This window comes from Castanea sativa, chromosome 4 (genome assembly GCF_040712315.1).
Source record: "Castanea sativa cultivar Marrone di Chiusa Pesio chromosome 4, ASM4071231v1".
Lineage (NCBI taxonomy): Eukaryota > Viridiplantae > Streptophyta > Magnoliopsida > Fagales > Fagaceae > Castanea > Castanea sativa.
In genome coordinates this window covers 9,693,879-9,754,826 of record NC_134016.1, presented here as the reverse complement: position 1 = coordinate 9,754,826, position 60,948 = coordinate 9,693,879, and the positions used below count along the sequence as shown (strand labels likewise).

Genomic DNA, 60,948 nt, shown 5'->3' with positions numbered 1-60,948 from the left:
ATGGGACACATTTTTTGCTTGTACACTTAGCCATAAGAGTACAGGCTGGACACTTAGGGCTTGTTTGGTAGGCTAACTTAAACTCATATTTTCATCTTTTAAATAACATTACACATTTTTTTACACATTTTTTCACCCACACGTATTTCAAAAAATTACAAAAATACCATCTCAAACTACTCTATCAAACACCCCTTTATTTTTTTTTAAATTAAAATTAATACAATCTTATTTAAGGTCTACTATGTTACAAGAAAGATTAAGTGAATTAGCTATATTATCAATTAAAAAATAGATGTTAGAGGAACTTAAATACAAAAACTTAATTCGTAATTTTGCATCTCAAAAAGCAAGAAAAATAAATTTTAAATAAAAAATTCAATATATATTATTTGATTAATATTTAAATATAAAAAGACCCTACTTAAATTTTTTGCCTAAGGCCCCCAAAGTTGTTGAGCTAACCCTGGTTGTATCAGTGTTGTATCCATTAATGTCAAACAAATTTTGAGAGAAAAGTATGTGATTATAAAAACTACACAACTCCTCGCCAAGAGCGATTGATATTGCTTGCAATTAAATATTGTTGTATCAGTGCTGTATCCCTCAATGTCAAACAAATTTTGAGAGAAAAGTATGTGATTATAAAAACTACACAACTCCTCGCCAAGGGCGGTTGATATTGCTTGCAAATGTTGCATCACTACTGTGTCCATCAATGTCAAACTACTTCCAACAATATAATTAAGTTTAGGACATTAAATTTTTAACAATAATTGAATTAAAGGGCACATCTACCAAACTGTAACAGTAATTACATAGAAATATGAATAGGTATTACAAGGAATACAAGATGTTGTAATATAATACTTATTACTATTCATTTGTTTGATGACAACACAATAATAGAACCTTAAAGACATTAAAGGAATGAAAACATTTTAAATCAAATTTAAAATATATTTTAGAAAATATCTTACTCATATAATTATATATCTTAAAAAATAATTGAAAGTTCACTTGGTATGTAAAATACTAGTGAATGTTTAGACCCCCAATTTCAAATTACCAACACAAGCTTATATTCAAACAATGTATGTGCGGAATAATAAATATTAGCTATACCCAAACAAGTAAACTACTCTAAGCCATAATTAAAACACAACACATCAGTAATTAAAGGCAAAGAGTAACGGTTAGAGAGATGCAACCACAAAATAATACCGACATGTGTTATCGAAGAGGAAATTGAAATGCTCGACAAAAAACCTCTGCACTGCCCTCCAAGCGATAAAATGATCTACTAGAAAATCAGTTGGAATACATGAATAGTGAAAGTTCAAATAGTGTGTAAAACACCTATGAACGTTTAGACCCTCAATTACAAAAATATCAACACAAGCTTATAATCAAATAATATATGTGCTGAATATGAAATATAAGCTATATCCAAATTGTCAACACACTCTAAACCATAATTAAATACAATCACAGTAGTAATTAAAAGATAAAGAGTAAAAGAAGAGAGATGCAAATACAAAGATAACACGACGATGTGCTATCGAAAAGGAAACCTAAGTATTTGGCGAAAAATCTCTTCGCCGCCCTCCAAACGGTCAATAATCCATTAGAGAATAAAGTTAGGATACATGAATGGCAGAAGACCTTCCAAGCCTAATCTACCCAGTGCACCTAAGCCCTCCAAGCTTCTTGCTCCAACAGGGTTACGCCAAACCTTGTCTTCTATAGCTTACCGGATCCCGTAATCGCCCATTACATCAACCAAATGAATTGGTGCCTTTTGAGCTGCTACCCAAGCACCAAAATACCTCCTAATTGATATGGGTATGGTGAGATAGGATTTGGCTAAATGTAGGTCAAGGATATGACAATAAAGAGGGTGAGAGTAGAGGAATTTGGAGAATCAAAGGATGAAGATTGTGGATGAGTCAATCTTGTTTTTCTCTAGGGTTTCTCTCTCAAAATTCTCTTTGGAAGCTCTCTACATTTCGTGGGTGCAAGGTTATTTATAGTAGTGTGTATAAGGAATGCGAAAAGTCAGTTTCAACCGAACAGGGCATTCTGGCGTCTTAACCTCACGACTGGAACGAGTCGTGAGTTTGAGTCGCGAGCTAACTGCCTGGCTAGACTGGAAGTTTTGTCTTGTACTACACTAGCTGTCGTGACCCTTTAACTCCCCTGCATGCTTCACATGTGTGCCATTCTGTCAACTTGCCAATCGCAAGATCTAGTAGTGAGGCTCCTTTGAATTGCACACATCTTGAGTTTTCTTTACACTCTCTCACACACTACCCTTACATAATTCCCATTTAAATACAGGGTATCTAATTGCTAAATTACAAGCAAATTTGACATGGAATAAAACCAACACATGATTGAATAAATTCAACCTTACAAATAGCAATAGACCCTCTAAGCCTAATCTACCCGATGCACCTAAGCCCTCCAAGCTTTTTTCTCCAACAGAGTTAAGTTTAACCTTATCTTCTTTAGCTTACCGGATCCCGCAATAAGCCCATTGCATTAACCAAATGAATTGGTCCTCTCTAAACTGCTTCCCAAGTACCAAATAACCTTGTCACTAATATGGGTGTGGTGAGATAAGGATTTGGCTAAAGGTCCTTTCAAAGGTATATCAATGGAGAGGGTGAGAGTAGAGAAATTTGAGAATCAAAGGTACAAGATTGCGGATGAGTCAATCTTGTTTTTCTCTAGGGTTTTTCTTTCAAAATTCTCTCTAGAAGCTCTCTACATTTCGTGGGTATAAAGGTATTTATAGTAGGGTATGAGAAGGAATGTGAAAAGTCATTTTTTTACATGATAGCGACTTGACTTGCGACTGGGACTAGTCGTGAGTTTCAGTCGCGAAATAACTAACTGGTCAGATTGTACTTTTTATCTTGTAGTGCTTCAGCTATCATGACTCTTCAGCTTCCTGCATGCTTCACACGTGTCGCACTTCTAGCGAGTCACCACTCGTAAGATCCAATTGCGAGAATCCTCTTGATTGCACACACACTTTAATTCTTCACACTCTCTTACATACAACCAATACATGATTCCCACCTAAATACAGGGAATCATAAGTAAATTTGTCACGTAATAAAGTCAACAAATGGTTGAATAAATTCAGTCTTACAAAATATTTTTGAAATTTGAAAGAGAGATTAGTTTTTTTTTTTATGATTTTTTATTTTCATAATTGTTATGTGCATATGGAATGGAAATATATTAATTTTAGAAATTAATACACCTACTAATATCTATTACAACCCTTTTAGAGATGAAAAACTATTCCTCATTTTAAAGAATTGCTATTCGTAAGAAATGATTTTTGTAAAGTTGTGATTTCCGACTAACCTTTTGTTGGCTTTAATTCCGTGCCAAATTTGGTTGTAATTCAGTCAATCATTTTCCAGCATTTTTGTGGGTTTAATTGTAAGGGATAAGTGTGAGAGATTGGTGAAGAATCAAGCGTGCAATGAAGATCAGTGCAGTTTCGCGACTAACTCACAAGAAGCTCATGAGTAAAGGAATTTGCGAAAAGGCCACGTGTGAAGTACATGACTAGAAGTTGAAGAGTCATGCCACTCTGTCATTTCGCGAGTACTTCGCGAGAAAGGCTATCTCGCGAGGTATTCGTGAAACTCTTTGTTTGACAAAAATGAAAAGTGCTTTTCTAAATTCTTTACACACACTATATATACCCTCTTTACCCATGAAATTAAAGAGTCCTTTTTAGATAGAAAACCCTAACAAAATACTCTAGAGTTAGAGATTGTCATACCCATAATCATCTATACAAATTCTCTTGGTTTTCCTCTACTTCTACCTCTCCATCTATATATCATTGAGAGGTTCTTAGCCCAAACACTTACCTCACCCATTCTGAGTGTTGAGAGAAGTTTTGGTGCCTTTGGGAAGCATTAGAAGAAGCCATTGAGTGGCGGATGCAATTTGTTTTTTGTTTTAAATGTGCTAGATTATCAATAAATTATTAATTTCTCCTAAAAGTTTGAGATTTCAATTTTGTAAACTAAATAGTAGATTGTCAACATTTGCCATCTATCACCCACATAATCACACTCCAAAAAATCGCTATCTTTCTCTTAACATGAAAACATAAAATTGAAAATTATATTACAACTTTACTAACCATGCACTATTGCCTTATATTCTAGATATAAAGCAAACCTCATTTTCAACAAAATAGTAATTTTTTTTTGTGGTAAATTATGCTTGAACTATTACATTTGATTCTCTATTTGAAAATAAATTTTGTTAAAATTATTAGTAATTCATCAAATTAACCTTGCCATGGTAAGTATTAAATAAATTTATTTAACTAATATTTAAGTATACAAGGACTCACTTAAATTATCACCATAGGTCTCAAACAATATGGACTTAGTATTCCTCATAAAGCCTCATAAAGATCTTTATGAGGCTTCAAACTTAGTATATAACCAACATTAGAGAATTAAACTATTTCATAAATTAAAATATCATTACTTTAGGATGAGCTTATTATTGATAGAATTTTTATTAACACCCGTCATAACATTTTCGTTCAACTGTTGTTAAAAATTTAACGTCCTAAACTTTTTTATTTAGTTGGAAGTTGTTTGACATTGTGGGACACAGGATTGATACAACATTTGCAATCAATATCAACCGCTCTTGGCGAGGAGTTGTGTAGTTTTTATAATCACATACTTTTCTCTCAAAATTTGTTAGCGATATCTTTAGCGTTCACATTAAATTAAGCCAACCACCCAACTTTAATGAGTAGAAAATGTTGTTAACGTGTAAGAACAAATTTGAACTAAAAATGTTTATCCGCAATGAACAAAAATGCTCTTTTTAGCATGTTCATCTATCTTACTTTCCATCTCTCGGTGGTGTTATTTTATGGATTATGCATTTAGAAAAATGTTAACAAAACCGATTAGTGGAACTATGGTGAACCAATTATGTTTAATATAATATTTATTAGCTTGTAAAAAATAATCATAATTCAATATAGTTATGTACAGATTAGCAGGTGGCTGAATAAATAATTTGTAAAGTTATGATTTTTACATAACATTTAAAATGGTTGTAATTTCATTTATTAATTTCTTTGTATTTTGTAGGATTTAATTGTGTTAAAATCTATTACAAGTACCGAGCTAGTTGTGAGCCAAGTAGCGATATCAACTTTTTTAGCAATCTTCACCAACTTAATACTAAATATATTACAATTAAATCCCACAAAATATAAAGAAATAAATTAATGAAATTACAACACTTTTTGTCATGGAATACAACCATTTTAAATGTTGCATAAAAATCATAACTTTAGAAATTATGTATTCAGCCACTTGCTAATCTGTAAATAACTATATTGAATTATGATTATTTTTTACAAGCTAATAAATATTATATTAAACATAATTGGTTCACTATAGTTCCACTAATCGGTTATATTAACATTTTTCTAAATGCATAATCCATAAAATAACACCATCGAGAGATGGAAAGTAAGATAGATAAAAATGCTAAAAAGAGCATTTTTGTTCATTACGGATAAACATTTATAGTTCAAATTTGTTCTTACACCATAACAACATTTTCTACTCAGAGTTGGGTGGTTCGCTTTAATTTAATGTGAACTCTAAAAATTTCGCCAACAGATTTTGAGAGAAAAGTACGTGATTATAAAAACTACACATCTCCTCGCCAAGAGCGGTTGATATTGCTCGCAAATGTTGTATCAGTCCTGTATCCCTCAATGTCAAACAACTTCCAACAATATATTTAAGATTAGGACGTTAAATTTTTCACAACAGTTCAACTAAAATGTTATGACTAATGTTAATAAAAATTGTGTCAATAATAAGCCCATCTCAAAGTAATGTTATTTTAATTTATAAAATAGTTTGACTCTCTAATGTTGGTTATATACTAAGCTTGAAGCCTCATAAAGAGCAATACTAACTCGATACTGTTTGAGACCTACGGTGATAATTTAAGTGAGACCTTGTATATTTAAATATTAGTTAAATAAATTTATTTAATATTTTTAAATAAAGAATGAAATATCATAGTTCAAGCATAATTTAACCCAAAAAAAAAAAACGAAAAAAAGAAGAAAATTACTATTTTGTTAAAAATGAGGGTTTCTTTATATCTTGAATATAAGACAATAGTGCATGGCTAGTAAATTTGTAATATAATTTTCTTTTTCATGTTAAGAGAAAGACAAATATTTTTTGGGGTGTCATTATGTGGAAGATAAATGGCTAATGTTGACAATCCACTATTTAGGAGTTTACAAAATTAAAATCTCAAACTATTAGGAGAAATTAATAATTTATGATTTCTATTGTTCTAATGTTTTGGGGGCCTTGTTAGGAATTACGTATATAATGCACAACCATTTTAAAAACAATTTCAATTATTATCATAATATTTTGTATCTTTTTATATTGAAGTTGTGGCCTTTTTATGAAGGGGTAAGACATGTAGTTCATGCTGTAGGCCTAGGCCTTGGGCCAACCTGCATGAAGCTATGAATATGAAAGTGTCGGATTCAATAATTATGGACCTTGATGTATTTATCTCTCGGGCGCTGACGTCTATCCAATAGTGCTGTCTTTACCAAGAAGAAGAATAATCGGATTCAACAATTATGGACCTTGATGAATATGGGGTGCATGTTTCGTAGGTTAGTTTTATCACATTTTTTTTTTTTTTTTTTAAATAATATTACATACTTTTTTTATACACTTTTTTATCAACATATATATCAAAAACACCCAAACAACATAATTCAATCTCCTCTTCCAAACACCCCTATATCTCTCAAACTCTCACATCTGCCTAATTGTGCAGTTGTTACCAAAAAGAAGAATAAAAGGGCATTGTGGTTACAAATTTACGCGCCATCGATTATAAAAAGTAAATGACATATTTATTATATGATTGAATTCATGATGTACAATTAATCATATTTATTGTCATGTCAGTTTATAAACATTTTTGTAATAAACATTTTTGTAAATTTAGCAATTTCATTTTTTAAGAAAAAATTGATAATATTTTAGTTTGTTGGTTTTATATAGTAAACTTTGTAATATTCTCATCAACACTAGTAATTTAATTAAAAGCACATATTTTAAGCAACACAATATCATTCTGTATTATGATAAGGATATATCACCAACCACTTTCTGTTTAGTTATTTATTTATGTGACTAACCACTTTTATTTGATTATATATAGCTTCAATCATCTGCAAAGAGTTCATTCAAGCCAACCTGGAGCAAATTAAGCAGGAGAGGTCCCAAATTTGAGTTGAGGATGAAGGTTCAAATTCTGTCCAGAAAGTTTGTAAAACCAGCAACTCCAACTCCTCCTCACCTAAGAAGTTTGAAAGTATCATCAATAGATCAACTTCAGCCTCCAATACATGCGGCCTTTATTCTATACTACCTTGCCAATGGGGATGAAAATGGTGATCACAGGAGCAAGCGTTTGGAGAAATCACTTTCAGAAATCCTAACCCTGTATTACCCAGTAGCTGGGAGATACATCAAAGACAAGCAAATGATTGATTGTAATGATGAAGGGGTGGAATTCTTGGAAGCCCAAGTAAGCGGTCAACTTGCTCAACTTATCCAAGGAGAAAAACTCGAGGAGTTGAATCATCTTCTTCCCCGTCCAATTCAATCAACATCTACTCCTGTGGCACTTGTTCAAGTTAACATGTTTGAGTGTGGTGGGCTAGCCATGGTACTTCTCATTTCGCATAATGTAGCTGATGGAATTGCAGCAACTTCGTTCCTTAATGCATGGGCTAAAGCATGCCGAGCAGAAGGGATTAATGGAGTTGTTCATCCAAGATTTGACTTGGCTTCTTATTTCCCACCAAGAGAGAATGTACCTGCAATGCAACCTATGAAATTTGGAGTTCCAATCATCACAAGAAGGTTTGTGTTCAATGTGGCAGCAATATCAAGCCTAAAAGAAATTGCCAAAGGTGGTGATAGTGATTCTGAATCATCAACAAAACACCAACCTTCACGAGTTGTGGTGGTGACAGCTTTTTTATGGAAGGTTCTCATTGCTGTGTCTAAAGCTAGATGTGGGAACTTAAGGCCCTCTATTTTGTTTCATTCATTGAACCTACGTGGAAGGACAGCTCTGCCAATATCGGATAACTCATTCGGGAACCAATACATGGTGGCCAATGCTCGATTTGGTGGAGACAGTGATAGCAAGGTGGAGTTGCATGAATTGGTGGGTTCGCTACAGAGCTCAATAAGGGATGCGCTGGATGATTGTATGAAACCACAAAATGGGGATGATTTGGTTTCTATGGTGAATAACTCCATGAGAAATCTCCAAGAAGAACTTCAGAGTGGTGAGATAGATATCTATAAATTCACTAGCTGGTGCAGGTTTCCTCTTTTTGAAGTAGATTTTGGTTGGGGAAAGCCTATTTGGGTGAGCAATCAACCGAAAGTCGTTGAAATGGTTAGTCTAACTGACACCAAAGATGGTGATGGAATTGAGGCATGGGTGGGCTTGGATGAAAAAAACATGTCTCTGTTTCAGAATCATCCAGAGGTTAAAGCCTTCACCTCCCAATTCTAGCTACATTGCTCAATTTCTTGCTTCATTTTAATATGTTGGGTTCAAGAATAAATTTGAGATTATGTATGAATTTAAATTCTCATGGTCCAAGCGTGTGTGTTTGGTGAGAGAATGAAATAAGTATTTGAATATTTTGGGTCCTTAAACTTTGCCAATTTTACGAGAAAATAATATATTGTTGGTTCTTGAAATTTACGATTTGAGTAATTTTAATCCCTAATGTTTAATAATTGGTTTTAGTTAATAAAGTCTCAAAAACGAGTTTTTTTGCGCTCATTTCCTCACATTCCTTTAATTTACTTCCTTTAAATCTCTAGGGCAGTGTGATGATGCTTTGAAATGAGGCTTTTGTCTTGTAGACACCCCATTTTATTCCTACCTAAATCCAAGCCTCTCAGTCTCAATGATGAGAAATCAAATCGCTACCAAAATGATCAGTATCGTGTGTGGAACTCAACAAGGACGACAAGTTTAAACATGGCCCAACACAGTCCAAGCCCAAGCCTAACCATGAAAATAGGTAGGAAGCCAAAGTCCAAACCCCAAAATACAATTTTGACCTAATTTGGCCTAGGCATACAAGAATTTGGCTTATCTCTAGCACTTTTTTAACTGGAATCTCCTTTTCTTTTAATGAAAAATTGTCACATCATCCACTAACTAAATAAAAGGTAGAGATTAAAATCAACTATCACTTGTCATTGTATATTTAAAACAAAAAGACATGTCTAATTAAAAAAGTACTAGAAGTAAGCCAAACCCGGTATACAAAGAGTGTGTATGCCGGGTATATGACGCGTAATCACTCAATCTATGGCGTACGCACTCTTTGACATATAATAAATAAATAAAGCCTTATCGCATGTGCGGAGCACATGTGATAAGGCTAGTTATATATTAAGAGGATTACTAATTTAATTTGATAATTCTTATTTAAAAAAATAAAAATAGGGTTAAAATTGTAATTCAACAAAATTAAAAAAAAAAAAAAACTATTAGATAAACTTTTTTCCTAAAATTTTGCACCCCTCTATTTAAATAAATCTCACGCACATTTGATACATTTTTTCCTAGAAAGTATCAAACACTAAACTAGCAATTGAGTTTACTCCATTTCAAATCCGAAATTTTAGTTTCTTAAAATTCATTCATGTATAACCTCACTAACAATAGATAAATTCGAATTGAAAAATTACATTAAACTCAAAATAAAAAAAGAGTCTCACCGCATGTGGGTAGCGCGTGTGATGAGGCTACACACACACACACACACAAAAATTACTTTTTAAGGGACTTCCTCTGTTTGAAATCCTCATTTTTTTTGTTCAAAAATACCCGTATACTCCTATGTTTAAGTAGAAACAAAACTAAATGACAATCTGGTAAAAATACAGCTCTAACTCCCACTAAAACATTACTTACAAATTATGATCACTTTCTTGTACAACACAAAAACTCTTACCTTCCACTCCAATCCTAAAAATTTTTCAAAATCCATAGTAAGATTAAATAAAGATATAGAAATTAGGGCTTGCCCATATTTGGTAAAGGTTTAATGTAAGTGACTTGAACCAACAAAATGGTATTGGTTGGTCATGGTTCTTTTTCTCATACAAGCACGTTTTCTTATCCACAAAGAAAGGCATACACACGTGTTAGGAGTTGTGCTCTAATTTAATTTATATGACATAACATGATTAATTAAAATGTTTAGTTATATGAGATTGTATGTACATGAACTAATCGGATATTATATTATACTCTATTAGGTGCAATGTTTGTCATTTATGTAATTTAGTTACGGAAGGTATAAATCACGAGTTTTTTATAAACTCAAAACCCTAATTTGTAGTCAGTGATGAACTCAACTAAGATATTTAGTACTACAATGAGACATTAACTAAGATAATTTGTCTTTCATCATAAAAGTGGAGACTTCTAGTTAATGTGTTGGTGTATCATAAGTATGTAAGACAAATGGAAATGGGCCACTGTGTACTGTCACCTAAATAATAAATTTTACTACTTCTATCATGAATTGTTTACTACTTTGATATATAATAAATGAGATCTTAATCTAACGGTCAAAACCTTAATATATATGTTGGGCAATTGCATGTTGGGAAAAACCTTGATACTATTGAGGGAACACTTATTCTCAAGTCAAAATCTATAATCTCTTTCTAAAAACATGAAACACATATCTCATTGAGATATTAATGAGAATTTAGTTATTCAAAGTATTGGGCTCAACCACTTTAATAAATAGTTACTAAACTAAATTTATATTTAATGAAATTATATTTCATAAAACATAAGAATAATTAAAATATTAAGCCGCGGACTTAAGGAATAAAATAGTGATGAAGTGATAGCCATTTTATGAATTTATTTTACTATGGATGATTTCATGGAGGGATCAAGTGATATATAATAGAGGCTTGGGACTAAAGCTTAGACTATAATTATATTTCCGTAGTAGTGTTAATATAATTAATGGTAATTTTGAGAATATTAAGAGTTAACAAGAGGCTCAAAGCACATTGGGGGTTAGAGCTTTAGTACATCCTTTGACCCTATCTGAAGGCACAAACTAAAAGTCTAGAAGACTAATTAATTTATTAATTAGTTAATTTTGCCAGAAAAAGGAAAGGCAAATAATTATTTATTTTAAATAGAAAAAACTGCCAATCTTTTTCTTATTTATTTATATATACGAACTTTCGTTTTCAGAAAAGTGGAGTTATTCTCTTGAAAAACTTATCGAAAATAAAAAATAAAAAATAAATTTTTTAGTGCCCACTCTCTAAGGCTACTGTGGAATTGAGATAAAAATTTGAAGGTTTTCTCCAAAACAACAATGTTTTTCAAACTCAAAGTACATATATTATCTTGTTTTGTAGACGTAAATCCTTTTAGCCTTCCACAATTTTGGTTTTGTATGTGATGCAAACCAGATGTTATTCCAAAAACACACACAGCGAGAGAGAGAGAGAGAGAGAGAGTATTTACCCATCTTTTATTTTGTGTATAATAATGTCTCAATAGTCAATACTTTCAAAATTTTTCTTTGATATGGTTGTAGTACCAATCTTGTATACAAGCTTCGCGTACAAGGTGATTCTCATGCTTGTCGCATACTTCGAAGCCTTCATAAGCCTTCTTATGCACTTGGCCTTTAGCTTCCTGAATTTATGAAGGCAGATTAGAAAAAACCTGGCAATACACATTTCATCTCGGACTTAATAGGGTTTTTGTCTACGCTTCATACACAATTCAATGCCTTTTTCAAGGCAAGCGTAAACTGGTCCTTGATTACTATCAAGTTCAGAAGGAAGATGAGACAAGATTGGATGTGGAGAGAAATGGAAAGAGGTAGGAGTAAGGTCATTAGATCCCACGTCTCATAGAATATCCATCATCACCACCATAAGTTTTCATAGAAACTTCTTAGCCATCAATTATTATACACTATAGAAATTATCTTATTTTGAAGGTGAATTTAGAACAAGTTAGAATTTGTATCCTTATGGCCAATATAAAATTTGTGGGGACACTTTTTAGCTTCTATCCAAGCAAGTGTTGCACTTGTACTTGGTTTTGGCTTTTTTTCATGAATCCCTCATCGAAGAAATACTTCCCCACTTTCTGCTTTATAGCGTGAATTGAAGGAAGTAGTGTACCATCAGTTATTAATAAACCAAGTACAAGTGCAACACTTGCTTGGACAGAAGCTAAAAAGTGTCCCCACAAAATTGAATGATAAGATGTGTTTAAGAATAAAATTTATTTAATCTATAAATTGATTTCAAAATAATTGTAATATTTTGAAGTTTGATTATTTTTTTGGTTAAGTTTCATTCGGTTTAAGTAATGTCTTCTTGTTACGGTCACAAGGTTTCCTGATAGTTTTTATGTTAGCATTTTTCATTTCATAAAAGTCAAGTATACTCTAAACAATGCAATATGTTCTAAAAGAATACAGGATAAAAAATTATCCAAAAGTCACAATATACTAGATATAAAAACCTATTTTAAAGGTTTTCAAAGAAACTACTGGATAAAAATTGTGATGAACAAGTATAATAAAAGTATTTATCACCCTACTATTAATTAATGATAAGAGAACATATATTGTTAGAGTTATATATGGATTTTTGCAACTTCTTAAGGGATAATTTGTAGTCTAAATGAACTTTTTTTTTTTGACACAAGATAGAATTTCTACTTTAGCATAATCTAAGTGTATATGTGTGTGAAACTCTCTCCTGGAGACTTGAACCCCAACCCTTGCCCCTCACATCCCACAAGCATTTATATTTATAAAGTAACCACTACACCAAGGGTGCGCGATGGTCTAATAATTAAAAATGTGTAACTTTTATTGGAAGTAAATTTATGAATTCAATGTTCAAGTAATGCAAAAGGCTATCTAATATAATATTTTCCTACATAATTTAATCAAATAAATAGCTATTTAGAAAAATTTTGACCTTTGATTGAGATTGATTAATTGACTTATTTTCTTTAGAGTAATGACCATTGGTTATTTATGAGCTTTGAAGTGAATCTTGCTATCATGTTTGGAGATATCAAGTAATTTTTAGGTACGCTTGGAGTATAGAGAATTGTGCTCCCTCTTTTCACAATCATGGTTAGGAATGGCAACAAGTCAGATTCGGAGTATATTTTTTATGTCTAAACCCGACCAGCTGGCCCTTTCCCATTACCCGAACTTGTCCACTTTAATAAACCGGGAGGGGGGGGGGGGGAAGGTTTAAACCTCAAACCCACCCTATCAGGCCCATGCGGGCCCCATCCAACCACTTTTGGGTCTAATCTAAAGCCCGTACCCACTTTGGGTTTTATTTTAAAAACTCAGACATGACCCTACTATTTTTCGGGTCGAGTAAAACCCGACCTATTAAGGTCAGGCTGGGCTAGTACCTAGGGGTCGAGTAACAATTTCCATCCCTATTTATGGTGGGATCCACTCATTAAATTTATGATGGGTTCACTATAAATGTGAGAGAAGCGATGACCATTTCTTTATACTTTGAGAGTACCTAAGAACTTTCCAGAGATATCATACTGGATTAGCACTGGGAGAATCCTTTCCTAAACTGGAATGGGATTGGAACAAAATTTATAATGATTGCTCTTCATGGTCATGTAAAGATATCAATTATTATTATAAAAAAAAAATTAGTACAAGTGGTGTTCAAACCAAAATTCTTTTTCAATGATAATTTTTCTTTTAACGAATAAGCCTCGGTTATAACTCTACGAAGATGCATGTCATTTTTTTTTTTTTTGGGTGATAATTTGATAGTTTGGGTTGGGAAATTTAAATAACAAATGTTAAAGACTTCAAAAGGTGTCAACCAATTGAGCAACATGCTCTTGCCATAGTTTTCAATACCAAGTGGCCTTTTGGTTTTTGATAATTCTGTAAACATTTAAAAAAAAAAAAATTAAGAACATACCCAGATATCTAGTTTTTAATAGTAAATAAATAATAATAATGTTAATGATAGGTCCAAATAAAAACTGCTAAAAACTTAATGAGTCATTGTTGTTAAAAAGATATATCCTTTTTTTAGAGATAATTACAACATATTAGTAACCTTGTAGCTCAAACATTTTCTCTTTAGACTCTAAGCACTTTGCACATAAGAATATGTCAATTTAGTTACAAAGCCTTTGGCTACTTCTTGATTAATTTGATGCAAGAATACATTTAAAATATGTTGCATTATGAAATATTTTTGGCCAATATATGACTACTTTAGTTCACCCCTTTAATTGGGTTTCAAATGAAATTAAGTTGAGTATTTCAAGCATCCCAAGACAACAATTAAGGATCTTCAAATTATTGAATTCTCATAGAATTTTCAGAACATAAAATAAGGTGGATTCAAATGATGCTAAAAAAAACATGGTTTCTAGATAAAAGATTGCTTCAATCTAAAGATAACTTTGACAAGAAAATGGTAACATAAAAGACTAGCAAACGATTTCAGAAATGCCTTGAGACATTCATCACATATAGCCTAGTAAAACCATAGACGAACATGGACCACGCCAAGATTAGAAAATGCCATTCAACAAATGAACTAGCACAACATAGACAAAGTGGGCTGCCTTCTTTCCGCCTTCTCTCAAATTCTTAAGCCAGCCCCAATATTACGAGCAGTTCAAAGAAACCAATTAGAAGTTCACAAATTTTAAGAACCGTATTGCCATCGTCATTAATCTCTTTGCACCGCTATAAAGTGACCTTTGCAACTTCTTTCATTATGTAAAAGAAGTTCTTCAAAGAAATTTCAACCAGTTTAAGCATGCATTTGACTATTGAACCCACCAAATGTTTCAATTGAATGAGTTTGCCGAAGAGCACAAGGCCCTCCTCACTGAGATAATTTTTTTCTGAAACCTTCCTGATTTCCATATCAAATGCTAACTTTGCTTTAATAATTATTTATTTCCTTCAAATTTTCAGCGATGTTGTCCCAAAAGCGTCTTGCTCTAGCAAGCCAATCATTGATCTTGTCAGACAATTTCTTCAAACCTGTTTCTATCATGTATTTCAGGCAATCATAGAGTTTACCATCTGCAACTATGTCCCATAATGAGGAGTGAGGACAGCATGTTTTCCATGGAGAATTGTGTGCTAAAGTACTTTTAATTCTGAGGTTATCTGCCTAAAAATTTGGACAATGAACGTACAGACTGTGTTAGCCCCATTATATAAGGCTATAGTTATTAAGATTCGCTGAATTGTGAAAAAGCTGATAAATAAAAGGAAATGCTACCGGATGATCACTACGTTAAATTCTAGGTGATTAGGGTTGCTCAAAATTTTAATTAGTCTTGAGAAACTAAAAGCCACTATAGTTATGCAGATTCGTTGAATTGTGAAAAAGGTGATAAATAAAACTAATTGCATCATCACTATGTTGAATTCTATAATACTACAATATAAACCCATTATATACTATATAATTCATGGACTTTTGACCATTTGTCTTGAGGACTATAATGAGGGAAAACTCTTGATAGTGACAATGGTTTTTTTTAGATAGTTAACAATATATAATTGAAATTTGAATGTCTCCATTTGAAACACTCGGACATGCTAGTTAAGCGAAAAAGCTTTTGACTAGTGACAACGGTTGTTTATTAGTCCTTTTAAAATTCAACTCTATAGATTGACTAAAAATTTCAGGTGTTAAATGCTTTGCAATTAGAAGTACCTACATGTCACCTCCATTCCTACCCTTCGCCTCCATCGAACATGACAAGTAATCAAATTAATATAATGCAGAAACATTGAACAATTCTCAACAGGTATTTCGCGAGGAAATGAGAGTAAATTACTAAATAGGGGATGGTTTGAGATTAGGTGCAATTGCTAAATGCAATTGCACCATGCAATTACCTCATTTCTTTCACAAATTTTTTTACATTTTTAACTTTAAATTTTTACTTCTTTTTAATATTTTTCTATTTAATAGGTGAAATTGAAAATTGCTTTTTCTAACTTTCAATCTCAAGGATTCATTGTTATTGCATCAGAGACACCAGATTTCAATCCGGGGGCATCTGAATTATCCAGGGTATCTAAATTAATCGTTGGCTATAATTGTGACATGACATGAGTTTGACATTTTATAGTGGCAGTGGTCTAGTTATCAAATGTTACAATAACGACATTTTATAGTGGTATAAACTAAGGTAAAATTCTATTGCACACGTGCAACAAAATATATCTGAAAACGTTAGTGTGTGCAACAAACATTACACACTAACTTAAACCAAATCTTAATCTTAATCACTGGGCTTCTCTTTGCTCCAGTCACAGGGCACTTTGGTTTTCATGCCATGTGGAAGTTAAAAATAAATAAATAAATAAATAACCATCAAATCTCCATGGCAGAGTAGTTCATTTTGACTAAATTTTGCTGACTCTTCTTGTTATACCTTCAGAGTGACGTTTCACTCCATAACCTACCGGTTTCAATATCTCCAGACATTATAACAAAAAAAAAAAGTTTTGATGAAGATGTGTAGATACTAAGAACAGTCAAGTCAATGCAAAAATTCAGGATTCCGGAGAATCCGGAATGAAAGAGCTTTGAAAGCTTGTTAATACCAAACCCAAAACCCAGTCATGTGAAACCAAAGCCTGATTCAGCAGTTAGATTGTTTTTTGTTTATGGTTAATCAAGCTGATAAAAAATACAATACAGAGCAAGCTGATAATCAGCAGACACAATACACCACAAACTCCTCACCTAAACAGAATGGCTAACAGGAGGCATACCTAAAAGTAAACTTACAGTGAAACCCCACCTACAGCATATCTCTCTGATCTGATCTGTAGAATGAAATAAATTTTTAAACTCAATTCTAGCTTTTACTAGCTTCCAAATGGCAGAAATTACCTGTTCCTCATAATTAATGCAGCCCTTATGCAGAACAGCATTTCTCAGCTTCCAAATATGGTAAGCAGTAGCACCAAGTCCAAGCTTAAAAGTCAGAACTTTTTTTAATTCTTCCTCTTCCAATTGTCTCCAGCCCACCCAACTATCTTTTGCCAATTTATCTCTGGGTTATCTTGTAAACTGAAACCCATGATCATTCTCCGAATTCTTTTTGAAGCAGGGCACTCAAAGAATCATCTGAAAGCATGTCCTTCATTGCAAGCCAACAGATGAAAGCATGCATAGTAATTAATTGGGGAAACCAAATCAATTTCTACCAGGGATAAAATTTAGCTACAAAATTAATTATAGCCTCAAACTACAAATTTACTTAATATCTTTTTATTAGAGGTGAATTTTGACAAATTCACCATTAGATTACATCTTTTTTTTTTTTTTATCCTTTATGTTTACAAAATTTCAATAAAATTAAAAATCAATAGTTATGTCATCAATAATTTTTTTAAATCGCAAGTTTCTGTAATTTAAAATTATGCAAAAAATATATATTTATAGATCATATAGTAAATAATATCTAATTAGCACAAAATTTAACATGTGTATTAAGAGCGTAAAGAATATGCAATATAATGGTTGGATTTTCAAAATATGTTTTAATATTTATTTTATTGGGTTAGTTTGTAGCCTTAAGCTACAACCAATTTTGTAGTTAAACTCTGTCTTTCCCAATTCACCACAGAGAAGAGGAGACCTACAACTGAAGTGTTCCCAAGCTGAAGCACATGTAAAACAACCTGATTTTGTATGAACCTGTCACCAATCCAATTCACCAATAACAACCTTTGGCAGCATGATCTGCGTATTTAAAAGATCTTCAGATCTAGCAGGCAACCATGACCATGTTTGATAACTAATAATAGCCGACAGTTTGGCAGTAGCAGAACTAGCAGCATCGTACACTGCTCCATGTCCATACTTGGAGTACAAATGGTCATCCAGATGCCAGTTGTCATACCATGAAAAGATAATAGAACCATCACCAACCTGGAGTTTGATAATTAATCTCACTATCTATCTAATTTTTAGGATTTTTCTCCAAACCCAAGAGCATTGTTGAGGAACCTTTACTTTCTATCAGACAGAATACACTTTGGAAATCCATCACCTTTGGTTTACAAATTCTCTTGCACTCGTGAAGTTCGTTTCTGCATGACTAATGATAGAATTGCAGCTGCTTAGAGTTTGTGAAACGCTCACTTCAAATTAGGGAAGGAAAGAATGTTCTCAAAAAGTCTCAATAGTCATTAATGGTTATTCCAAAGACATCCAGATTATATTTTTGGGAAAAAAGATATCTAGATTTTCTAAAAAGGTTTGAAAAACATATGCAAATAGAGGAGTGATACAGACTACTCTTCAAACCTCAAACCAGAATCCCTAAAAATTATGCTAACAATGTTACAAGAAAAAATCATGTACCAACAAGTTCAACAAATAACTTCTTACAATCTTTCCATTTCAGAAGGAAAAAGTATTGATAACGGAGATTTTTTTTTTTTTTTGGGGGTGGGGGGGTTGTGGTAGGACACACAGAGAGGGAGATTGTGTTTTAGAAATCTTTTGTACCATAAATAAGTTTCATAGTTGAAATAAAAAGAAGTTTTTGACAAAATAAATTTTCATTTAACTGATGAACCTGATGGTACAATATACTATGCCATCTGAGGTCCTTCAAGTCTGGCACACAATGAGATTTGTTCTCCCAAGCCATCTTAAATAGTCAAAACCTGTAAATACAAGATCCATTAGTTACCATGGGAATATTGAAATAGAAATGAAAACCTCACATAACCTTATGCCAATTCATTTCAAGGCCTAACGAAAAGAAAAATTATAGCAAAACATTTAAAAAGTCTTATGGTGGTTCATGTTACAGCTTAACAGATGATGCTGGTGGTTGATGGAGTCAACACAAATGCAGTAGTTGCTGTTGAAGGTGGAAGCTTAAAGTATACAAATACACAAACATTTGTGTCTCTTTGGATCAATTCAATCTGAGCCAGATCATTTTTGGGTAAGTAATCTGAGCGAAATCTTACTTAAATAAGGAGATAGAAAAATGTTTTCTCCCACTTGGAAAATGAATTTGTCTATGACATAACCTGTCTGACTCACAGTAAATAAAATAACTGTTGGTGTATGGTATGTTAGATATATGTCATTGGTCCATGTTCTAAAAGTGGGGAAAATTACATCATACCACCCTAAACTATGCCTTAGATTACACTTTGCACTCTAAACTATTTGAATGCACAGTTTACACCCTAAACTATGACCCTTGTTACATCCCTAGAGTTAGTTTTACTGTTAAGTTGGACTGAAATATGAAGCACATGACTTGCATATTTATATTGCTTAAGTGTCACAAAATTAAAAGACCAAAAACCCACTCTTCCCAATCAATTAAAAAAAAATTAAAAAACACTGTTCTTTCCTCCATTCAGCCCCCCTCCCCAAATCAAAATCCCTGCAACCCTAAAATCCCAAATCAAAATAATCTATAGCACCACCACTGCTCTACCACCACAGCACTACTGCTCCACCACCTAGATTTTTTTTTCTATTCATATTTTTATAATTGGTAACATGGTCTCTTTGGTGTGCTTCAAGGATGGGAGGCGTGCAGATATGGATGACAATTGACATCCTTCCTGATACCTAGGGAAGGACTTTGCTTAGCTGTACATGAAAATAGTTTCAATTGCTCTACTCCGCTTCTTCCAATTTAAACCATCTGATGATACAATATAGGACAATGTTCACTCTTCAGATTGATGGAGGCCTCCATGTTTGTGCAATTTCTAGGACAAAGTCATAAACTCCGATCTGTGAAGTAAAATAAGTAAATAACGTTCACTTTCATGAACACAATTTGCAATTGGTGCTCTTGTAGTGTGTAACAAGGGCACTTGAATTCAATTTTTAGGGTATTAATAAATGGATTACGTACAATGCTTTTCAACTGAATTTCTCTATCATCATTTGATGTGATACCAGGAATTACAGTGGTGGTGCCAAAGATGATTTTCATTTGGGAACTTTAGGATTGCAAGGATTATGATTTGTGGGAATAGGCTGATACGCATGTGAGAGAGATCTGGAAAAAAAAAAAAGTTTTTAAATGATTGGGAAGAGGGGGGGTTTTGGACTTCTAAGTTTGTGTCACTTAAGCAATACACGTGCAAGTCACATGCTTCATATTTCCATCCAACTTAACCGTGAAACTAATGTCGGGGTGCAAAGTGTAACAAGGATCATAGTTTAGGGTACAAATTGTGCATTCGAATAGTTTAGGGCGGTAAAGTGTAATTTAACCTCTAAAAGTGTAAAACCCTCTAGGAGTTATGGTTCTCATACATTGTATTAGGTACTTGATTCTATTCTTGCAGACCCCAAGTTCTAATAGAAGAAAGCCAACAATAAATATCAAGTATGACACGCTAATACCTACCCCCACCTGCAAACCTGACCAACTAGCTTGAATGGAATGCATACTAGCCATGGAGAACAGAAGAGTTAACTGAAACAGGGAAGTCTCAAAGACTTGAAAGTTAAAACAGAGACATTAAAAAAAACAGGCTCTTGTTTCAGTTCCTTTAATTTGAGTAGGTCATTTTCTGTGTCAATAAAACAAAAGAACAAGTAGGTAGTTGGCCAGGATTTTCATAATTTGCAAAATCCATTAACTATCAGAATTTGGAGAATGATATACTCTGTTTCCACAAAACTCAAGCTGGTTGGCAAGTTCTACTATGTTCTCACATAGTAACTACCATGGTAGAATCTATCAGCATAATACTTGATTCCACAATATCATTAGCCCTATCCTGAAAGGTTAGGATAGTTAAGCCTATGTATCTTTCCAAGCCCTTAAATCACTGGGTAAAATCTATCCAATCAAGATTTGTCTACCAGTACACAACAAAATTTCCTTAGGATAACTCATACAATCACTGTAAACTAACATATAGCCACACAATAAGTAATACATAGTACTTTTTACAAGTACAATTCCAGAATGTATGTTTCTTGTTTAGCATCAAATACTATTTGAAATTCCAAGGCAGCATAGCTAAGTCATTTTTTTACTTCATATATTATAATATTTTCATACTAATATGCAAATAAAGAAATAAATAATTATTGATCTTAATTCTTCTGGCAGCATTAGAAAGACAAAGACCATACCTTGAAATCTTCTAGATTTAGCTGCTTTCCTGAATGAGACCAATCATGTTAGAAGGCTCCTTTTTCTCTCTCCAGGTTGCATGTACTTCATCAGTCCGGAACCGCTGGGTGAAGGTTGATTCCTCCATTGGAGTTACCGTACCATGAGCATAAGCAAGAAGACCAGTATATGCAATCATTGCTCCATTATCAACGCAATACCTGTCATCAGTAGCAAACAACCTTCCACCACGCTCTGAGCACATTGTTCTCATCATCTCCTGCAAGCGCTCATTGCAACCAACACCACCAACAATAAGAACATCTTTCGTGTCACAGTGTGCCATTGCCCGTTCTGTAATCTCCACAAGCATTGCAAATACAGTTTCCTGCAACATATTAATATATTATATGTTATATCAGCATTAATATACCTTTTTTTTTGGGAATGTATAAGTAAAATACAAGAGAGAAGTACATGGGAATTTTTAGAAAAGTCCCTACCACAGAGGGTGAGTTAGCTCTTGAGAGGAAGAGAATGAAGACAGAATTGACATACATGATGATACAACACCTAACAATTGGTATATGAAGAATGGTAAAGTTCAAATACAAATAATTTACCATGACAGTTTACCTGCAAGGAGTAACACAAGTCTGCAGGGGTGCACTCATTATTTTTTAGCTTCTCCACAGCAGTGGCTTCAATATAGCTCAATATTCCACTGAAAGATACATCCATCCCTTTGACAACATAGGGAAGGTCAATGAACTGTTCCCCTTTCTTTGCAAGCTGGTAAAGAAAAAAATAATAATTTCAGGCATTTCAAGAAAGAAGTATCTCCATGACACTATTCAAGCATTTCGAATGAATCAGAAACCAAAGCCAAAGCCAAAGCCCAGCTGCAATATAACCTTTTGTAAACTTTAAACCTAAGCCAAAGCCACCCCAAGCTATAAAGAACCCACTGTCAAGAGTTTCCTGCAACTTGCTTTCAAAAAGAAACCCACTTTCCTGTAAGTTTTAAACCATCAGGGATCATTATTTTCTAGCCTGATTTCAAACACAAATCCACTTCTTTTCCTACACTATCTTTTAGAACTTTAAAACTTTGTTTTCCAATTTTTTCCCCAATTTCTAGGAAAGTTCAATTTTGCTGCTACCTTACGTCCATTTAGCTGCATATCTGAGAAGCAATTATTTACACTGTATCACTTGATCACCTAAACCACCAAACTTTGCCCCAATGAAAGATCAAAGAACATCACCGCCAAGTAAAATTCCTCTCCTCAATGCCTCCATATACTTGGGGGCACCAGTTGATAACCCAGACAAACAAAACCAAAATAACCCACAAAATTAACAGCTCCTATCCAAATAGAATCAGAAAAAGAAAATCCCAAGTGCATTTTCAAAAAACAAATTGTAACTGCCAGACAAAAACTTACCTCGTAACCCAATATAAATGAATAAGGCCCAAGCATAACCATCCACCACTATCCAACAAACTCTTCCTGCACTAACCCAATACCTATTCAGACTAACAACCACTTCTATACACTAACCAACCTACGGAAAATCATACTTCACTCCCACATCATCTTCAAATTCAAAAGATATCACTCTCATTGGGTCTTGCTTGCATACACATCGGGAAGCTGTTAGCAATGAAGTATCATTGCATTGAGTAAAAGAGATCAGAATTTTATCGCAAGAGTCTCCTAATGATTCCATGGAAGTCAAATGCAAGCTAGGCGTTTTCCTAGGCGCCCGGGTGAGTGCCTCAAAGGCTCTAAGGCGAGGTGCCATTACTGAGGCACTCGCCTTTATAGCCTAGGCAAGAAAGGCAAGCGCATTAAATCATGAAAAGGGCACTAAGGCTAGAGCCACAGCTTTTATTTATATAATTTAATTTAACTTTTCTTTTTACTTAAGAAGCTTGATGTAAATCCTTTTGTTAAATTATTAATTTACAGAAGCTTGTGCCTCTTTTGGGATGTGAGATTCTTTAGGGGTGTGCATGCTCGGGAACTAGAGGCTATATTAGACTTCATGGAAACCATATATGGTTCTCCTATAAGGGGGCTTGGTGAGGATAAAATGTGTTGGATACCTAGCAAAGATAAGGGATTCATGGTTAGTGATTATTATAGAATTCTAGTTGGCAACACTATCTATGGTTTTCCTTGGAAAAGTATTTGGAAGCAGAAGATTCCCTCTAGAGTAGCTTTCTTTGTTTGGACTGTTGCCTTAGGAAAATGCTTGACAATTGATAATTTACGAAAAAGGAAGGTGTGAATTTTGGATTGGTGCTACATGTGCAAAGGAAATGGTGAATCGGTTGACCATCTATTCCTTCATTGTCCTATTGCTATGGATCTTTGGTCTATGGTTTTGGGTCTATTTGGAGTGACTTGGGTTATGCCGCACACTATTTTGGGGCTATTACGGTATTGGCAAGGCAGTTTTGGTCGTCATCGAAATAGTTATATTTGGTCCATCATTCCACATTGCTTAATGTGGTGTCTTTGGAGGGAGAGAAATAGTAGATGTTTTGAAGATATTGAGAGATCTATTCCGGACCTCAAGCTATTCTTTTTTAGAACTTTGCAGGATTTGTTGTTTGCTTTGCAAAAACAATCATTCCCTTCTTTTATTGATTTCCTAGACTCTTGCAATTTTTGTATTTGATTTCTTGACCCCTTGTACACTCCTTGTGTACTAGGGTGTTCCTTTTTTTATATCAATAAAGCTTATTACTTATCAAAAAAAAAAATTTAAAGAAGCTTGTTGTAAAAACTTTTTGTTAGACTAACTAATTTATAAAAAACTTGTTGTATAACTTATTTATAGAATAATTAATAGAGCATAAACTGAGGTAAGGCTATTTTGAAATCAATTAATAGACTTAATTTCTTCATGTAACGCATTTCAAAAACAGTTGATCATAATAATTTAATACATTAGACACACATGATTTAAGTTCTATATGTATAATAACTATATTTAGAATTTGCCGCCCCACTCTAATTGGGTTAGCTCCTTTTTTTCGCCTCACGCCTCGGATCATACAAGTCCTTGGCGTCTTAAGGTCGCCTTTAGCCTTTGACTACCTTGAATGATTCACAAGTAAACTTCTCAATACAGAGCAAAACACAGGACAAATTCTCATAAGTGCAATGCAGATATAGCTACACCAATTGGTTAAAACAGAAGTAATTTAACCAGTTCGATAATGCATAACTACACAGTGTGCTGGTAATCAATTGGAAACCCCAGAGAGCAAATATGTAATGGCTATTATGGAATGAAGGAACTAATAGTAGATCTTCAAAGAAAAAAGAAAAGAACCCCAATAGATTGTCAATAGAAATACAGGATATCATGAATCATCATAGTTTTCACTCCTCTCCTTTGAAAATAATTTGCACAAAGTCTGAGGGCTTTCTAAAGCAAATAAAGATATAAATACATGTCTACACACATTTTCTTTTTTTTATTAGTAAGTTACATATGCACCGTGGGTCTTGAATTCATGACCTCACCCTCCACCTTACTCTTACAAGGGAAGGAGGTGTCATTTGAACCATGGCTCATTGACCACATTCAACAAACATGCATGTATTAACATTACTAGTTCTCATGGAGAAAAGGATTTTTTTTTTCCTTAGTAATATTCAACAAATAAAGCACTTATCAAAATATTCAATATATAAACCAACAGAAGCAACTATCAGAAAAACAAAAGCAACACAAAAAAGCCCCGGATGCTGAAGCATTGAAAATATACTTATGCATAATGTCTGCTATATAAAGTATAAAAAATAAAAATAAAAAAATCCACCCATGTTCACATACATACCTGCTCAATGTTATATCCAGGGCTTGGATCATTGGAGAGTGTTAACACCCTAGCAAATCGATCCAAGCAATTTCCTACAGCTATATCAATGGTTTCCCCAAAGATCCTGTAACGCCCTTCACTATATGCTATTACCTGTGTATTCCCACCACTAACATACAATACAACAGGATCATCTGCCCCAGTCACAATCCTCCCCATCTCAATATGTGCCACACAGTGATTAACTGCAACAATGGGCTTCTTCCACAGCTGTGAGAGAATCCGTACAACAATAGCAGAAACTTGTAGCGGTGCTCCCATGCCAGGACCCTTGGTGTAACAGAGGCAATCTATTTCATCTGGGGTTATTTGGGCAGTCTTTAAAGCAGATTTGATTAATGGAAGAATGTGTTGGAGATGGTGCTGAGCAGTTTCCCGGGGAAGGAATCCTTGACCGGGAGGGGTAATGTAGGTGTGTCGTGGGTTTGATAGAATGGTGCCATCTAAAGTTACAACCCCAACACCAATTTTGTTGGCTGAACCCTCAAAGCCTAGTGCTATCATCTTCTTCATCTTTAAAATAATACCAAGAAGACCCTGTAATTCAGGTTCATAACAAAAATTTAAATATCTTCCACTAACAAAAGTCTGTCAGAAAAAAAACGGATAAAATTACACATGGACAAGGAATGATGATAAAAACAAAGAACTCTCATAAACAATAACACTGAATAAAACTATACACAAATCTTTGAAACATTATACATAGCAAGTCTAGCTACAATTCAATTTTAAAAACTGTTTTGAGTTTGGGGAAATCAATAGACAAGACGGAGCCTAACAAATCCAAAATAATATTATAATCATATTAAGTTAGAAGATTAAGCTCACATTTACATCTAGTACTTTTCCATCAACAGTCTAACCATTAACCGCACTACACCCAAAAAATGACTCTGATTGGCTTCAATTATTTCAATGTAAAACGTAACACATTTCCTGTTTCAGTTTCTCAACCTGTGATTCAGACACATTGCTAAAAAACTGTGTAACCATCCTTGGAGAAATCTTTGCCATGAGAAATTGAGCCAAGCCATGCATTTCTTGAGCCCAACATCTAGCAACTAACAAACCTATTCAGATGCTACAGACCTAAGACTAATCATAAAAGCTCCTTTCATATCTGAAAATGTCTCCTGCCCATATTACAATCCACGATTTTTATTTTTGGGTTCAAAAGAATTTAATGAGGAACTAGTTTCTTTCACTGGCACTTTTCAAGAAATAGATATCAATGTTCCAAAAAAAAAAACTCACCCAACATCAAATGAAATTCTTTTTTTTTCCCCTTTAATATGTAACATCAAATCAAAATTCATATCGCTAAATCACAGTTTATCATTAAAGCCCTGAACCTATATCGATACATCTAATTATTGAGTTATCTAAAATAATTGCAGCTGGGTTTGGTATCATTTAAAAAGATATTTTTACTTTAGTTTTTTGAAAATAGTTTGAACCCACATAAACAAAAGTGTTTTTAGAAACTACAAGGCCACAACTGCTAGTTTTAACCAATTCCAATTACAAAAAACAGTACTTGAGAGACACAAAGCACACAAACGTGGATGATTATCTTGTGAATTAAACAAAGTATACCTGCTCAAACAAAATAAAATAACGAGTACCACCCAAAATAGAAAACGCACAAAGTTAGAGATTTGAACCGGCAAGGAACAACATAATTGAAAACTAGAACATGGGTTTTCTTTCTTGCTCCTAAAAAATCTCAACAATCATGCACATACTACAATAGCTTCTGTAACAGATTTTATCCTCAAGTATCGAATCATTACATACATACATACATATATATATATATAGAGAGAGAGAGAGAGAGAGAGAGAGAGAGAGACCTGAGGCGACTGTGAGGAGCAGAAATCAGAAGCAGAGAGAGAGAGAGAGAGAGAGAGAGAGACCTGAGGCGACTGTGAGGAGCAGAAATCAGAAGCAGAGGTTTAGGGGTTTTGTTTTTGAGACTTGTGGTTACAGTTGAGGGCACAACTTAGGTACAGTAACTCTATCGTTAAAAGCCACAAACGGCTTAAACATTATCGTTAACTCTATTTGTGTGTAAAAAAAAAAAAAAAAAAAAAAACCCAGCCACCAGAACTCCTGTGCAGCATCTCCAACAACAACCCACTCCTCCTCGTCACTCACAATCTGCTCTGCCACATCGCCGATGACTACTCCCTCTCACCCAAAATGTCTACTTTTGGTCTTAGATTGTAGGCAAAACCCAAAAACATATCATCCCTTAGAACCAAAATTTCCAAACACAAGACCAAAACCCCAATAAAATTCAATTCATAAAAGGTAAAACCTTAAAAAAAAAAAAAAAAAAGATCCACCCAAGAAAACCAAAATTTTACTGAGAAAATCTCTTTGATCTTGCCAGAAAAGTTTCCAATCATTCATTGGTCAACAAAAGAAAAAGACAAGATTCGCCGCTGGATTCATCGGCTTCGTCACCGAACTCCGCCGTGTGTCTTCTTTGCCGCCGCAAACTTCTTCAAATCTGGGAGTATTTAATGTGTAGGGAAGGACACATGAAGAGATTGCATGTGTTTGGACAGTGACAGAGGCGGTGGAGGCAGTGGGCCTGTGACAGAGAGTACTGGAGTGGTTAGGCTTTTGACGCCGTTAGTGATTTTTTTTTTTTTTTATTTAACAGATGACTGAAATTTAAATGGGAAATTGAGGAACTGTACCTACAATACTTAAGTTTTGCCCAATTTTAAATTGCATCTTATTAAACTTTAACATTCATGTTTTTTTTCTGCTAATTACACTTCCTTCCCTTAATATTTAGAGAAATGATATTCTATCCCAAATTTAAAAAGAAAAAACACTCTTCTTATTTGAATTTTGAAGAAATTAACACTCATCCACTTTTGTTTATATTAAAAAATATTCTAAATTTTTATAAGACTTTCTTTACAAAAGTTTAAGCATGGTTAGTAAAAAAATAACTAATAAATTTAGAATAAAAATATAAATTTATCAAACACCAAAACACTTGCAATGACAAATCTTTCCATAACCCATTGAAAAAATAAACAAAATTTATACTTAATATTTTAAAATACACTTTAATTAAAATTTATAAATATGAATTTTAATTATGAAATAAGAAAATTTTGGAAACCTACGTACCCTTAAGCTTGGCATGTTACTACACAAAATTTTTAATATTAATTTAACAAAGTTTGGTCAATCGAATATTAAGTAAAGGAAAGTTTTTTCAACTTCGAGTTTAGAGTGTAATATCATTTCCTCAAATCTCAAAGGAGTAGAGTATAATTACCCATTTTTCTATTGGAATTTAACATCCGTGTTAAGTTGCCCTTTTTTCTATTTGCCAATGGCCTTAGAAGGGAAAGGGTTGAGTATACAGTAACTATCTCAAAAAAAAAAGAAAAAAATATGTTAAGTTGCCCCTTTCATGTATTTTTGTCAATGAAATTACCATTGTACACATTTTACTATACTGAATTAAAATCAAGTGGGTATTGTAGTTTATGCAATAGCTCTCAATAGTTGAGATTGAGAGTTGAAAAAAATAATTTTCTATCTTAACCATTAAATAAATAAAGTGAGTAAAAGTTAAAAAGCAAAAATAGTAAAAAGAAATTTGTTAGTGGGGAGGGGATAATTGCACCCGATCCTAATCTAAGGTGATTTTATATATAGAAATGTTTAAGTTAAAAAACTCAAATGACTAAGAATAAACTTTGGGGATGAAAAGGAACAGTGCCTTGTTGTTTGTCCCTTAAAAACTTTACTGTTTGAGCACATCAAATCAACCTCTTTCCTTTACGTACTCCAGTTTCTTTCCTTGAACTTTAAGAATAATTGTGATTTGTTGCATGTTTTTTTTTATCGGATTAAGGTTTGAGTGTCAGTCTAGAAATCCTATGAATTAATAGAGTTTTGTGTTTGTAATATGGAGCGTGCTGGGTATAACTTGGAGTGAGTATGGAACATAAAATAAATTGTGGATTAGGTCGAGAGTGGTGTTGCTTACTTAAGGGTTCATTTGGTTGGGAGGATGGAAAAAGTAAGAGAATAGAAAAGTGGGACGATGGAAAAGTTTTTAGTTTTCCTCATTTGTGTTTGGTTGAGAGATGGAAAACTTTTTGGTTTGGTTGAAAATAAAGTTTGTATAAATTTACCATCATGTCCCTCTTAAATAAAACAAAAAGTAATACATTATACTTTTTTTTTAAATTGTATATAGACGAAAGTGGACATTTCAAAAACTAGCATAAGAAATCATCTAAAAGTGTTTTCTTAAAAAAATAATAAAAATAGAAATTAAGAAAAAAAAAGGAAGGAAAATCAGAAAAACCCACCACCTGACAAAACCAAAGAAAAAAAATCCCATAAAAAAAAAAACAAAGAAAAAAAAAAACAACAAAAACAAAAACAAAAATAAAAAAAAGCTAGTGTTACAAAGGAAAAGTAAAAAAAAAAAAAAAAATTAAAGGAGGTGGGGGCAGTTTTGTCTAAATATTTTTTTCATTTTTCACTACAATTTGTAAATATTGTATTTTGAAAGGGGAGGAGAGAAAACTTATGGGCCCCACCACTTTTCTCTCCCCCTCCTCCTCTCAACCAAACACCCTTCCTACTCATTTTCTCTCCTATTTTTCACTCTTTTTTTCCATCCTTCCTAAAATCCACCCAACCAAACATACTCTAAATGTTATGCGGACAACCAAATATCTCTCTTCAAAAAGAATGCAAGTTAATTAACGCCTCTCTTTATGTTGTATACCATGGTCAAAGTATTAGAGTTCAAACTTAAAATTTTCCAAAGAGCTTATATCCATAAAATATATATATATATATATATTATTAAAAAAAAATTCAATATTTTCCTTTTCAGTGCTATCTTGACTAATTAAGCCCAAAAGTATAGAATATTGATGAATAATAGAAATACTGAAGCAGGAACAGAAAATTCGAATAAAAAACACAAAGGGGCAACCAGCTAACATTGAGTGATGAATGGCACTCATACGTGATTTTTAGTCATGGGTCCGTTTAGATACCGCTTATTGCTGAAAACTGAGAACACTGTAACAAAATAATTTTTAAATGTGTGAATAGTGCCGTGAGACTCGGTTTTAATAGAAATTTTGCTGAAAAAAAATGTTTGTGGGTCCCATAAACAGTGCACGGGACCCACACAAAAAAACGTGTGAGCTGGGAAACACGCAAAACGCATTTCCCAAACTCACACATAGTGTGGATTGGCAATTTCCGCCACTTTGACTTAAGAGTCTATTTGGCATCAATTTTAGTTTTTAGCTTTTATATATAGCTTTCTAAAATTTTACTTCTTTCTACATTTTCTTACATTTTCAAATTTTTTTAAGGGATAAGTATATTTTAGCACACTTTTAGCAAAAAAAATTCAATAAAAAGCTAGATAAGTTGTTCTCAAAAGGACACTTTAGTGCTTTCAATTTTCAGCTTTTCACGATTTTTAAAATTTGTTTTTGATAAGTGTTGTGATAATTACGAGTTTTAAACTTGTTTTCAACCACATTAAGATCAAATTATGCTAAGGGATAATTAGGAATTTTAATTTTTAATTGATTAAATTATTTCCTAAGATAATTAATTAATTATCTAAAAAACTAATCATCTATTATAGTTATCCAGTGCATGTAATGTCCATTTCTTGTCTCAAGATCAAACTAATAGAATTATGGCACATGATTAACTATAATTAATTCTTTAAGAACCAATCATAATTAATCACACATGGCTATCCTGAATTTCAAAAACGCATATTATAGATTGAAACTTAGTATGCATTTGGATTGGAGTTTTTTAGCAAATCCGTGCGTCTACGTTTTTTGTTTTTTTAGTCCATGGGTATTGTTCACGGACTCACAAAAGTTAGCAAAACATAGTTTTCCCTCTCTCATTGGATCACACAACACTATTTACACATTTAAAAATTATTTTGCTACAGCGTTTTCAACAATAAGTTTTCAGTTTTCAGCAAATAAGCGGTTTCCAAACACACCCTTAATATTTCTTGATCTTGCAATTTGGGGGTCCAATTTGTTCAGTCAAGGTGTAAAATATCATTTGAGACTTGTGGTTTTTTTTTTTAAAGCAATTTTTTATCCAATAGTCAAAATGACAATTTTGCTCTAATGTTATAAAATTATATTTTTGCCCTTAATGTAAGGTTAAATGGCAATTACAAAATAAAATGTCTATAACTTGCACTAGTTGTTCTTACAAGGCTATGACTATGTGTGGGGAGTGTGTAAATTGTATGGAGTAACCACCAATCATTAAGAATTCATAGGATATTGGTTACCTAAATTCCATTGGTTTTACCTAAAGTTAAGTTATAACTTCTAAGGATCCTAGAGTCCTCTAACCAAAACTAGATTCACGCTATATCTCAAACCAAAAACGTAGATTTATTAGTTCGATTACATGTGAGGAAGATGTTAGACACTTCCAGTGCTGGTTCTATATGTGAAGCAACTGATGTGGCCGCCTAAAGCCCTAAGTAGAAAAAAGACCCCCAAATTTTAACCAATATGGTTTTTTTTAATATTATAATGTATTAATTAAGTCCAAATATTAGCTAATAAATAAAATAATATTTTTTATATGTAAAGTTGTAATTTACAACTATTTTATATTGGCTTTAATTCTGTGCCAAATTTGATTGTAATTATGTTCAATTTTATGTACCTTGTATTTTATGTGAGATTTCTTTGTAAGGGTTGTGTGTGAGAAAGAGTGTGAAGACTCAAGGCAAATTGAAGACCAAAGAAGTTTTCGCGAGTAGCTCGTGAGAAGCCTTCTCGTGAAGTGAAGCCATGTGCTCAGCACATGACTGGAATGCGAAGAGTCATGACAGATGGTGACAGCTGATTTTCACAAGTGTCTCGTGGGTAAGACCTTCCCATGAGATACCCGTGAAACATTCTGTTTTGCTATTTTGTCATATCTGCTCCACTACATCCTCATACACACTATATATACCCACATTACCCACATATTAAAAGGAGTGTTTTTCAGAGAGAAAACCCTTGCCACAAACTCTTAAGAGTTAGAGATTGTCATACCCACAATCATCTACACAATTCATTGTGGTTTTCCTCAACTCCTACCTCTTCATATCCATATCTTTGAGAGATTGATAGCCCAAACACTTACCACACCCATTCTGAGTGTCAAGTGAGGTTTTGGTGCTACTGGGAAGTATTGGAAGAAGCCAAGCTTTGGCGGATGCAATCGGGCGCATTGCAGGATCCAGAAAGCTAGACAAGACACTGTTTTGAGAAGCCTTGTTGGAGTAGGAGCTTGGAGGGCTTAGGTGCACTGGGTAGATTAGGCTTGGAGGGTCTCTTGCTATTCGTGTATCCCAACTTATTGTCTAGTGGATCGATTTATCGCTTGGAGGGCGGTGGAGAGGTTTTTCGCCGAGTTCTTCGGTTTCCTCTTCGATAACACATTAGCGTGTTATCTTGTGTTTGCATTTCTTCCCTACTCTTTTAACTTTCATTTTATTGCTGCGTTATGATGAATATGGCTTAGAATAGCTTTATTGCTTGTTCGCTTGCATTTACTCTATTTCACACTTAGTCCAAGTTAGAGTAAAATCAATAGAGCCGTTATTTATTAATTTGGGGTCTAAACAACTCTTGTGTTTTTTACACAAATTCGAGCTTTCATTATCAAACGAAAAACAAGAAAAAAAAATGTTACGGCCACAACACTTTTAGAATAAATTTTAAATGATAGGTTGTTATAGGGTATTATTAATGACAAAAAATTAATTTCAGTGATAAGTTCAAATTAGAACCAGTAACAAATTAACACCTATGATTTATTGTGAAAATATTATGAATGCAGCACTTCTAAAAAAAAAAGAGCAATACAAAAAAAATTCACAACATTTTTCACAAGTTGAGTTGACAAACTTTTACTAGTTTTTATCTAAGTCCACCACTAACATCAATTTTTTACTTACCACTATCAATCTACCACATTAACAGGTGTGAAAAGTTTTGTCGAATTTTTTGTTTATAGACTATCAAAAAAAATTTTATGTGGTTCATGTTAATTAGTAGTAATTTTGTATGATAATAGAATTTAAGTAATATTACATTTTTTAAAATCATATTTAAATATATAAAATGTCTCAAATTCAATTTTTTTTCTTAGGCCCCCAAATACATTGGACACCCCATAATGCTGGACAAAAAGTTCGACATCGTTTTGGTTATCCATTCCTAGAGTTAAGTAATACAATGTAATAAAATACTCAACTTGATTCTAGAATGATATCAACGGTTTTGGTTTCAAAGAAAACAAAACAACTGTGGGTTATGGAACATTTTGAAAATATGTGAGTAGAAAAAGAGCTAATAACAAGGTGCACTCGAAATATTGGTTTTGACTTTTGACATAGCCATCGTTTGGATCCCGTCATTTAGTTGTGAATGATGTAGTCCATCGGTTGATTCACAGATAGGGGCACATTAATTATGCTCACATTCGCCAACATGATTGTACTTTGTTTGTGAAAAAAGTTTAGAAACTTTTGTGATGAAAAGTAGAAAATCAAAAAAGTTTTGTGTGGGTTTAGGCAAGGGCATGAAGGATGCGCATGCACGGCATGTGCATCATTTTAGCAAGAATGTTTGGTTTGCGAATTCGTTCTAGGTGGTCTTTAGACTTCAGGCACGTTATCATTTTTATGTTGGCCTTACACTAGAGGGCTCATCCATAGGCAATCTTCTCGCGCTTTATGAGTGAACCTCTAAGCTACCCAAAATCATACAAGGAGAAAGGGAGATGTGAATTGGTATTGATGCACACTACTATGGGGAAAGGACCTTACCTTCATGAAACCCTCCATAAATGGTCTTCATGCATACCATGGAGAAAAGACACTTGTCTTGATCATACCAACATATAAATGATATGTTATTTTAGACACTTCGTTTTGCAACCTTCGTTTAACCATGCTTTAAAAGTAAAAAAATCATTTTAATATGTAAGGCAAAAATTACAATTTTGCTTGTTGGGTTTCAAATACTTGATTGAAAACATATTTTAAAGTCCTAAATGATAAAAAATGACATCTCATGTGCATAAATCCAATGATCGGATTGCAAGATCAAGTCACATCAAGCTTTTAAGGGTTAATACGCATTCTTGTGATTATGATGAGTCCATAACTATTATTTAATAAAATTATAATAATAAATAATAGTTTTGAATAGTTAATGCTAATAATAATAATAATAAAAATAATTGTGGGGTACATCAATTTAATAAGATAGCACTGCCACGTGTCATGTCCACGGCCGAGGAGTCCAGTATAGTTCCGAGGAGACCATCCCCTCGAACAGTGAGGGTAGGGTGGCGAGCTTTGGCCACATCAATGGCACATAATCATAGAAGGCCACACTGTAAGGGAAGAACTCTAGGGAGGAGGGGCCAAGCTTGTCTTGTCTACAGGGATGGAAGCTACCACCATATTAATTGCATTCCACCAAACCCTCCGGCTGCATTTATGTAGAGAAGACCCCTGAACAGTACTATCTTGGTCGCCGCAACTCATTGAAGACTTGGGAAGGTATTTGATGGGACAAGCACTCAAGTAGTGGCCTGCATGATCAACAAATGGAGGGCCAAGATTAATGGAGAGGCTATATAATGTAAGGGATCCTCTAGGGAAGGGGGATCTGGAAAATTGTGGAAGAAGACACTATAGCAACCTAGAACAGAAATTATAACCAAGTCGGAAGAAATATATTCAAGAACTACTCTCCTCTGACTTTGCCGAGGAGTAATTTTTTTTTGCATACAGCTTAATTTTCTTTACTTTCCTACCATCCTAAATCCACTGTGCGCGTTGGTCCTTCTATTGAAGGTCCAAAAGTTGACAGATATAACTGCTGCTCTAAACTGATTCATCTCTTGGTTGGCAGACAGGTGTAGGCCTTTCTTCTAGTTGTTGCACAAGTGGAAGGGATTTGAATGAACCGAGGAGTGTGCCCAAACCTTCTAGCGGCTGAAGGAATACCTTTCTCAATTGCCTATTATGTCCAGGCCCGAGGAAGAGGAGGTCCTATTTGCTTACATTGCAGTAGCCTTCCATGCGGTGAGCTTAGTACTGATACAAGTTGACAATGAAGTGCAAAGACCAGTCTATTCCGCCAGCAAGTCATTGCACGAAGCAGAGATTCGTTACCTACCTTTGGAGAAGGCCATTTTGGCAGTGGTGCACGCAATGCGCAAGCTCCCTCATTACTTCCAAGCCCACACGGTTGTAATTCTAACCCAACTTCCTCTTCAATCCTTACTTTGGAGAGCTGATTACACGGGAAGGGTCACCAAATGGGGGACAATCCTAAGGGCTTTTGATATCAAGTATATGCCTTGTACCTTTATTAAAGGATAGGTCCTCGCGGACTTGGTGGCTGAGTTTACTGAATCCCCACTAGAAAGGGAAGGAGAAGAGCAGAACATGGATGGAAAATCAGTCGGGGTGGTGTCCTCGCAAGAACCTCTAACTTGGAGGGTATATTTTGATGACACAGCCAACCAAAGGGGATCTGAGGTGGGGCTAGTTGTGATATCTCCCGAGAAGATCATTTTTGAGAAATCCTTGAAATTGGGCTTCTCGGCCACAAATAATGGAGCCGAGTTTAAGGCCTTGCTAGTGGGAATGGATATGGTTCAGAAAATGGGAGGAACAACGGTGGAGGTGTTCTCAGATTTAAGGCTGGTTGTTGGTCAAGTAAACGGAGAGTTGGAAGCTAGGGATTCGAGAATGCAAGGATATTTGGGCTAAGCTAGGCACCTACAATTAGAGTTCAGATCTTTCACCTTACAACAAATCCTTAGAAGCAGAAACACACATGCAGACTCTTTTGCCATGCTCGCAACCTCCTCGGCACAGAGCTTACCTCGGATTACCCTAGTTGGGATTTGTGTAAACCCACTGATTCGAAGAGGGAGAAGGCTCAGATTTATCAAGTCAGGGCAAGGCCTAGTTGGATGGATCCTATTGTGCTATTCCTTTAGGATGACGTCTTGCCCGAGGGGAAGGTGGAGGCCGATAAGGTGCAAAGGAAAACTTCTCATTTTTGGTTGTCCGAGGATCAGAAGTTGTACAAGCGCTCTTTCTTTGGACCATACTTGCTATGCATCCACCTTGAAGCGGTAGAGCCACTCTTGGAGGAGCTACATGAGGAGATTTATGGGAGCCATATAGGGGGCAGGTCCTTGTCTCACAAGGCTCTCACTCAAGGATATTGGTAGCCAGATATGCAAAGGGGGCACAAGAATACGTGAAGAACTGTGACAAATGCCAGATATTTGCTCCGAACATCCAACAACCAAAGGTTGTGCTTAACCCTCTATCTAGTCCCTAGCCTTTTGCTCAATGGGGCTAGGACATTGTAGTGCCCTTCCCTAAAGCAGCAAGAAATAGAAGATGGCTTCTAGTTAGCACTGACTACTTCACCAAGTGGGTTGAAGTGGAGCCATTGGCAAACATCAGAAATGTGGATGCTAAGAGGTTTGTGTGAAAGAATATTGTCACTCGATTCGGGATTCCCCACACCCTCATCTCGGACAATGGACTTCAATTCGATAGCAAAGCTTTCAGAAGGTACTATTGTGAATTGGAGATCAAGAATAGGTACACAACTTTGGCTTACCCACAAGGGAATGGACAGGCCAAGGCCGTCAATAAAGTCATAGTAAATGAACTCAAGAAGAGGTTGGATGACATAAAGGGTAAATGGGTAGAAGAGCTACCACATGTTCTTTGGGCGTATCAGACTACCTCTCGTAGGTCAACTGGGGAAACACCTTTCTCAATGACTTACGGGGCCGAGGCTGTGATTCCTCTTGAGGCTAGATTCCCAACGCTGAGGACAAGGTTATTCACTCCAGACAGCAACGAAAACCTATTGGGAAAGAGCCTGGATTTGGTCGAAGAACAAAGAGAAAATGTCATGGTTCAATTGGCATACTATTAACAGAAGCTCAAACAGGAGTATGACTCCAGTGTGAAGTTAAGACCATTAGGCCCTGGGGACCTGGTATTGTGAAAGGTTGTGGGTACTGCAAAAAACCTAGCGTGGGGAAAGTTAGGGCCTAATTAGGAAGGGTTATACTGTATCACCTTGGTAGCTGCTATAGGTGCATACTTCCAAGAAGATCTGGACGAACCTGTTGTACCACACCCCTGGAATGTAAACAACCTGTGAAGATATTATTATTAATAGGAGGCAATTCGGCCATGTTTTTATTAAAGTTATGTGTCGTCTTGGCTATGTGTTTGAATATTAAACAAAACCCTGGTCATGCCTGGCTCCTCGAACCATATACCTTGGGTAAATTAATATTCTTGGATATTTGCTTAAGTGTTAAACAAAACCTTGGTTATGCCTAGTCCCTTGGACCACATGCCATGGGTAAATTAATACTCTCCATTACTTGTTTGAATATTAAATAGAACAGTAGTATAGGGTGCTTATGGAATGCGAAGAGTCAGTTACAGCTAAATAGGGTATTCTGGCAACTCGAGCTCGCGACTGAAACAAGTCGCAAGCTTGAGTCGCGAGCTAACTGCCTGGCCAGCTGGAGGTTTTGTCTTGTAATGCAACAGCTGGTGTGACCCTTTAGCTCCCCCTGCATGCTTCAAATGTGTGCTTTCTTTGGCGACTTGCCAATCACAAGCTAGTCGTGAGATCTAGTCTCAAGGTCCTGCTTGAGTGCACACTCTTGAACTTTTCTGCACACTCTTGAACTTTTCTTCATACTCTCTCACACACTACCCTTACATGATTGAATAAATTCAACCTTACACAATTCTTTCTACTTTTACTTTCTCTTCAAGAACACAGAACTAGAAGTTGTATTAGGAAAAGATAAAGAGAAGGATTGATGGGGAGATAACTGCATTATGTATCAAGTTCAAAATGAAATAAATCAAATACAGTATCAGAATTAGTCGAGCCGTCTTTGCATGGTTATTTTTCTTTTGTGAATTGAAATTCCAACCTGCATAAACTTGGACCATAGGAAAAATCATACCAAGTAGAAATTCATACTATTAAGTTAGAACATAACATACTGAAATGTTTGTTCCATTCTCTCACCTAACATACATATACTCAGACCATAAGAAATTTAATAAAAAGTAAATCAGAAATTATTCTTACTGTACCAAACATATTAAATGGCAGCTAGATTTGTTAGAGCACCAGCAGTGAATGGGCTAAACCCATTCTCTATGCCAAATTATTCAAATAGGATAGCATTGAGGCCCAAAACAAAGGTCCATTGAATATGGGGTTTTGTAAGAATTGCAAAAAAAAAAATACCAGGAGCTACAGTGCGATTCTAAACATAGAATCGCATTGTAGTTGATGGTAAACCGTATATTAATAGTTTATTGTAAAATATCAGTCTTTGGTTCTTTGTCACCTCCTCTCTCTCTGATATTTTTTCTCTGTTTCTTTATCTCTGTCTCTCCGCTGCACTTCTGCCTCTCCATTGCTGAGCTCTTCCATCACACACCAAGCCGCTTGGTTCTTTGTCATCCCCTCTCTCTATCACTCTCTCTTCTCTTCAAACTGAGATCTCAAGGCTGACACGGTTTGGGTTAAGATCAAAATCAAAATCAGCTTGTGTTTGTGTTTGTGTTTCTTTTCTCTCTCTCTGCAAGCTTGGTGCTGAATCAAAATCAAGATCAAAGCGATATTCTAGGTGGGTTTTGATCAATGTATTTGAGTTTTTGTGTTTGTGTTTCTTTTCTCTCTCTGCAAGAACAAGGGGGTTCAACTTGTGTTTGTGTTTTGGTTTTGATAACAGAATTTTTGTTGATGTTTGCAGAGGTGGGATTCAGCTTCTACTCTCTGTCCAGTCTTTAGCATCTTCAGAAAGGCTCGGGTCCAACCTCAATTTCCAGTAAGTTTCACTCTCTATCTAATTTTGTTTTTTTTTTTCCAATTAGATTTTGTTACGGGGGAAATGGATGTTAGAGGGTGTTGTCTTTGGTTTTTTTTTTCCAATTACCCGTAAGTTTCACTCATGTGGCGATTTGGGGCTTCCTCTGTATTGTGAACTCATAGTTGACAACAAATTGAGCTAGAACATAGACTAGAAATATGTACACTTGCTACCCAAATTAATTTGAGTCAGCTGATCTGCTAACAATATAATTTGATACACTAGCAAGACACATTACTGCATGTGTATGACCCATTTAAAATTTTTGCCTATAGCCGGCCTTGTTCCAAAGCTAGCCACGGTAAATAACAAAAATTTTGTATCTTTTCAGTTTTCACTGCAATTTGACAATGATTTAATCGAGAAATCCATAAGATTCCAAAGCTAGCCACTGTAAATAACAAAAATTTAGTATCTTTTCTGTTTTCCCTGCAATTTTTTTCAGGCAAAGTTAGTTATATTATTTGGAGCTACTTTTCCTGTCATATTGTAACTTGATAAAAATAAAAAGTACTACTTTTTGTGTTGGTGGACAATTTTCCATTTCCATTAGAAGCAGAACTTTAAAACCATTGCACATGTACAACTTTTACTCTAGCATGCACAATAGGATTCAAATTTATTAAGATCTGTGACTTTGATACTGCAGTGGATTCTCCTTTTGAGAGACAATTGGGGAGGAAAGTATAGATAAAATAACAAAATAAAGGAGAGAAAAAGACCTTGCTTTTATGAGTTTATGGTAGAGTATTTGCATCACCAAAAGCAGGTTAAAGGGTAAGAGTTCCAAGAAATAAAGGAGCTACAATTGCATTGCCACTGGCACTAAGGTACATGTAGTAGAGTAGTACTATAAACTATAAGGCTCTTCTTTTTAAGGGCTTTAAGGTTTGTCTTAGCCTCCCAGCATGTGATTAAGGCCAATACCTACAGCTTAGGGGTACAAAGAAATGGAATTAATGTTTTAGAAACCTAACACTTTTTTTGCTTAATGCCATGATGTACAAGGAATACAATTTTAGCTTTTTGTTTGATAAGTTTTTGAGTAATTGAACAAATTACTCATTCTACCCAGTGTCAATTATCACATTTGAGCAAGTTGCATGCAACCAAATGCGATTCTATTAGACTATTAGCATTGATGGAGCTAACAGTGAAGCAATTAATGAATAATAACTAAGGTAGCTCATAATGCTCTGGAAAAGTAATGCTCTGGAAAAGGCAGAACTAAGCGCCAATTTCAATATACATAACCTATATTTTTGCTAATAGACTGAATATAATTAGGTGTGTGCTATTATTTTTATAAATATGTCTACCAACTTTCGACTATGCTTATTGTAGTATATATAGTCGAAATACATTGATTATGAGCTGTCAACATATATTGTTTTGATTAGGAGTTGTGGCACCACTAACTGTTTTAGGATGTTGCTATAAACTAACTGTTTTAAGTTCCCTATTTAAAAGGGATGGATACTTATCACGGAGACATATCACGATATGCTAATATCTTACAAAGGGATTCCGATTTTGTGGCACCATTTTTAAGTGGGTCTCAAGATTCTGAAATGCCCATCCAAGAGTCTGTACCAGAAGTTGAAATTGTCTCCTCTAATCCATCAAAACGTGGTGGCAACTTCAGTGTTGATGAGGACAACCTCCTTGTCTCTGCATGGCTTAACATTAGCGTGGATGCCGTGCAAGGTACTGACCAAAAGGCTGACACATTTTGGGAGAAAGTTTGGCAATACTTTTGTGAGAACAATACTTACGGAACCACACGTTCTGTTTCCTCTGTAACAAGTCGATGGGGAACAATTAGTAGGGAGACAAGTAAGTTTGCTGGGTTGTTGGCTAAAATTGAAGCCCGAAATCCAAGTGGTGCGACTGACCAAATGAAGGTATAAATTATATTGTAATGGTGTCACTATATTAATTTCCAAATAGTTTCGAGATACTAATTATTATTATTATTATTTTTTAAATTTAGTTGGAAGATGCAAAGGTTCTATATATGAAATCATCACATAACAAAAAAGTAGCTTTTGCATTTGAACATTGTTGGGCTGTGTTGAAGAACCAACCAAAGTGGACTACGCTTAAGAAAAAATCAAAAGGGCTCCCTCAAACTCCAAGTTCAATTGATCAAGTTGGTAGTAATAATGATGACACAATGGTGCTAGAGAGACCAATTGGTAGAAAAGCCGAAAAGGCTAAGCGAAAGAGAACAGATGGTGATACGGGTTTTGAGGATTATTTGGCGAAAAAATTGCAATATATTCAGGATGCACAAGAACAAGAGAAAGAGGCTCTTCGCATCAAAGCGGATAGAGTTCGAGTGGAAGTGGAAAGAGTTGATATTGAAAAGGAATCACATGAGAAAGACAAAGAGGCTCTTCCCATCAAAGCTGATAGGGTTCGAGTGGATGCACAAAGAGCTGATATTGAAAAGGAAAGGCTTCATCTTGACACTATTTGGGAGGAGGGAAGAGTAATGACCATGGAGACAAGTGGCATGAATGAAAAAGAAAAACTTTATTTTGAAAATCTCAAGGATGAAATCCTTGCAAGACATAATTTAGAGTAAATAGTTGGGTTTGATCCAAGGAGATGATGTCTTGTCGTAACCTTATTTTGGTAGTAAATTATTTTAGGGTTGGGGTTTGGCATATGTAGATGATATTTTGTTTCAACCTTATTTTGGAAGTGGCTTATTTGAAGCATAGGTTTGGAACATGTAGATGATGTATTGTTCTAACTTGATCATTTGGCAATAGGTTGTGCCACTTATGCAATTACATCATTTTTGCTTATATGAAAAACTTATGTAGTTTCTATGTTTGATATCATATTTTCTACATTTGTGTATTTTCTATGTTTGATGTCATTTTCCTTTGCTATCAATTCTAATGGCATTGCTATCAATTCATTAATTTCGACAATTGAAATTTGCTTGCTGTATTGTAGTGTATGATCATGATGACCTTACCTTGCCTTTTCCCTTAATTTTGTTGTTATCTCATAGTAGACATTTGCTTGCTAGTCATGATACTAAGTTGTACACTAAGGCATGCTTGTTTGATACCAAGTGTATTCCTCTACTGTCAAACACTTGCTGGTTTATATATATATATATATATTATTATAAGTAAATGATTTTATAAAAAACTACCTCATGACAATTACAAAACCCAAAATAGCCTAAAGAATTGCAATGAAAGAATGGTTTACATTTACTATTTGATACCTAAAATCCCAAGTTGAACTTTAGTGTTAATTAATTCTGGTACTTGTGCCTAAATAATTGAGCATGCATGGGCATGTTTCATGCTTAATTAATTATTGTCTTGTTCAATAATATTGATAATTTCCTAACATTGTTGTCTTCAAGGTTGTCTATATGGGTCGCTCTCTTTTTCGAAAATTGCTTTTTGACGACTCAGATGAGGATGAGATTATGAGGCGAGTTCTTAAGGGTTCAAAAGCACAACGTAAACATCGTCGGTATATCGAACGTGATCGTTTGGCAGGCCATAAAAGACTTTATCTCGACTACTTTGCCGAAACACCAGTATATCCTCCTAATTTATTTCGGAGGAGATTTCAGATGAGTCGGTCTCTTTTTCTCCGTATTCAATCTAAGGTAGAAACTTATGAATCTTACTTTATCCAAAAAAGAGATGGTGCCCAAAGACTTGGTTTATCTTCTCTTCAAAAGATAACAGCTGCACTTAGGATGCTTGCATATGGAGTTGCAGCTGATTTTATGGATGAGTATGTACGGATTGGAGAATCCACTGCAATAGAAAGTCTGAAAATATTTGTTAAAGCGGTGGTTGATATTTTCTCCAAGGAATACTTGAGGTCCCCAAACAACGAAGACATTGCTAGAATTTTAGCCAATGGGGAAAGACGTGGATTTCCAGGGATGTTAGGGAGCATTGATTGCATGCATTGGAAATGGAAAAATTGTCCGGCTGCATGGAAAGGTCAGTACTTTGGTCACATTCGTGAGCCAAACATTGTTTTGGAAGCAGTGGCATCATTTGATCTTTGGATATGGCATGCATTTTTTGGGTTACCTAGGTCAAATAATGACATTAATGTATTAGAACGGTCTCCTCTATTTTCTGAGCTTGAACAAGGACGTGCTCCTGCAGTTAATTACTCAATTAATGGCCATGAGTATACGATGGGATACTATCTTGCTGATGGCATATATCCGAAGTGGTCAACATTTGTTAAAACAATTCCATCTCCACGAGAAAGGAAAAAAAAATTATTTGCAAAAGCCCAAGAGGCGTATAGGAAGGATGTAGAGCGTGCATTTGGAGTGCTTCAAGCAAGATTCGCAATTGTGCGTGGACCTGCAAGATTTTTCTATAGTGAAACGCTCCAAGACATCATGAAAGCATGCATAATTCTTCATAACATGATCGTTGAGGATGAGCGAGATGTAAATGAAGTGGTGGAATTAGATTATGAGCAAATTGATGACAATCCTACTGTACAACTGTCACGGGAGCACACAAATGAATTTACAGAGTTCATTGAAATCCATCAATCTATTCGAGACCGTGAAATTCATTCTCAACTCCAAACAGACCTTGTTGAGCATTTATGGCAATTACAAAGGGAGTTGTAGGAACTTAAGTGTGTGAGTTATGTATTTGGGGTTTTATTGTATTTTGATATATGTACGAGTCTTCTAAAGACAACATTGATAGTTATGTGTGTGGATTGCATCTATATATATGTATGTGGATTTTTAAAGTTGTTGAGTTGAGTACAAGTGTATTTGGCAGGTCCTTTCTAAAAAAAAAAAAAAGAAGCAAAATTGGCAGGTTCTATATGTGTGTGTGTGTGTGTTTGTGGATCATTAAAGTTGGTAGGTTGAATACATTGATATTTGGCAGGATGCATCTACAAATATGTATGAAGGTTTTACATTGATATTTGGTAGGTTTGATGGAATATATATGTATGTGGATTTTTAAAGTTGATAAGTTTAAGTACATTGATATTTGGCAGGTTCTTTATCAAACAAAAAAAAAAAAATTTATTTGGCAGGTTGTTGAAAAATATATATGGCAGGTTGTTGAAAAAAATTTGGATATATAGCAGGTTATTGAAAAAAAATTGGCAGGTTGAAAAACAATTGGCAGGTTGTTGGAAAGAAAATATATCCGTTGGAAAAAAAAAATTTGTCTGTTTGAATAGTGCTTGCATATTGAAAAAAAGTTACTGTTGGAATAGTGCTGAAATTTGAAAAAAATGAATGTTGGAAAGAAATAATAAAGAAAGATTAAAAAAATAATATTTTAATAGAATGGTAAAATAATAGAATGTTTTGATGTTGGGATATTGTAAAATGGTATGGTATAATTGATAAAGAAACTTTTTAGATGGTAAAATAGGATAGAATTGAAAAAAATGAATGGTGGTGCTCTTAGGAGGTGAACGCTGTAATGTCCGGATGAGTTTGAAAAAGAAGCATGTATGAGAATTGGTTCCTAGATCATGATTGTGGCAAAGTTGTGGCAAAATTTGATTCCTAAATTTTCTTAGACCCACTCAATACAAAAGTTGCTAGTGTGAGAATTTTGGCTTATATTTATGGTTGCCATATAGCAATTTCCCTTACTTTTACGTACCCTACAAGAGCATAGAACTTGAATTAGGAGAAGATAAAGAGAAGGGTTTATAGGGAAATGACTACTGCAATATGTATCAAGTTCATAATGAAATATGTTATGAACCGGAAATATAAAGTGATAACTTGGTCGATATGAGGTGATTGGCCTTCTGAACTTGACAAGGATGATACAATTTTTTGTTTTATTTCTGCTTGCTTCATTCATACGTACATAAATATTAGTGAGAAGATATACATAACAACAAATTTCTAAAATATAGGATCCAACTCTTATTTGAATTGAAATACAAATACTAATCCTAATCCTAATCCTAATTTATTGCAGAAATTCTCATCCTAATCTACAGCAGAACCTTATTTGAAATTCAAGAGCTTTATTTGAATTCAACTAGAAAACCAACATCCTTATCTTCTTATATTGTTATCCATGTGCAATGCAATCTCCTTTCGGTATTGTCTGAACCATAACAAAATATATCAAATATAAGTTCTAAATTAGACGCACCATCTTTTTCTTAAAAAGCTAATCATAAATAACTTAGGTAAATCCAAGGGTGGTTCAAACATTAGGCCATTTAGACAATGGCCTAAGGCCCCTTTAAAATAGAATATATTGTATCTCTTTGTGTTATAATATTATATATATATATATATATATATTAAAAAATTAAGGCCTATCACTTAGGGAAACAAAACATCTTATATTAGAAGGTAGAATTTCATGCTTATCTGTTTTATGATGTAAAATTTGTAATTAAGGCCCAAATATTTAATAAATAAAATGGGTAATTACAGTAAACTCACTTGTGGTTTGACCTAAACTCACATTGCCTACTCGTGGTTTGAAAAGTGTCACTTTGCCCACCTAAGGTTTGCACTGTTAGACTTTTGTAACCCACCTCAGTTAAAAATGAGGGTAAAAATGTATTTTTGCTCTCTTTTATGTCTCTTTCCTCTCCAAACTAAAAAAATAAATTAAAAAAAAAACCTAAAAAGACAAGAAAATAAGATCAAAAGTGAGGGTTTTGCAAAATTTAAATGTAACACTACTCACCCACCACCGTAACTCCATTTTTAAAAGAGGAAAACAAATAAATGTAATGTAATTAAAAGAAGACCAAAAGCAAAAACAAAATAACCAAACCAACAAATAATTTTATATACAAAAACTTTTATACTTTGGGTTGTGCTATACGTTATTATTGGAGCCTGTACTTGACCAGCCGCTCATGATCTGGGAGTTTGTTCATCGAGGCAATTCTTCAATTCTTTTATTGGGGTTTTGTTCATTTGGGGTGAATGGTGACAAGCTGACAGTGATGGTGTGGCGGTGTTTGTTCGTGTCTTTTCTTTTTTATTTTTTAGAAAAATGTTTGTTTTTGTCTCGTTGAACGCATGCATGGGTTTGCTGGCTTGAGGGTGCTACGGGAGTGGTGGTGTCGGATTTGGTGCTGCTGGGTCTTGGGAACGACCACTTTGAACAATCCAGTAGAGTTGCTACCGTGGTTGAGATTGGTTTGTATTCTAATGATTTGGTAACCTCTAGTGAAAATTTTTAGCCCAAATTGGTAGATCTAACCATTAGGTAAGGCCTTTTTTTTTTTTTTTTTGGGTATTGGGTTTCATTAGAACTACAATGAAATACCACAAGTTACATCAAATTCCATTTCAGCTGGGACATCATCCAGCCAAACCAGATGTCAACATCCTTGGCTTTCTCTTAGTCATGAGCAACATAGTTTCAATTCCTTTCGGTATGGTTGAAACAGAAATGGCTAAAGCTTTGCAATCTTAATTTTAATGATATTACCAAAGTGAGAAGTGCAAAAATCCTCCCCTTGTACCAGATTGATAATGACTAAAGCATCTCCCTCGAAAATAAATTCTGAATGCTTTGATGCAAGGGATTGATGATTACAAGAAGAAGGCAAAATGCTTATTTGTAATGGTTTGAAATTTCATTTTCAATGTTCATCCATTTTTGAAAAATTTTCAAAACCCTATCCTTTTGATTCATGTTATGTTTATTATTATCTAAAAATGTGTTTTTTAACAGCAAATTGAGAGATGGGTTATGGAAGGCTAATAGTGCAAACCTTGGGTGGATAAAGTAACACTTCTCAAACCACACTTAAGCGATGTAAATTGAGCAAAACCACATGTGGATTTATTGTAATTACTACTAAATAAAAATCATTTTAAAAATATTATAATTTCTTTTTTCTAATATTCAACATTTTATTAATACGTTTTACTATGTTTGTGGTAGTTTAAGAATGCAATTTTTTTTTAAATTTTCCAAATATTTTGCATGCTTGTCGCCTCTCTCTCTCTCTCTCTCTCTCTCTCTCTCTATTAAAATTATAATTATAATTAATAGTTTTCAAGATAAATTTATTGTTCAGTAACTGAAGTCCAACATTGACCAGAACAATAGTGGCCGTCTAAAATATGATATTTACTTTAATATTGATTATTTTGATATTTTTAAAATTAAAAGTTTTAGCATGCCTTTTACAAATATATGAAAATAGTCCAATTGATGTATTAAATTATATAAAAATGTTGGATTTTTTTTTTTCTAATTCATGTATTGTTTATAAAATATTAAGTAACAATACATTTTGCATTTTCATCTTACCCCAAAATGTGTTGAGATAGCTCTAGACTAGTCTATATTTTTGCAGATAGTGAATTTGAGTGAGGGGCTTGAAAAAATCTTATTTAAAGATGAATTGGGGTATTCAATAAAAACAACACCATTTAAATTTTCAAGTTTTTAAAACTTTTTATTTTATATTTAAAATACTCTATGTATATGAATTTTCATAGAAATGTGGCGATAATTTACATGAAAGACATTTATATTGCCAATAACATGGTTAATATTTCATGATTTTGGCATCGTTATAGCAGTATTAGTACAAAGAAACCAATTCAATCGAGGTTAAAGTTGTTAAAAAAATAATATCAAATTGATAGTTTTGCCAAAAAACTATTCTACTAGTATCACCATTGGTAGATCCGCCAGAGGGTCTTGAGCTAGCTTCCTTGAAGAGGCTTGATTATTGGAAGAAACTAATAACTTTTAATAAATTTTGTTATTTTAAATTGTTTCCTTATTCTAAAAAAATATACTGAGCTGGCTCCGCTTAAATCTATTCTAAAAAATATATTGAGCTGGCTCTGGTTAAGTCTTGCAGAGTTATTTTCCCTTTAAGAATTCAATTTCCAACATGCATCAACTACGCCATAAGAAAAATTTTATTAAGCACAAATTCATACGGATTAATTAAGGACCCAGCATATTGAAATGTTTGTTCCATTCTCTCACTTTACATACAAATATTCACACCATAATAAATTGATAATAAAAGCATGATATGAAATTTATTCTTACTCATGAACCGAACAAATTAATTAGGAGGCACTAAATCGAGCGACGAAGCTAGATTTTGGGAAGTAAAGGCTTTAATCTCTGGATAATTCTGAAACAAAAGCATAGCCTTTTCATGCAAACTCACCCATGCCTCAATTCCATGACCATCTTTGGTGTCATGCAGAAGAACCAATTCCACAGGAACAGCTACACTGCTCATCCAAGTAGGCTTTCCCCAACCAAAATCCGCTTCATACAAAGAGAATCGACACCAGCTAGTGAGCATAAAGATATCGGTCTCACCTCTTTCAAGTTCTTTACCGATCTCTCTCAAAGAGTTAGTCATCATGGTAACCAAATAATCCCCATTTTGTGGTTTCCTGCAGTCATCAAGCGCATTCTTTAATGAATCATAAAGCGAACCCACCAATTCATGCAACTCCACCTTGCTGTCTCTATCTCCACCAAATCGAGCATTGGCCACCCTGTAGAAGTTCCCAAAAGAATTATCTGGTATTGGCAGAGCTGTCCTTCCTCGCAGGTTCAATGAATGACACAAAATAGAGGGCCTTAAGTGCCCATGTTTAGCTTGAGCCACAGCAATGAGAGCCTTCCATATTAACGCTGTCACTACCATTACCCGTGAAGGTTGGTTTTTTGTTAGTGATTCAGAATCATAAGCGCCAACTTTGGCAATGGCTTTTAAGCTCGATACTGCTGCCCCATTGAACACAAACCTTTTGGTGATAATTTCATTTGGAGTTCCAGGCTTCGTAGGGGGTGCCGCAGGCATTATTTTGATCTCTCTTGGTGGAAAGAAAGAAGGCAGGTCGAAGCTTGGGTGAACCACTTCATTGATCCCTGATGTTTTGCATGCTCTAGCCCACGCATTGAGAAACGTAGTTACTGAAAATCCATCGGCTATAGTATGTGAACAGAACAGCCCAATGGCTAGTCCACCGCACTCGAACATGTTGACTTGAACAAGTGCTAAGGGAGTAGTTGCCGATGTCGTTGGATAGGGAAGAAGATGACTCAACAGCTAGGGTTTGACTTCTCCCTCGAGAAATTGAGCCAGCTGACCACTTACTTGGGCTTCCAAGTATTCCACACCCTCATCATTACAATCAACTAGTTGATCATCTTTTACGTATCTCCCCGCTAGCGGGTAATAGAGGGTTAAGACTTCTGTAAGTGATTTCTCCAAATACTTTATCCTTTTATCATTTTCATTTTCGTCCCCATTGGCATTGTAGTACAGAATAAGGGCCACGTATGTTGGAGTAGCAAGTTGGTCTATGGATGAAGTTTTCAAACTCCCAAGGTGAGGTGGAGTTGGAGTGGCTGGTTTTATCAACTTTCTGGATAGGATTTGAACCTTCATACTCAACTCAAATGGTGTTTCAGTAGATAGGTTGGCTTATTCTGGAGTTGGAGATGATGGAAATCTCTATTTTTCTGTCACAATGAATGAACTACAAGCAGCATCTCTCTAACTAATTAAGCCAATAGTTACACACTTTAACACACGCTAAAAGATCTTTGAGAACTGGAAAAAAATCATGACACGTTGTATCCCCAACGACCATTTTTCTCCAACCGTTGGTCAATTTTGTTCTTCACCATGTGACTTTCAAACTGAAATCTTAATAATTGAAAGACGCATCTCTCTAACTACAAGCAGCATCTCTCTAACTAAGAATGTGTTTGGATTCAGCTTCCACGTCCAACGTCCACGTCTGGGCTTCCTCTTTTTTTTTTTTTTTTTCTTCTTCAGCGTGCCTGTCATTATTCATTGGCCATGAACAGTGATTTTAGGTCAATGAACAGTAATTTTTAGTATGTACAGTACTTTTTACTCATTTAAAAATTATTTTGCTACGGTGTTTTCAGTTTTCAGTTTTCAGCAATAGTTACACGCTTTAACACATGCTAAAAGATCTTTGAGAACTGGAAAAAAATCATGACACGTTGTATCCCCAACTACCATTTTTCTCCAATCGTTGGTCAACTTAGTTCTTCACCATCTGACTTTCAAACTGAAATCTTAATAATTGAAAGACGCATCTCTCTAACTACAAGCAGCATCTCTCTAACTAATTAAGCCAATAGTTACACGCTTTAACACATGCTAAAAGATCTTTGAGAACTGGAAAAAATCATGACACGTAGCATGTGTTTGGATTGGGAGGCTGCGTCCAGTGTCCTGCGTTTGAGACTTTTTTTTTTTTCTTCCCTGCGCACATGTTTCAACGGGGGACAGGTGCACTGTTCACCACTGTGCGTGAACAGTAACCGCACAGTGGTGCACTGTTCATGTACTTTTTAAATTTTTTTTAATTAAAAATAGGACCCGCATCACTATTCACCCATTTAAAAATTATTTTGCTACAGTGTTTTCAGTTTTCAGCTGTATCCAAACGGACCCTAAATTAAAAGTGGCTTTAATAATTGGCGTTGTTAAATATTAGCATTAATACACCATGTTGAATATGTTATTAAGGATGCGGAAGCGAAAGCATAAAGTATAGAACACAATAACACAAGAAGATTACGTGGTTCAGCCTAACGGCCTACATCCACGGAGGAAACCCTAAAGGGCTACATCAATAATATATTAGAGTGTAGAACAAATCCTATATTACAATGAACCATAATATGTGTATATATAGTAGACTAAACCCTAAACTAATAGACTTCTAGTACAAGTAGGAAACTTGGTTTGCACACAAAGTAAAATTAGGCTTGGGCTTATGCTAATGGGCTAATATATCTCTAACAGGCGTTTCAGCTTTTCTGAATCAATAGGCAATGGTATGGGTGAGCCCAGCTTGTTCAAAAGCAACTGTTTGGCTCTAAAGCAGCTTGAATTTTTTACTTTATTTTATTTTGCTTTTGATCCATGTAAGTGGAGAGATTTTTCTAATCTTATACGAGGGAGGAAGTATCTCATGTGACTATCTCATAAAGTAATTTTCTTAAATTTGATGGATCCAACACACATGAGATTCATATGTGGCAAGGGTGGCACTCAATGAAACATCTCATAAGATGTTTTTTTTACGTGAAGGGTTAGAATGCTCTCAGACCATTTAACTTATTGGCATTTTAATAATTGTTTTAAAAAAATTAATACACGTGGAGTAGGGGGAATTCAAATTCTAGTTCTACTTATAAGAGAAATCAGACAATGTCACTAAGTTACACGATTTTTGATAGCATTTATAAATAGTTAAAATAAAGGAGTTAACTTTTAAAAGAATTGAATGCTATTACGACAAAGTCATCTTTTATTATCTTTGGTTCTCATAATTATTTATAGTTATTTTGATCTATGAAGTAAATAAACATCAACAGAACAATGATCTTATCGTCGAATAAGAGATTTGAGATTCGAACATCACCTACACAATAATCCAATTGATATTTTAACATGATAACAAAGAATAATTATTATAGAGTGGATTTCGTAGGTTGAAATTCTATCATATTTATAAAAAATTTCATCTTCCTTTTAAATTTTATTAAATGAGATCACATAATAAAGAGTTGTGGATTTAAAATTTATCGTTTGAGGTGCATCAATAGTGCTATTATATGCATAAAAAAATAGTGAGATTGAAAATTTAAATCTTATCTCAATTGAGGAGCTTTTCTAAAAACAGTGATTTTGTTGTTTATGGATATTTATTATAATCACCTTACCGTGTTCAGTAATAATGCCAAGTTATAGAATATCGAATTACTAATGTAAATCCCCTCTGGGAGGAAGTTTTCCTTCTTGTCCAAAACATAGAATCTGCAATGATGAAAGGTTTAATTTCTTAATTTCTATACTTTGACTAAAAAATATTTATGACTTTTTCTTTTAATTTAAAAATATGAAGAACAGCTGTATGATATTTAATTATCATGATTTAGAAAGTAATTATCATGATTTTCATTTGATGAGTAAGCCGCATTCAAAAGAAAAAAGAAAAAAGAAGAAGAAAAGTTAGTACCAAACACACATATATTACACATATATTCCACCTCAGACACATATATAAATGGTGCAGAAATAATTTTCTTATATATTAAAAAAGCGCACATGCATATTAAAAAACATATATGCCTGACTACCCCGACAGTATAATTTTATATAATTTAGTTTCATATAATTTAGATGACCAGATCTTAATTTCATATATAATTTGTATGTATGATTTTAAATAACTAGAGATAAATTTATTTAAAATTATAATAATATGAGATAATAATTTTTTTTTGGTCGAGTACGGGTTTGTTTGGAATCTGCTTATTTTGTTGAAAGTACTGTGGATAAAGGTAAAAATCAATAAGACTTATGAATAGTAGTAAAAATAAGTTAAATAGTAAAATAAGCTGGTTTTTTAATCTGGGGGTAAACGCACACTAAGGGTCCGTTTGGATACAGCTGAAAACTGAAAACTGAAAACACTGTAGCAAAATAATTTTTAAATGGGTGAATAGTGATGCGGGTCCTATTTTTAATTAAAAAAATTTAAAAAGTACATGAACAGTGCACCACTATGCGGTTACTGTTCACGCACAGTGGTGAACAGTGCACCTGTCCCCCGTTGAAACGTGTGCGCAGGGAAGAAAAAAAAAAGTCTCAAATGCAGGACGCTGGACGCAGCCTCCCAATCCAAACACACGCGTAGTATCCCCAACCACCATTTTTCTCCAACCGTTGGTCAATTTTGTTCTTCACCATGTGACTTTCAAACTAAAATCTTAATAATTGAAAGACGCATTAGGGGAGAGGGACAAAGTTATGGGCATTCATGCGTAATAATATAGGTCCCTTTGGTTAGGCGTTCTGAGAAATTAAAAAAAACATTTTAAAATCAAAAACTCTATTTTACAACTGCAATTTCTAGTAACTTTTTTACAAATACTTATTTTATATTCAAAACATAATTTAATGACAGTTTATACAAACACATCCTATTTCTAACACGCTTTCCCAAATATAGCTGGGAAGAGAAATCACAAATAATAAATACCAGTATTAAAATTTCCTTTTTCCTTTTTTTGGATTAATGAGATTTAAAATACAAAAAAGTTGATGTGGGTGAGTGTCTTTCATACTTAATAGCCTTTTCTCTTTGTTGCAGGGACGGACTTACAGTACGGCAGGGGGGCCAATGCCCCTCCCCCCCCCCCCCCAAAAAAACCTAGTATATACATATATATATATATATATATATATATATATATATATATATATATGGGTTGAAATTTTAAGTTTTCATCCTAATAGCCCCCCCAATTATAAAAAACAAAAAAACTGGTATATCCGAATGCAATCTGAAAAATTAACCTTATAATCGACAAACTCTCATCTGAACGTTTTTAGACCCCTTAAAACAACCAGATTAACCTAGATATTTAGCTAAGTTATCAACTCAGGAAAATTATGCAGATCTAGGTTAACACAAAACAATCATATCATGCCAAATAGCGGAAAAATAAATAACACAATTATATGATGACCTAGGAAAATCAAACCGGTAAAACATCTGGAGAGGATTTAACCTAGCTATCCTCAAGGTAAAACTGAATCCACTATGAAGAAATTGAAGTTTACACAATAGCGACTTAGACCACAAACATCCTATTGCTACCTCGAGTAGAAAACTTACTATCACGACCATGTGAAAGCTCTGAGTCCACAAACTACTTCCTTCTTGGATTCCCAGCAAGCACAAGCATTCCCGCTTGTATATCTTTAAGCTCTTAATGTAGCAACTGAATGATCATCAAGTTCTTGACATAGTCTTGACCCTTGATAACCCTAAGTATGTGTGAAGGCAAACACCTCTAGATCTCACAGAAGATTCACACACATAGCATTAACGACTTCTAAAAAACGTGGCTAGGGTTCCTGTTATACCTAGGGCAAAACATAAAACCCTACACACAAAATGGGCTTGGGCTGAGTTGGAAATTTCTGCAGAAAAACAATCTGCACGACTTTTGATCGGTCAAGTCTAATTCTCGATCGATCGAGCCAGGTAGAATTGCAAAGTAAATTCTACAACAACTCGATTCCAACTTTACATTAAAGACACATACTTTGAGCAATCTAAACAAAACTAAAACGTTTTGATCATGGTTTGCCAACATTACAAATTAGTGTTCTAATACATTTAAACCTAAAGGTCTTAGAACCTAATAAACTCTTCCTTTGGCAATTTATGACAAAACACAAACACAAACAAATGCTCAAAGTTTACATATAAACAGCCCATTACAACAACAAGGCCCAATATAATAAATTCAACCTAACTACTATCCACCAGTTGCAAGTGTAGACAGCAGCACGACTGAATCAACCTGTATATTCCTGTAACACTTAACAAACACATAAACGCATGTGTCAAAAATACAAGTAATCAAAATAACTTCTTGATTTCACATAATCATAAACTACAAGACATATATCATGAATAAACTCATCAATATAGATAAAAAAAAAATAATGTAGCACAATGTGTAACAAGAAATAGATAAGCAAAACAAAATATCTCCCCCTATTATGGATAACCTAACATAAGCATCATGAGCCAAAAAGATACATACAAAGTGAAGCACCTAGATACAATCTAAAAACTCCATAGCTCCAAACAACTTAAAAATCTCCCCTAACTATAGAAGCACCTCTCTACACCATATATACACTCCTCCTTTTTGTGACGAATTGCCAAAAGGCACTCACTCATCATCAAAAGGAGGTGGCAGTCGAAGACTCTCCAAATCTGCTCGCAAGGCATGAAGCTCATCAAACATGTCCACCAAAAGCTGACCATAAGCTGCCTGAACGGTCATGATAGTCTCCAACATATGTCGAATGTCCGAATCATTTGAAGTAGAAGGCAGAGGAACATCAGCAGCAGCAACAGCAGCAAGATCGTCAGATGCCTCAGCAGAAGTATCACTCGTAGAAGAGAGCAGAGGAGGAGGTACAACACTAGAAGACTCAACCCTAGGACGCTTAGAGCTTGCTCTCAACTGAGCAGCCCTCTGCCTAAGAAAGGTGGCACCTATAGGAGCTATAATATGAACAGGCTCAAATGTGGGAAACTCCTCTAAACCAAGATGTAAAAGAATCCGATGAATAAAAACGGGGAAGAAAAGAGCATGAGCAGTAGAACTACTCGTATAAACCTCATTCAAAGAACGAATAAACAGACGATGAAAACTGATAGGAGCATTAGTAACAAGGGCATATAAAAACACACATCGCTCAATAGGGATGGTGTGCAAATGAGAGATAGGCCACAAGGAATAACAAGCAATCCTAAAGAAAAGATAGTGAACCTTAGTGAGCTCAGCAGTAGTGATCCGAGGATCAGAACCCCATTGGATAGAAGACCTAGTGATGTAAGACATGATGTCATCTAAGGGAGGAGACTCATTATAAGGATAGACAAGATACTAAACAAGAGGCACCCCAAGAGCAGCAGCCACTACCGAAGGGGTAATGGTGTACTCATCACCACGAATCCATCTCCTAAGGACAGTGTTGGAATCATAGACATGAATAGAGAGGTTACAATAAAACTCTCTAATCAAGAGAGCAAGGAGGGTGAGAAAAATCTAACAAATGTAACCAACCCCTACGCTCAAAGTTCCTCCTAATCTTGGGATCAAGCTCATCTAAAAGAACCCGTCTCTCAGCCCAAATGTTTCTCTTAAGATTAAGTGTCTTAAAGGTCGCTTGGTGTTTCGCACTCAAGAATCTCTCACTTTCAAAGGATGTAGCAGAAGAAGAGGAGGATGACCTGTTGGCTCTAGTTTTCCTAGGCATGATGCTAAGGAAGGAACAGACAAGCAGAAAAGAACCAAAAGAGAAAACAAAAAAAACAAGGGCAAACTACAAGTTAGCACAAAACAATATAGAAAATAACAATCTATATGATGCAAGAACACAATCAACACATGATACATGCTCTAAATGCAGTGAGAATCAGTTAAAATTAACTTTAAAATCATAAAATTGGTTTGAGCATAGAGTTTAGAACAAATACCCCAACATTTTGAAAAACCACTTGTACAATTTTCAAGACATTGACCAATTGATCATTACATAAGATAGAGAACACATTAAAATGATCAAATTAATCAATCCAACAAGCCAATTTCATCAAATTAAACGTAATGAAATAAAATCCCCAATTTGGGTAATTTCAAGCCCTAGATTTTCAAATTTTTCACAAAACACCAAATTGATCAAATTAAATCACCAAGAACTGTTGCATATCAACCCACAACAAAAACCCATTGATCAATTGTGAAAGAACGAGCCTAAACAGCAAAAACCCCAAAAATCCTTAGTTTTGAAATTTCCTTCTAAATGCATGATTTAATGCATGAAACATGAAAATAAAAGAAAAAGGAAGGGTAGAATGGACATACCGACCTTAGAAGACAAAAACATTGCAAAGGGATCGGAGGAAAACAACAAAAAAATTGAGTGGAGCTTGGACAAATTGGATAGAAAGAGAAAGAGTTTGAAAAAGTTTGAAAAGTTCATGAACACGTGAGAAAACTCATGATTAAAAAAAAAACTCTCTATACGATTTTCGATCGGTCGAAAGTTAGGTTCGATCGATTGAAAAAGCCTTCGATTGATCCAACAGCAATCGAGCACCGATTGAAATAGACAGAAGTTGACCAAGATTTTAAACGCAATTTCGATTAGTTGAAAAACAGCCTCGATCGATCGAAATTCTTGAAAAAACAGTTTTTTGAAAAACACAACATTTTTATGCAGAAACTCCTCAAAGCAAAGAATTTTATGAATAAAATGCTTGAGTATGAGATGAAATACTTTTTAAAAAAACAAGATTTAAGCCTAGATTTCCCAAAAATTAAGATATTCACTCAATTCACCTTAAAATCTCAAACTTCAAAACACATTTTGCATACAAACTCAAGGAGGTTTCAATCTTGGATGGCCAACCAAAATCACACACAACAACATGTACAAAGTTTAGCAAAGAGTAATTTGTATAGTATGTGCAACTAGTAAAAACTTCAGAGACATATAAGGTGATATGTGAATAGTAATTAAGCACAATTTTACAAAATCCATCACATACAATTAAAAGAAACTATCCCTCAAAGAGTTATATCATATAACTCTCACATCTCCTAAAATAAAAGCTTGCAATCATGTAAGTATCTTGATTTGCCTCATAATGTACACACAGGTTTTATTGTATTAGAAACTTATTAAGAATTGGCCAGGATAATGTACACACCAATTTTATTTGATTAATTTAATTAAATTTCAATAATGTACACACCAATTTTATCATTTAAACCGAGGCTACACCTTATGTTCTTTTTGTGCATATGCTACACTTTCTCGACCACAAAATCTTACGATATGCACTAAAGTGTTCATGATTGGCTAGTAAACAGTGGTGAGATGGTTATTTATGCCTTTCTTAATAAGTTCAAGTCTGACAATCAAAAGCATGTGATTTCAAGATTAAGATCATGTGATTAAAAACTATAAACATCTTCCCACACAACATGCACTACCAAGCTCAAACTAGTAAAGTGCACTAAGAAAAGCTCATCCAAGCTAAACAAGGTACATAAACATGTTATGTAAAGATAAATTGGCCAACCTTGATATCAAATCCAAGAAAAACAATGCAAAACACATTGTGCTTCCCATTTCTTTTCCCTTTTTTTTTTTTAATATTTTTGAAAAAAAAAACAAAAACATCCTAGAATGAAATGCATAAATGATATGCAATGCAAATCCTAGAAAAATAAAGAGAACATAAACAAGAAATACAAAAAAAAAAAAAAAAGGTCACAAAGAGTAGAGTATTGAAGCACAAGGACCATGTCAGAAAGACTCACTTAGATTGAGCCTTTTGCATCCAAAGCTTTTTAGATGCACCTTGAACATTGGAGTTCTTATTCATATTAGAATGATTTCCAACTCCAGTATTGGAATAAAGATTTAAAGCCTTTACCAATTCACCAATAAGTACCACAGGATCTTATGCTTGAGGCACAAGTACTTTTGGTTTATTAGCTCGCTTAGTAGCTTGCAACTTGAAACAGTCTGGACGAATGTGCCCAGACTTTCCACAAAAATGACAAACCCATGTAAGTCTATCATGCAACTTGCCCTTAGAAGGATTTGAAGTCTTAGGTTTAGATTCTTGAAGATCAACCCTAATCTTTCTAAGAGGTATGACTTCTACAGGCTCGATAATCTCACACTCAGGTAGCTTAGAAGAAGGAACAAAGTTTGTAGAATGTATTTCAGAAACAGAGATACTTTCTACAAAATCTAACCCAATTTTGTCTAACGGAGACTTTTGAACACTTAGCATCTGATCAAGTTTGGAACTAGCAGACCTATTAGTTTCTTCTCTAGCAGCATATTAATCTTGTTCCATTTCTTAACTTCATCAAGCAAAAGCATGTTCTCAGTCTTCACATTATTCAACAGTTCATTTGCATCAAATAATTTCACAAGCAAATTTTTCTTTTCAAGCTCAAGAGATGCAATTTTCTTTAAGCTTAGATTAACACTCATAGCATCCTTTGCAGCAACTTTGCAAAGTTTATTATAGGCTTCTTGAAGATCTGCATCCTCGGAGAGTTCCCCACTAGAAGGGTTCCCCTCAACAGAAACACTTTCATCAACTACAACAGTAGCAATGAAAGCAATGAAAGCAATGAAGTTTTCATCCTCATCACTAACAGACTCATTGTCAAGAACTTCATCATCACTAAGGGTTACAGCCATAGCCTTACCCTTAGACCTCAAGTATGTAGGACATTTAGATTTCACATGACCATACCCTTGACACCCAAAACATTGTTGTCCCATAAAATTATTAGAAGGTTTACCTACTTTTTCTTTAGGTTTATCAATGTTATTAACTTTAGTGAGATCATTCCTCCTAAAATTTCTAGGTTCAGCAGTGTTCTTACCTCTAGCCCTTCAGTTATTGTTCCTATGAAAGTTTCTAAAGTTCTTGGCCAGATATGCAATCTCTGTAGCAGGGAGCTCATCATCAAATTCACTCACATCAACATCATCAATAGACTTAAGAGCCATTGATTTGGATTTGCTAGTCTTAGGTAGGTCCAACTCATAGGATTGAAGAGATCTTACAAGTTCATCAACAGGGATGGAGTCCACATCCTTACTCTTAGTGATGGCAGTCACTTTGGGTCTAAAGTCCTCAGTCAAAGATCTAAGAATCTTCCTAACAATTTTAGGTTGATCATAGATTTCACCCAGATTATATGCAGAATTAACAATATCATTAAGTTTAGCATAGAATTCATCAAAAGATTCATCGTCAGACATCCTAATGCTTTCAAATCTAGTAGTTAATTGCTGTAACTTATTAATTTTAACTACCTTTGTACCTTTATGCACAGTTTGGAAGATATTCTACGCAGTATGAGCAACCTCAACATTAGAGATCCATATAAATTCCTCCATAGAAACAGCATTAAAGATAACATTCATAACTTTGCTATTGAAAGCTACTGCTTCTTTCTGAGAAGTTTGCCACTCACTTATAGGAGTAATGGGCTTCTCCCATCCGTATTCAACGGAGTTCTAGACTCTCTCATCAATGAATTTCAGGAATGCTTTCATCCTGACTTGATCTTGAACAGATTTGCATGGTTTTAACACTTGCTCTTGAAACCTTGTTCCTTGAAGTATTAAACACATAGTAGATCTACCTAATTACAAGTAAAGTGCATTTTGTCAAAGGATTAGTCAATTCTAAATGACATATGTTCATAACATGAATCACATATGTCCTAACAATCTCCCCCTTTGGCAACCTATGACAAAACCACAACAAACAAATGAACATATAAGAGAAGTCATAAATCACTCAACTCATACTCACTTGTTAAATACAATAAAATCTATCCTAACACAAACTATTGAAAAATTTTGCAAGAAGAGAGTTCATGGCAAGGAAGACTTTGACAACCTATATTTCTAAAACACTTTAAACAAAATTCATCATAGCATCCTAGTGTAAAATAGAAATAAAAGATTGCATACAAGTAATAAGAAACATATGCATAAAGAGAGAAAAGAAACAACACATGAAGAGATAGGTGAAAGTGCAATAACAACCTCAAATATATGTATCAATAAAGAGTACAAGGTTTGCTATTATAAAGTGGTCACAAGACCAAATGTACATGAACTAAGTATCTAAAAGATAAAGAAAAGAAAAGATACATAAGCCCTCACTACATCCCTCAAAAAAAATATAGACACTCCCCTAACAAAAATCTCCTATACTTACTCTCCCCCTAAATACATGACTACTCTCATATCCCAAAACTACTCCTCCTTTTTGTTATGAATGACAAATGGCAAGTAACTCAAGCAATCATTTCATCATCACTAGAAGAACTAGCACCATCATCCTCATCACCACCGCCATTAAAGCCACCATCGTCGTCCTTATCCTCATGAGTCTCTAGAGAAGGAGTGAGAGGCTCAACGAAGCCACCAAGGCAAGCCTATCGTTGTGCAATACGATCGACACGGGTGTTCACCTAACACAACTCATCGCTGAGAGTGTCAAGGCGAGCACCCAT

At 34.4% G+C, this 60,948-nt stretch overlaps 2 protein-coding genes and 1 pseudogene across 3 annotated transcripts; 1 reads left to right on the top strand and 2 right to left on the bottom strand.

Moving 5' to 3' along the window:
• Nucleotides 1-7,312: 7,312 nt before the first annotated feature.
• LOC142630538 (acetyl-CoA-benzylalcohol acetyltransferase-like) lies at nucleotides 7,313-8,852 on the top strand. Its single transcript, XM_075804528.1, has one exon. It carries the CDS (start codon nucleotides 7,366-7,368, stop codon nucleotides 8,659-8,661), a length of 1,296 nt encoding a protein of 431 aa, XP_075660643.1. The 5' UTR covers nucleotides 7,313-7,365; the 3' UTR covers nucleotides 8,662-8,852.
• A 9,671-nt stretch (nucleotides 8,853-18,523) lies between these two features.
• Nucleotides 18,524-27,593, bottom strand: LOC142631204 (uncharacterized). 2 transcript variants are annotated; one of them, XM_075805312.1, is made up of 5 exons: nucleotides 27,097-27,593; nucleotides 25,199-25,777; nucleotides 21,973-22,128; nucleotides 21,357-21,724; nucleotides 18,524-18,895 (listed from the first exon to the last, which is right to left on the bottom strand). In XM_075805312.1, the coding sequence occupies exons 2-4, from the start codon at nucleotides 25,751-25,753 to the stop codon at nucleotides 21,374-21,376; spliced, it is 1,062 nt and encodes a 353-aa protein (XP_075661427.1). In that variant the 5' UTR covers nucleotides 25,754-25,777; nucleotides 27,097-27,593; the 3' UTR covers nucleotides 18,524-18,895; nucleotides 21,357-21,373. The 2 variants fall into 2 exon arrangements, with proteins under 2 accessions (XP_075661427.1, XP_075661428.1); XM_075805313.1 differs by having other exon boundaries at nucleotides 27,160-27,584.
• Nucleotides 27,594-48,230: 20,637 nt separating this feature from the next.
• Nucleotides 48,231-49,877, bottom strand: LOC142631027 (acetyl-CoA-benzylalcohol acetyltransferase-like; annotated as a pseudogene).
• Nucleotides 49,878-60,948: the final 11,071 nt, after the last annotated feature.

Excerpts from the sequence above, each read along its gene's own strand:
- LOC142631204 (XM_075805312.1), bottom strand. The coding sequence starts at position 25,753 with ATGAAGAAGATGATAGCACTAGGCTTTGAGGGTTCAGCCAACAAAATT. Across the intron at positions 22,129-25,198 it reads CTGGATATAACATTGAGCAG|CTTGCAAAGAAAGGGGAACA; the intron begins GTATGTATGTGA and ends TTTCTTTACCAG. Across the intron at positions 21,725-21,972 it reads ACTTGTGTTACTCCTTGCAG|GAAACTGTATTTGCAATGCT; the intron begins GTAAACTGTCAT and ends AATATGTTGCAG.
- LOC142630538 (XM_075804528.1), top strand. The coding sequence starts at position 7,366 with ATGAAGGTTCAAATTCTGTCCAGAAAGTTTGTAAAACCAGCAACTCCA.